The sequence below is a fragment of the Quercus robur genome, chromosome 5 (assembly GCF_932294415.1).
Source record: "Quercus robur chromosome 5, dhQueRobu3.1, whole genome shotgun sequence".
NCBI lineage: Eukaryota > Viridiplantae > Streptophyta > Magnoliopsida > Fagales > Fagaceae > Quercus > Quercus robur.
In genome coordinates, this window is record NC_065538.1 from 34,660,616 (window position 1) to 34,732,704 (window position 72,089).

Consider the following 72,089-nt stretch of genomic DNA (forward strand, 5'->3'; position numbering starts at 1 on the left):
AATGACCAAAATACTCTTAGAACCTTTAATTTGAAGAAAATACCCTCGAAAGATCCAAAATACCCCCAAACCTCTATTTTGGTAATTTTAGAGGTTTCGGGTGTATTTGGTCATCTTAGAGGGTTAGGGGTATTTTGGTCATTTTAAAGGTTTCAAAGGTATTTTGGTTGTTTTAGAGTTTTAGAGCTATTTTGGTTGTTTTAGAGGTTTTGGATGTATTTTTGGTAATTTTATAGGTTTTAGGTTATTTTTTTTTATTTTAGAGGTTTTGGATGTATTTTGGTCATTTTAAAGGTTTAGGGGTATTTTGGCCATTTTATAGTTTTGAGGGTATTTCGATCCTTTTTAAGTTTCAAGGGTATTTTGGTCATTTTTTAGGTTTATGGGGGTATTTTGGTCATTTTTAGGCTTTGGGGATATTTCAATCATTTTTAGGTTTATGGGGTATTTTGGTAAATGCAGTGGTTTTTGAGCATATTTGGTGATTTTTGGTCATTTTAGAGGTTTCATTGGTATTTTGCTCATTTTAGAGATTTTAGGGATATTTTGGTAATTTTTAGTGGTTTTTAAGTAGATTTGATGATTTTAGAGATTTCGAGGGTATTTTGGTCATTGTAGAGGTTTCATAGGTATTTTGCTCACTTTAGAGATTTTGGCGATATTTTGGTCATTTTAGTGGTTTTGAGCATATTTGGTGATTTTAGAAATTTCAAAAATATTTTGGTCATTTTAGAGTAGGAATGGCAACGGACCGGGTTCGGGTCGAGTTTCTTTATGCCCGAACCAACCCTGTGGGCCCGTACCCATTACTCGAACCCGACCCATTTAATAAATGGTTTTTTTATGCCCACCCAGACTTGCCCCGTCAGGCCCCGTTATCCATTCCAAATTTGGGCCCAATCTGCGGCCCAAATTGTGGCCCAATAAAAAAAATTGAATTGAAGCCTATATCGTGGCCCAAAAAAAAAATTCATTTTTGCCCAAATTCAAGCCCATATAACATGGCCCAAATGCCAAATCAGTCCAAATCATAGGACTATTACAAACCTATTAATCATAAATCAATAAATCACCAAGCTAAGATCACCATTTAATCATAAATCAATAAATCATAGCTAAGATTGCCTGCTAAACATAAAAATAAAATAAATCCAACAAGTCCAAGAAATTAAAAAACTACAAAATAAATCCCACAAGTTTAGGATAATTACAAACCAACAAGTCTAAAAAATTAAAAAGCAACTAAATTAATATAATAAGTCTAATTCTCCACAGCTATGACACAACTCTCATCCTCTTCATTAGGCTCCCTATCATCAAGAATTGATTGAAGTGTACAATCTGCTAGCATAGTTGAAGAACCTACAACAACAATGAATTAAAAAATGGAATAAACTTCATCAAATTATAACTAGCAAATATAAAAATACAATTTTGATTTTGATTTTATAAATACAAATTATACAATTGCTAAGAGAACCAGTTTTCAGCTGTCTATGGGAACAAAAAACGTGGTTCAGCACACTTCTAGCTCATGTATATACTTCATCTCCTAACTCAAAAGAAATTATTCTAGGAAAAAATTATGTTTGTATTAATCAACATGAAAGAATAATGAAAACATTAGTGCAGTTCGCTTGCATATATCATGTAATAAAGATGGTTCAATTTCCAATTTCTCACCAAAAATAGATAAGGAACTAAACATAAAAGGCACGCATAATGTCTATGTAATAGAGATGGTTTAGTTATGAAACAAGAAGCTTAGGACAAACAAAATCTACCTAATGCAGCTCCATCAATTCCTGAAGACAGTTACTTAGCAGTACTGTTTTTATGCAGGCTTTACTTGTAAGAAACACTTAACAATCATAGATTATTGACAAATAAGACCAAAAATATTATGAAACATTGCACAGTACATAAAAATTTGTCAAACAAGATTTATTCTCGATGGTAATCTAATCAATTAAAAACCAGTATAATTATATTAACATACATCATTCAAACTTTCAATTTAGCTACTCTAGACTCTACCATCACAAAAATTCCATCATTTCTGCATCTTCACACCTCATCAAATGATTCCAAAGAAACAGATTGCAATTTTCCCACATACCCCTTTTATATTAACACATCACTCCCATAATATTAGATTATTTTCTCACGGCTACCAGCAAACTCAAAAATGAAACATGTCATTTTATGGGATTTAATATCAAGAAAATCAAGTTCATGCTTTTACCCATAAATTCCACTTTTGATACTAAACTTTAAAACCCTAATAATATTTATATCACACAAATACAACATAATTTCATATTTCCCTTTCAAAATAAAAAACCACAATACAAAAATCCTCAATAATTTTCAAGATGAAATAATAAATAAAAAATTAAAACTCTAAATAATATCACATTTGATAATAAAAAAAACACAAACACAATAGGAAAACCAAGTAATTTTAGCAAATAAGATATTATTTTTCTAATTTTCAACCACAAACACAACTACCCAAGTTCACAATACAAAATCCTAAATATTTTTGCAATAAGAGAGAAACAAAACCAAAAAAAAAAAAAAAGTAAAAAGATAAAGGATAAAGGGAAATAACGAAGTCGGGGGGGTGAAAGGGAGAGGAACAATGTGTGGCGTCGACGGCGAGGAGGAGTTGGGCTGACTCGGCGGTTGTGATTGAGAGTGACAGTGAGAGTGAGAGTGCGGCTATGTGAGTGTAAAGAGTGAGGGAGAGGCAAATAGAGAAGTGAGATTAGGGTTTGAGAGAAAAATATATTTATACTAGGAACTTAGGATTTTTTTAAAAAAATTATATGTTTAATATATATACGGGTCGGGTTTGGGTTAGGTATGCCTAATACCTGGACCCAACCCAAACCCGCTTCGGGTTTTTTAATGAAAACCTAGACCCGAACCTATTGTTTAATGGGCCAAGTAAAACCCGACCCATTAGGGTAGGGTCGGGTCGGGTACATTTTGCCATCCCTATTTTAGAGGTTTCATGAGCATTTTGCTCATTTTAGAGATATCGAGGGTATTTTGATCATTTTAGAAATTTTGGGATATTTTTGGTCATTTGGAGTGTATTTTAACTATTTTGGTGGTTCCAAGGGTATTTTGGTCCTTTTAGTGGTTTTGGAGTATTTTAGAGTTTGGTGATTTGTAGAAATTATACTTGGGTCGTAATTAGGTCTATTTGGGTACCCAGTTAAAACCCAATTAACATAAGTGTTAATTAGGTTTAATTAAGTTAATATCAATTTGACCCAATTAATAATTAGGTGGGTTTTGGTTTTTTATTTAAGTAGGTGGATTTGGGTGGATATATGAGTTTGAGTTGATTTTGTCATTCCTATTATATATTAATAATGAATGTTATACAACCTTTTTGAGTATCTCTACAAGTCATCCCAATATATATATATATATATATATATATAAAAAGAAGAAAATTTAATATACATCATCCAATTAAACAAAAATGGAACACCAAATCTCATTGTACTAACCCGTTAACATCTCTTCGTTCTTTTGGGGAAATGAAATCGAAGTTGAAGAAAAAGTGCAACTTCTCTCTCTCCACTAATTAACACGTCCATCCATTAACGTAACTATACACAAAGGATGAGTCCAAACGTGATCCCTCGTGCACAAATCAACCTCAACTAAGAAGCTATATATGTCAACAAGAGATGTAATTTGTCGTTACATGTTGATGAAATGAGTTGGAATGGCGACAATTGGCCGACAATTAGATGGAGAAGTTGATATATATAGCCCTTAAATTGCTCTCATAGTGCGTCCTATGCCTAAAGACTATGCATCATTGTCAATGTATAACATAATAATAATCAAATCAAAGTAAGCTCCTTGAGATAAGCATCATTTTTTTTTGTTGGCATAAATTAATGATACACAAAAAGAGTTATTGATGGATGAAGAATACATGGCATTGGCTTTGAGTGCACTTGCTTTTCGAATGTAGTATTTGCTTGTCCATTTCAAAGAATAGCCATTATGATTCCTTTTGTTGTATTTTGGCTTGCTTTGTCCAATCACATTGGACCCAAATCAATTGTTAGATTTTTTATGTCTGTCTATCTTGTTAAATGTGTGTTTGACTGTAGTTTGGAGAGAAAGTTATAGACTTACTTTCCCCACCCACAGAGAAATATCCAAGAATATGGATTACTACTCAAAGAAGTCAAATTACATTTTTCTCTTTGCTTCAAAAGTCACAGCAGAATTCATAATCTCTCTCTCTCTCCCCCCCTAGGTTTGGTTCCTCTCCAATATTGTTTCAAAAGTAATGGACTATTGAGACATCATATGGGTTGAATAATCATAATTTGAAAATCTCTGGCCAGATTTTGTAACTCAATTGGCATCTGAACTTTTTTGAACAATCAATTTTGACTAAACTTATGCAATACCCTAATGTTTATGTCCTCACTTTCCAAATTTCAACAATATATTAAGTTTTCGGTCCTACCTTTTCAATATTTGAAAATAATTTACCAGCTTTTAGTTAAATTCATGTTATAAACAACACGATTATTACTACAACTAGTAGTAATTAAAATGATAATAATGATAGTAAGGAGGAAATATCTGTACAATTGATCAACTGAGACAATGGAAACATGCATAGCTTGGTCTGAATTATTCTACAAACTACACTCAACAAAGAAATCCCCTTGTAAAATTGTTCACAGAAATAGATTCCCATTTTCACTTCTTCTGTACAACAAAAGAGACTCTCAAGTTATTCATAGAAAGCTTCGAGTTAAAATTCAGAAAGGCAACTGCTGGGAATTTACTATGGATCAATTCAAGGGAGGAAAACCAGACAATTAGTTTCACATGCAACCCTAGTATTTGCTCCATCGCTATTAAAATTTATCATTCAGTCAAATTCCTTAACAACTTTTTCTCACATTAATAATGTTGATGCATGCTAGGTTTCATACTGATGAATTGATACTAGAAGTTACAGCATACTCCTAGTCCTAGATAAGGAAACAAAATGTAGACTCTTAATTTGGCAAAACTTTATTATATAGAGGTTTTGGTAATCGGAAATTGTTTTTCAATTGATTTGCTAGCTTATAACTCATTGACTTGTCAAACAAAATTGCTAATCTCTTTTATTTTGATAGACAACTAAAAAGATTTATTGAAAAAGAAAGGAGTACATCAACTAGGGTGTGCCTGCTCCTGGAAAATAACATTAGAAAACTCAGCAGGAGCAGCACCAAGAGCAAAACATCCTCCAAATCTATTACATTTAGACCAAGAAGCTAAAATATGTACTGCTCTATTTGCTTCTCTAGGGGACCATGATGGGGTACCACGTATATCTCTCATGAGAGTCTTGCTACTGCCCAACCTTTGAGAGTTCTTATTGTTTATTCTTATCTTTTCTACTAGTTATCTTATCTTTATTTGAGTAGTCCTAGTTATCTAGGTATCCTATCTCTATTTGAATATTTGAATAATTATCTAGTAATATTATCTAGTCATCTTAGGAGATTGTTGCTCTTTGAATAAATGTTTATGGCATTAGGCCAGGTGTTGAAGAATTTGCTATTGTACTTCCACCCAAAGGGAGTCTTTTATCAATTTCCATCTCTATTCCGATCAACTTGGTATCAGAGCATGGCCACCAACAAGGACCGAATTGAGAAATTAGAGAGTGAAATGCAGAAGCTAAAAGAGAGCATGCAAAAGAAGTCCCAATCTCTTGGTTCATCCATGCGTGAAATTAAAAAGATGCTGTCCAAATCCCGTGACAAAATCAGATTCTCTCTCGACCCCAAAATCAAATGAGCAGGGGACCTCATCACACACTAGAGAGAAATCAGATCAGTCAATTGGATTCAAAACTACAACACGCAATCAACCACAACCCACCAAGCTGGATTTTCCAAAGTCCTAGGGTGATGATCCAACAGTTTGGCTTGATCGTATAATGCAACATTTTGACTACCAAGGGACATCTGAAGATCATAAAGTCACATTTGCAGCCTTTCATTTGGAAGGGGAAGCAAACCAATGGTGGCAATGGATGAAGAAGGTGTATTGCAAGGATAAGATTGAAGTCAATTGGGAAAATTTTAAAAAGGAGTTGCTGGTTTGATTTGGGCCAACTAAGGCAGAGGATTTTGACAAGGCTTTGTCTCGAATATGTCAAAGTGGGACACTTAGGGAGTACCAATGGGAGTTTGAAAGACTTGCTAATCGGGTCGATGGTAGGCCACAAAAGGCATTGGTGGGAGCATTCATGGGTGGACTGAAGGATAACATTGCTTCTAAAATTCGGATGTTCAAACCAAAAACACTCTTAGAGGCTATTGAGTTAGCTAGAATTAGGGATGACGGCGACAAAACAAGGCAAATCAACCACAAACAAATGCGGCAAACTTATCAGTACAGAGTGCCAATCCAACCAATAGACCTGGACCAATGAGTCAAACAAACGAAACTAAAAGTACCAAAAATATTTCTTGGGAGGAAATGCAATGACGGAGGGAGAAAGGGCTATACTTCAATTGTAATGAGAAATTCACACCAGGACATCACTGTGCAACTTCACAAGCCTTTGTCGTTGAAGTTTGTCCACATCGAGAATTCTTATAAGGTGGTGGAGATGCAACTTGGGATGACGAACCTTATGGACAAGGTTTAACTTCAAGGGGGGCCAAATGATGGAGTACCACGTAAATGTCTCATGAGAGTCTTGCTGCTGCCCAACTTTTGAGAGTCCTTATTGTTTATTTTTATCTTTTCTACTAGTTATCTTATCTTTATTTGAGTAGTCCTAGTTATCTAGGTATCTTATCTCTATTGAATATTTGAATAATTGTCTAGTAATATTATCTAGTTATCTTACAAGATCGTTGCTCTTTAAATAAACGTTTATGGCATTAGACTAGGTGTTGAAGAATTTGCTATTGTACTGTAGTCTGTAGTTTGTCTTCCACCCAAAGGAAGTCTTTTATCAATTTCCATCTCTATTCCTATTAGACCAACTAAACTGGATATGGGGAATACGGAATGCCAACTTGAGTTTCTGAAGTTAAGATTGATATTCTCGAAGGAATGGTTCGCAAAAAGACTTGAGAGAATCAATCACCACTTTTGCATCACTTTCAATTGTGACCTAGAAATTATGGATTACAATATGTTGGGTTGCCCAATTTATTTCTTCTGCTTCAGCTTGGTCAGGAAGATTGGTTTCTACTCATTTGGATAAAGCCAAAGCCAATTCCCACCCCACCCCCCCCCCCCCCCAACAATCCCTGGCAACTAAGGGGATATAAGAATAATTTGGGCCGAATGCAGTATCACTGTCAAATTTTATAGTGTCCCGCTCAAAGGCTGACCAATTTACATGATTGAAAGGTCGAACTTCCATTGAAATTTCCTGAAGACTTGTGTAGTGGTCTTGTAGTTGTTTACTTCTGACTAAGGATCTCTCCAGGTTGACTTGAGCATGCTCGAATACTACCAGTGGCGGAGCCACACACAAAGGTGGGGGGCCAAGGCCCCCCCCAAAATTTTAAAAAATTAATTTATAGTATGTATATTATTTACATTTTAAAAAATGTAGCATGTAAAAATTGAAGTTGGCCCCTCCAAATTTTGAGTTATTTCAATGGTGCTCTAAAAAGAAAGAGAAATTATATTAAAATCATATAATTTAAGAGGTTTAACAAATTAAACTATGTAGAAAATGATAAATTTTTGTACATGTCTAATAGAAGAAATATATGACTTTTTTATATACTCATTAAAATTTAGAAAATGATAAATTCTCTTAATAAATTAATTTATATACATGTGTGTGCATAGAGTTTGGTCTTAACTAATATATTAGCATCACAATTTGGCCCCTCCAAACCAAAATTTCTGACTCCACCCCTGAATACTACAGAATTCCTTACTTTCCCCATACACGATCAACTACCACAGCTACAAAAATGAGTAATTTATCTCTCTCTTTCCAGTCCCCAAAACTATGATTCAATGGAGAAGTCACCCAATCAACTAACTGACTAGCTGATGTTAGTGGTAATTCGTTTGGCTTAAAACCCCAGTCATTATTGAACCATAAGACTTTGACCATATGACATGAAACAAATAAACGCAGAACCGTTTCTGGAGCATCACCACACAAAGCGCACACTGGATCAATGCTTGGGCTGAACCTCGAGATTTTTTGTCTTTAGTTGGTAGGATATCAGCAGCCACCCTCCATAGCATCATTTTGAGTTTTTCATGAATTTTTAACTTCCAAATTCTCTATTGATTGACATTTAGCTCATGCGCACGCACATTATAAAAGAGGATAGGCTGGTTCACTTTGAGAGAATTTTTTTTATGATCAGACTTAATAATGTCCTACGTAAAATAAAATAAAATCCAACTTTCCCATTGATGATTTGATTAACAATTTTTAAATCAATTCCATTCCAACTGTACCTATGGAGTTTGCCTTAAAATAATGGGCACACAATTATTCTGGCTCATTTAACATACCAAGAAATAGCAATGCAATAAAGATTGGACATAACAAAACTATACATTTATAAATTCTCAAGCAAGCTAAAAGCAGAACCAAAGAAAGGAAAGTTCCAAGTCCTTTGCCTTTAAGTTCTCAAATTTTAAAATCTACTCTAATCATCTAATGCCTTGGAAATTTGCAGATGAACCCAACCAAAGAACCAATGAATGGGATCTCCGAACCCCCTCCTCCATTTGTAAGAGAGGAGAAAGCTTGATTAGCAACAATAGCAAGAAACCATAAGAAATAAGTGGGTTTTGCTTGCACTGAACTAATTGATGAACAAGACTCACTGAAAGCCGAAGCACCTGTTGCAAGCTTAAAGCAGTTGATCCGATCTAAATGTCATCCAAACATTGCATAACCACTCCCTACCTCCTCATTGGTCTATTGAGCAAATCCTTAAGACGAGATCTTTTTTGGATTCTTTTGATAGTTGATTTGTAATTCATTCTTTTTGATAAGCTAATTGGTTTGTAATTCTCGATAAGATCCCCATCTATCTATTCCATTCATCCTAGACTTTTGTTTTTAGCCCATGGATTAGAGATTGTGGTGATTATCTTGTTGTGTTGTTTACATTTTTTCTTTTCTTTTCTTTTTCTTTGTGGTTTTTTTTTTTTTTTTTTTTTTTTTTTTTTTTTTTTTTTTTGGAGAAACCTCTTTGTGGTTTTATTGAAAGTCTTTAAAAAACACAAAAGCACAAAAAAAAAAAAAAAAAAACAAACAAACAAACAAAACAAAACAAAAGCCTCATTTTACCATATTTGATGAACCGAGTTTTTTGGAAAGAGGAAAAAAAATGCTAAATTTCAAAACTCACACTCTAAGTTTCACTTCTTTTCATTCCAATCCTCTAAGTTTGCCATTTGTTATTTAAGACCTCTAAGTTTCAAAATACTCAAATTTAGACTTCTGTTATCTCGTCATTCACTTCTGTCATTAAATTACCAAAACTACATCGTTTTGCCCTTAAATAAAAATTTGATTTTGATTTTATTATTTCTTTCCTAAAAAACATTAATTAAAAAAATCCAAAAATTAAAAACAAAAACCTATTCAGTAAACCCACCCTCCCTATAAAATTTAATAATAAATAAATAAATAAATAAAACCCATCCCCATTCCCAATCTTTTGCCAGTTAGAACTCATTAAGCACTATGAGATAGTAACATATTTAAGAATTCAGTTCCATAAAAGGCTTGACATTTGCTATCCCTTCACCAACGGCTTTCTTGTAGATAATGTCTGTGGAGTGAAACTCATTGCCAGACTCATCATCACAAGCAAGTTTCTAGATAATTTCGTGAGTGGGAACTTCACCATGGATCCTATGGTAGCTGTCGGTTTATGGAGGAGTTATATAACTCAATCTCAATCTCCTTCTCCCTCTCAATCTCGATCTACTTTCACTCTTCTTCTCTCAATTTTCAGGTTAGGGTGTGATTTTGGGGGTGGTTTTTTTTTTTTTTTTTTTTACATGGAGGGTGGGTTTACCAAATAGGTTTTTGCTTTTAATTTCTGGATTTTTTTTAATTGATGTTTTTTAGGAAATAAACAATAAAATAAAAATTAAATTTTTAATTAAGGGCAAAATGACGTAATTTTGATAATTTAACGGCAGGAGTGAATGGTAAAATAACAGAAGTCTAAATTGGGATGTTTTGAAACTTAGAAGACTAAAATGAATAGTAAAACTTAAACGGTGAGTTTTGAAGTTTAGCCCAAAAAAAAATCAAGTTTATAACAATACAATATTACAATTATTATCATTAAAATTTAGGTGACTTCCGTTTGAGAGTACTGTTGCCTTATACATGCTCAATCCATAGTCCATTATCTTTTTTTAATAAATCAATAGCTAGGAGTGGAATGATTCGAACTTTGATGTTTCTATTAAAATTACAAGATATGTTGGTTGAGGTACAAGACTCTGACAAGTTCGTTATCACTGCCTGAATATTATCTAAACTGCAGTATAAATCTTAAATGATAAAGCTTAATCGTAAGAAAAGTTCCATGTTCTGGAGGAGGCTGTCTCCATTATCAAACCTTTGTAGAAGTTATCTGCCACTGACACATGATCTCCATGGTAATATGACAACAATCTCAATTTAAAATGAGCTATTATGTTACAAACTTTCTATAGCACTTGCCAATATACCAAGTCTAGTACCAGCAACATTAATTTTATTTTAGCTTCAAACTCGTAATGCACGGGATTGTAGCCTGTCTAAGCTGCAAAGTTTGAACTTTACTATTCATTGCATTCTGTTACTGAGAGAATATAATGCACTATCCACAAAAAGAATGTCACCGTCAAAAACATAATACGGCCTCTTTACCCTGATAAAAAGCGTCAAAATAAGTATACAACATTTTCACAAACGTCGGCCTGAAAATCAAATATACATCCTCACTTGGTCAACCAGTAGATAAAAATGACAAACGTGCACACAGATGCAACGAGTGAAAGTATAATTGTATCCATAGACTTTTTCCTCTTTATTGCTGAGAGAATGGTATTAACCTGCACAATCATGTCAACGTAGTATGTCAATCAACCAATCAAGTTCACACAGTTCAATTTTTTTCCTTTGTTCTTTGTTGTATGTGATGTTGATCAGAAGCTGATGGAGAAATTGAACATCCCATGGAAATGAAATTATCCCAAAATGTTACTCATTGTCCTTCAAATGTATAATCCAGTTATATTATAGATTTGTGAAATAAGTTTTTTATTTACTTCCCCTGCACATGATAAAAGCTTCCAGTCTCCAAGTCATTTATTAAGATTTAAGATCCATAGTGGAGGTTTTATTTTTTTGCAATTACCAGATCCCATGCATATTAACTTATTATTCATGGTTCATTGCACTACCTAAAGCACAACAATTAAATTTCATGAGCCACCTAGACCTCCTAGATGAGTTTTATGATTTTATTTCATGAATAGAAAATAATAAGGGTATCAATAACCACATCAGGAAAATCTTTATACCGTTGGGAGGCGGCTGCTAACGTTACTGAGCTTTAAATTGATGCCACCAAAAGTTGAGCGTTGGAGGACAAGTGCACCAAGTGTTGCTTGAGCATGTGAAATCACAGAATCCATCTGCAACATGATAAGAAGAGCAGGTAAAGTCCTTTTCTTTTCTTCTCTCTTCTTTTTTTTTTGTGGGGGGGGGGTGGGGGGGGGGGGGGGGGGGGGGGGGGGGAGTTCCATTTTTGTAAAAAATAACAGATCTTGATATCTGTTAATTATCATAAATAAAATAAAAAAGATTCTATAAAGAAAGCTTCCTAAAAAAGTTGAATACATAATCCACATGGAAGAAACACATGAAAATGGATAGACAATCATCCTTGAGCATAGAAAACTGCTATAGATATTACCAAAGTACTCCCGTTTCTGTTTTCTAGAAATGGCAAGGGTTCCATCTATTCTTTCCAAATAGAAATCCAAATCAATTCGTCACCAGCAGGGACGTCACCTCACTTCTGCCAAATGGGGTGGGTTTTTCCCAACCTAATGAAGGGACAGGTTGGAAAATTAGTGACCTGAGGACAAGGTGGGTTTTCCCGAACTGATGAAGGAACCAGTTATATTTACATAAATACCTTTAGGGTTTTGTTTTCCCTCCTATGTATATAGGTAAACACGGCTAGATTTTTTTGTAGGAAACACATCAGTCAGAGTCACATTTACAGTGTCAATAATAATTTCATAAGAAGTACTTGAGTGCAGTGTATTGTTTATAGAAGTGACCTCCACTCAACTTAGAAAAGACTGGAAAACATTGTATCCTACCTACTTGGTTTTTATAAATATTTCTTCACCGTCCAACTGTAAATACGGTCATATCCACTTTTTAATAACAGGCTATCATGATATTCCTCTGCCTCAACCTAATTCGTATATTTGCACTCCATTTTTCCCAGCAGAAAATATTTTCATTGGGAAACAGAAGACATTTTCTCGGAAATGAATTGTTTGGTTTTGACTCTAAAAATGATTACAAAAACATTTTCTGTCATTTAGCTCACTATTTTATGTAGGTGGTGGTAGCACTTGAGGTGGTTTGACTTTTATGGTGGCACCATGGCAGTATGATAAGAACCCAATGTGGGTTGGTGTTCTTAAGGAGATTAAAGTGGAATCTTGATATGGAAAGATGGGAATTGAGAGTTTTGAGGACCTTGGGGTTTCAGGTATGGCTTGGGATTGAGATGGAATTGGAGTTTGATGTTAAGATTGTGATAGGTTAAAGACTAGGGTTAGAGATTAGGACCCTTAGTTTCAGGTAGGACATGTATTTGTGTGATATGGGTGAATGGTGAGGTAATCCTTAAGAGAAAGGAACTAGGATGTGATGATTATGCAATTAGGGTTTTGGAATGCAAGTAGGAGGTTGATGGAGGATGGATTCTAAGAATGGATGCATGAATAAGATAAGTGATGGTAACTTCTTCGTGAGAGTTACCTTCTCCAATTGAGACTACTTTGAGAAAGCCTCATCTCCAAGCAAGACTAGTCACAAGTTTAAGCACACAAAAAAGTATTCTTCATTCCATGATCCCTTTAAACAAGAGTTACAAGCACCTATATACACATAATTTGCCTTATTTTTATTGGTCTACATGGCTCAATATTATTGGCTTACTAATTTAACATGTGCTCACAAGAATTTACACATGATTAATGTGATAAATGTGCTTCTCAACCTATTCTATATCCTAGTAATTAACTAACCTAATCATGTGCAACTCTTGTAATCACATCCATCTGAGCTCTTGCCTGCCAAATCATGGGCATAAGAGAGAGCTGCCAACAGCAGTTCTGTATCATTCTGCCTAGGGAGTGCTAATCAGCAATCTATTCAGTGAGGGAGGTAGTGATTCAATCACTCCCTTGGAGCATCAATCAGGACTTCCCCTAATTTTATGGTATTTTCTTCTTCTTCTTCTTCTTTTTTTATTTCTTGTGCGTTCCTAACACAGTAATGGTGGTGGTCGTGGTGGCACTGGCAATAATGGTTGTAGCGGCAACATTTGTGGCAGTGGAGACAGCACAAAAGAATATAAGGGGTGAGGACACAAAGGAATGGTCCGCCTCTCTTGGGTTACTCTCTGCTGACTTTGAAAATATATTTTCTGTTGATGAAGGTTTTCCACCACATCAAACACCAAAAAAGGTGAAAAGCATTCTCTGAAAACAACCATTGAATCAAACAGAGGCTTAACTGAAATTCTATATTAGTCCTCCACCAGCTTCATATAGCTAGCACAATAATTCAACTGACACTTGACATCTACAGTAGTTGTTCCATTATAACAAAATTTCCTACCATCACACTAGGTGGGGCACCAAATCTCTCTTAATCTCTATTTACAACAGAGAATGGGAAAAATGTAAATACACTCCTAAAACTTTGAGCCTTTAACCTTTTCTAATCACACCCTCTTTAAGTTTTAAATTGTTTTAACCTTGCCACCCATGCTTCAATATTTGTTTACACCCCTTCTGTCCACTATACCATTTACAATTGCTAACAGAATTTTGACACATCATTCTTGATGTTTCAATGAGTGTATGACACAACTTGAGAAAATTGTTTTATACAATTATCTTTTGTATCAAGAATACTTCAATATAAGATTTTATTCTTAAATAGTTATTTTAGATACAAAGATAATTCTATGTGTAGAATTTTTTTTTTCAATCACATGTCGTGTTCATTGACATATAAGCTACCTAAACACTTTCTCTAGCAATTTGCTAAAGGCATATGAATAAAAGGGCAACATTAAATCATTTATAAAGTACAGGGAATATGATTTAAACAATTGAAAACTGAGCGGTGTCATTAGAAATGAGTTGGAATGGAATCCTTACATTGTACCCTATAAATAATGGAAGAAAGTTAGTACACTTTCTCAAATCTTTGACACTTTTACCCTCTACAAAGATGAGTGACCCACAGAAACCATGGTTAATTTCCACCCATCTCAAATTATCTAAACCTAATCCCTGTAAAAAATAGTAAAAGCTCAACCTGTATGGCTGTATCTATGAAATTCAATGAACAATTTGATCTTGATTCCAAGTGTCCAAATCCTAAGGTTTCTACCACATTCCTTTTTAAAATTCTCTTTTGAGTTCATACTAGAGATTAAAAATTAGGTAATGCAGATTAATTTGACCCAAACAATAATCAATCCATTTATGCATCATTGATAAGTTCCCTTCATCCATTTAAACTTAATGCCAATGTAACTCCAAGTTTCTAAACAACCCCCCAACCCCCCCCCCCCCCCCCCCCCCCCCCACAACCCCCTTTTGCCTAGGCATAAAAAAAAATCCAAGATTATTAGTCTTCTAGTGGGCTCTAATGATTGTTGTTTTCCTTGGAAAAGCATTTGGAAGCAAAGGATCCTTTCTCAAGTGGCTTTCTTTGTTTGGACTGCTGCTTTGGGGAAATGCTTGACGGTTGACAATTTACGAAAAAGGAAGGTTTGGATATTGGATTGGTGTTATATGTGCAAGTGTAATGGTGAATCGGTTGAACATTTTTTCCTTCATTGTCCGGTTGCTATGGATTTGTGGTATATGGTTTTGGGTTTATTTGGAGTAAGTCGGGTTATGCCTAAGTCAGTTGTAGGGCTCCTTGCTTCCTAGCCAAGCCGGTTTGGTTGTCATCAAAATAGCCATGTATGGATAATTGTTCCCCATTGTTTAATGTGATGTCTTTGGAGGGAAAGAAACAATATGTGTTTTGAAGATTCTAAGAGATCCATTTCCTGACCTCAAGTTATTTTTCTTTATAACTTTTTTGGATTGGTTGTCTGCCTTGCGAAACCAATCATTCTCTTCAATCTTTGATTTTCTTGATTCTTGTAATTTCTGTATTTGACCCCTGTACACTCCCTGTGTACTAGGGTGTCCCTTTTTGATATCAATAAATCTTATTACTTATAAAAATAAAAAATAAAAAACTCCAAGGACAATTTGCAAGGAGATGCAAGCCACTAACAGCGAAAAGTTACAACCTACAATACCAAGAAGAAACACACATCAAGAGAGCAAGAGAGACGGCTATCATCCATCTTACAAACTATATATTTCATCAAGATTTATATGAAAATAAATCAAATTTAAAATCTTCATTGGGCTTCAGTAAGTCTAAGCTTACAAGGTTCACCAAATCAAGATCATTGCTTTAGTAAAAATTGTCAAGCAGATCTCACTTACAAGAACTAATGTATAATATAGGCAAGAATGAAACCAAGTACACTATTTGAATCCACCCAAGGTTAGCATCCATATATGTGTGTGTGGGTGTGCATGCAAGCGTGCATGTGTGGATGGATGTGAAAATGAATCAAATTTAAAATCTTCATTGGCTTAAATAAGTCTAAGGTTGCAAGGTCCTCCAGATCAAGATCGATGTTGTAAAATTTGTCTAGAAAACACTAAAGAATGTATATAGGAATGAAATTAAGAAACTATTTGAATCCACCCAAGGAAAAGAACTAAAAATCTTTATAGGTACCCAAAGAGTATGAGAAAATACTATGATAATGTACTCATGCAGTACCCATCATAGCAGGTAATTAGAACCACATAGCACAGGCAATCCAAATTCATTGTAAAACCCATGTCAGTGTTGGGTCCCTAGTAATTGGCCATAATTTCTATCCAAGAAAGTTGGTTTATTCCTTCGGGATACTGTGTCCCTCAAAGCCTCTTTCTTCAATTCCCTCAAATTAGAGGAATTTGAAGGGAAGAATAATTGTTGAACAAATTTTTTTATGCACTTCCCTTTTAACCCTTAAAATTTATTATCTTTAACAATTTATAAAGAAACTCTTATCAATTATCTCACTTTATTATCACTAATCTCATTATAATCCCCTCCCCTGAGCCTCTCCTCTCCCTCCAAACTCCAACACAGTCTTAGTAGAGCCTACATAACATCCACTCCAAATGTTAGTGATGACTCTTTAACAATTGATACTGTAATTTATTCTTCCTCTTATCATGAGGACACCAACACCACCATTACAAGTGTGGATATGTTGTACAGTGCCACGACATACCCAAATCCGGCAGACAGTTAATTAGTCTCATGTTACACAAAATAATCAGTACAGGTAAGTGATAAACAGAGCTTGTGAAATAGGTCATTTCCAAAAAAAGAAAAAGAAATAGTGTATCATATTGAGTTTGAACTGTTGTACCCTTCTCTTTAGTCATCCTTCAGCACATTAAATAAAGTACAAGGTTTATTTTACATTTTCAGTTAAATTCTCTTAGTCTTGTAACTCACTTGGTTAGCACCTCCTAGTGTTTTCAATAGACATCCAGGGTTCAAATCCCCCATACCCCCAGCTATTGAATTATTAAAATAATAATAAAAATACACAAAAGAAAAAAAGATGACTTCTCTTAGCCTTTATGTGCCACTATAAGAGAGAGAGAGAGGTTTGAATATTGCTGGTTGCAAATCTCAGAAGCATGGAAACTTAAAAAGGGCAGAAGTACTCATGTCTGACACATCAGACATGGACACAGCTAAGGTCAAAATAAAATCTTCTCGATAATAAATGGGGTTCTAAATGAAAAATTTATTGATGTTATTTTATGGATTTTTTTTTTTTTTTTTTTTTTTGATGAACTTATTTTATGGATATTTTTTCATAGTGTATTGAAGATATTTAATAAAACTAAACATAAATATAGTCACTTTTGAATATGTGCTTATTTTCTAACCATTATTGCTTGAATATTGGTTTTATATATATAAACTTTTTGGTGCTTACCGTTATATTTGAAATTAAAAAAAAAAAAAAAATTAATACAATATCATTAGGGATTCTTTTTTGTTTTTCGATGTTACTTTTTGATGTCTATGAATATTAAACATTGAAGCTATACTATATTTTGTTGCTTTTAAATTCTTTTATCCTTGCTAAATGTTTTTGATAATTTGATAGTTGGAGGAGGGAGGATTTGAACCTGGATGTCTCCAATGGAAACACCAAGAGGAGCCAACCAATTGAGGTACAAGGCTCTTGGTGTTTTTATGCTTGCTAATTATTTATAACAAACCTAAAATTGACATATACCTAATAACATATACAAATTAATTAGTGTATCACTCCTGTATTGCCATATCCATATCATATCATATACATTTCCCATGTTCATATTGAAGCATCCGAAGTACAAACACAAACACAAAGAAATACAAAATTAATTCAAAAGTAAAGTAGCAGGCATATTAATTCAGGGACTCATCCACGCATACATAAGGTGCAACAAGAAGGTCGAAAATAAACAGAAGAATATGAAGGAACCACCAGCCTCCTTGCTAGACCTCTTCCTGTCAAGAGCAGTTTTAAAAGTGCACTTTGACCAAAGCAAAGATAATTTAATGAAGCGCACCTCAGGAATGCTTTTCTAGTGCTTTTTTAAAAAAGCACAAAGGATGCCTAGGCTTGTTTCTTTTTTTTTCTTTTTCTTTTTCTTTTTTTGGCTAAAAAATGTCATTAAATTTATATGTTCAATATTGGACTAAATCACATGGACCATCAATTTATTGAACAAATACTATTCTTTCTTTTTTTGAAGGAATACAAATACTATTCTCTTATGGCACTGTGCTACACGGACAATTTTTTATTTACATATCAAAAGACACAAACAAGGATAATTTATTATTTTTGTGCTTTTTGGTCTTTTCCTTTCAGATATACTTTGATTTAACCATATGTTTCATTACAATCATAGCTATTACATTTATATATTTTTATAAAGTACATAAGAATTACATAAAATGTTATGTTTAACTTTATATGATTAGGTAATTATCATATTGTCCATTGATTGTTGTTTTCAAATTTACCACATAAAAATTTTTAGAAGTTGAAATAATTTTTGTAAAGGTACATGACATCTTCTAAAATCACATAATTCCAGAACTCCACCAAATTAGAGAAGAATTACCACTTAATGCAGCCATCGAATCATACATAGAAAAAAAGAATATCATTTTTAACTCCAAAGGCGATCATTCATTCCTTTAACATGCAGATGTTGCGTAAGAATGTCATTTGTAAAATCAGACCTTACAAACTTCGTGTAGTTGCACATTCACTTGAGCTAATAGGCAACATATAGGCCTATTTTAAGGTTATGAACCATTTTTTTATTATATATGTTATGAATCTTGCAATTAGAAATTATTACACATTATATTTGAAAAATGTGTGCTTCAATCAGGTGCAGTTTGTGTTTTACACCATGCACCTAGGCTCCAAAAGGTCTGCGTGCTTGACCCTTTAACCAACAACAGTCAAGAGAAAAAGAAGAGGTACCATTGTGCTAAGCATACTTGTCCCATAATTCAACAAAGAGACACACACACACAAGAAGAAGAAGAAGAAGAAGAGGAGGTACTATTGTACTCAACATACCTGTCCTGTACTTCGACTAATAGATGCATTCTCTTTTAGGAGGGCTTGCTCTGAAGAACCAACACCCTCTTCTAAGTCTAATCTTGTCCGATCAAATTCTCTAAAATCCTCAAGGAGTGAAGCATGCTCTTGCTTAGCTCTGAGGCTGGAGCGGAGACGATAAAACTCCTGCACTTCAATCATGTCTAACAAGAAATTGGTGTCTGATAGTTTCAATCTTAGTAACCAATACAACTTATAGAAATAATAATTTTTTTAATAAGTCAACTTACAGAAATAAGAATGCAAAACTGACGAAGACCATTACACCAAAAATAAAACAAAAAGAATGACAATATAGAATAGCTGCATCAGAATCATTGCATTTTTAAAGATGTCCATGGCTCAGTTAAAGTAATCTTTCATTAGATAATTATTCGAATGGTCTTGTATCTTGGGTCTTTGTGAAAGTCATTCCATCGTAGATTTCATCGAGTCCCTTCTCATTTTGTTTGTAATTCTATTTTTTGTAATTCTTTAGGCTATCTTTTGTATACATAATGTGTGTATAAGATATTTCCTTTTTATTACTTATCCCCAAAATAATCTGGTCCCTAAAGCTGGAGGTCAAAGCTCAAAATCTGATACAAAAATCTTCTATAAAAAAAACTTCAGGATGAAATTTAAGAAGGTGCAAATGGTCATCCATATTCCATAGTTCAAAAATTCAAAACAAAGAATTTTTGAGTTCTTCTCTTTCTTCTTTCATTCCTGGAATTGTTGTATGCAACTAATGTTAGACGTACGAAGAGGATAGGATGATATGAGTGGCTCCTAAAACAAACGAATTCACGGTAGGTCATATTACAATGTGTTGAGGAAAGTAGGCAAGGATAGTCTTTTCCCTAGCAGGGTATCTGGCAAGTGAAAGATTATGAGTTTATGACAATTGACAACTTATGGAAGAGAAATATAACCATAGTAGATTGGTGTCGTTTGTGTAAAAGCACTGGTAAGACTGAATTATTTGCTCCTACTTTCTAGTAACAGATCTTTGGTTTTTTTTGTTTACTCTCTTTTTGGTGTCATGTAAGTAATGCCTTATCTGTAATAAATTTATCAGCTTGCTAGAGAAGTTGATTTAAGAAACACAAGAATGCTACGATCTGGAATGCTGTGCCATTGGCTCTTATGTGGTGTATTTGGCTTGAATGAAATTCTCCAACATTTGAAAGGTGAGAAATTGCAGTTCAGGACATCAAGTTTCTGTTTCTTAGAATGCTATCAAAGGATAGCTGCAACAAATTATTTTCCTTTTTTTCTATGTTGAATTATGTAAAGTTGTAAACTTTAGATGTTAGCATATTTCTTTTTATCATATATACGTCTTATGTATTACATTGGATCACCCTTTTGTGCTCTTTTAATACATATTTATTGCTTTTTATATTAAATAAATGCCTGAGAGAATCCTCTTTTATTGTTAATTTTGGTGAGGAGGGAAGCTTTAAAACCCTCTATTTACTCCCTGAACTGAATCAAAAGAAAGCACTTAAAAGATAAAATAAAAAGAGAGATAATAACAGATCTTTGTTATTTGCATTGATTCTACTAAAAACATGGTCTTAACTTTTCAACCAAAAAAAAAGAGAGTGGGGAGGGGGGGGAGAGAAGCAAGAGAGCTCATGAGACATGGGCAGCATAGGCCTAACATGCTTGTATGCCTCTTTGAAGCAAGGCAACAAATCTTCAACACCCATTACTCGAGAGCAGAAGTCCCATACTATGAAGTGTGATTCAAATTCATTATGCACAATGCTGCTAAACATTAATTAAGAAGCCACAATACCTGAGTGAGATCTTGAAGAATCTCTTGATGCCTAGTCAAGGTATGAGAAACCATTTCTGATCCCCCTGATGACACCCAAGCTTGCATCTGCAAATTTACTTGCTGGAGCTGTTTTAACAGGCGGTCTATCCCCGATTCAAGATCATTCTCTGAAGTATCATTTTTCGTAGTGACCTTTGTAGAAACCACTCTGCGGTATGAGTTCATCTGCTCATCCAATTGAGCTTCAAGTTTCCGAGCCTGCCATCATAGATATATATAAATTATTTGTCAAAGGAAAGATATTTTCTAGCTAGCAAGAATTAAGTAAGAAAAGAAAATGTATGCAAAAACAATCCATTATGAATGCCCTTTTGAAGACATGCAAAGATATTAAATGCCATAAACTGTTGGAATGATGTGGTCAGACTATCAGACACCAAATCTAACATACTAAATTACTATTGTTCAGGTATAAAATGATATAAGAGCTATATCATTACACAAACACTCAGCAAAAGAGGTTTGGAGACATGAAATTCCACCAACAAATTCAAAATCTATATATTGACCTACCTTCTTTTCTAAGATTTGGGACATTGTTGTCCACATATATATTTACATGCTTAATTACCGTAAAATTGGAATTAGCGAACCAATCTAGGTCAATGAAAGGGCATCTTTTCGCAAGTCTTTCATATGTTTGATAAGTTGATAACAAAAAAATGTTCATCCCTCCATGGAGCAAAAATTCCAAGCTTCCAGGAAACTTGTGGCAAAAAATAAAGGAATGGAAACAATCCTGAAGAAGGTTCATCATGTTGGATATGCAACAAGTCTATACAATAGGTGTGGCTTCTTAGTAAAAACATTGTTCATGAATCAGTTACCGATGCTTTATGGCTCAATTTTCTTACAAGAGTGAAGAGTTCGGCCAATCTATCCACCAACCACCTTCTTTCTAAACATTTGGCTGGAATTCAGCCATGCTGTCTTGATGCTCTTTGATGAAGAGCACCTAAGGCCAAAGAAAAGAAGGCCCATTAGTCCATTTTGTCTAGCATGTAGCTATCACAAGACTAGTCTTTTATTTCACTAACTCTGTGTCATGTTTTATTTATTATTATGTAAGGTCATGTGACTAGCATGTGATTTTTAATGAAATTAGATGATTAGAAAAAAAAAAATTCCCAACTCTAAAGGGATTTCTTTTTTTTTTTTTTTGATAAGTAACATAAAATTTTGATAAGTAACATAAAAGTTTTATTGAAAGAACACAGCCCCGTACATAGGAAATGTACGAAAGAGGCCAACACATCAAGAAACCAAATTACAATGATCAAGCAACCCAGGAAGGGAAATACAAGAAAAAGAAGGTAAAACCAAACACCATTCGAGAAGAGAAGAGAAGAAAAAAGACTTAAACTCAAGAATGGACCATTATGCCCAAAGAGGAGGAAACAATAGACATAACATCCAACAAGAAATCTGGCATAGCATCCAATATGCCCAAATCAATTAAGCACTTGTCTTGTCAACTTCTATATTGAATCATTGATTTAACACTTATCTCAAATAATTGTGCACATTTTCATAAAAATAGATTTACTAGGAGGCCCAGCTACCTCAAATTAGTCAGGAATCCTATTTTAGTTTAATTCTTTGGCTTAGTATGGGTGGTTTCTGAATTTTTTTTTTTTTTTTTTTGATAAATAACGTAAGAATATTATTAATAATAAAAAAATTGCCAAACTGAGTACATTGGGGATGTACTATGGGGGCACAAATCAGGAAACAAAAGAACAACGGTCAAGAAACAAAGAAAAGGAAGAACAAGAAAAATGAGAAAAAACCACACTCCATTCAAAGAGAGTGTGTAGGAAAAAAGACTTAAGCTCCAGCAAAGAGCATTCACAACCCTCAAAACTTCTATCATTCCTTTCACGCCAAATGCACCAAATCAAGCAATGAGGCACCATTCTCCAGACATCAATATGACGATGTCGCACAAACTTTCCTTGCCAAGCCTCAAACAACTCAAGAACAGTACGAGGCATAACCCATTGAATACCAAACAAGCAGAAAACCATGGACCACAACTCCCAAGCTATGGAGCAATGAAGTAGAAGATGATCCACCGACTCCCCACTCCTCTTACACATATAGCACCATTCAAGCACCATCACTCATCTTTTATGAAGGTTATCTGTTGTTAAGATCTTACCCAAGGAAGCAGACCAAGAAAAGAACGCCACCCTTGGAGGAACCTTTGATTGCCATATCATTCTCCATGGAAAAGAAACAAAAGTAGGAGGGTAGAAGGAGTTATAATAACCTCTAACCTCAAAACCTCTAGTCCTTGCAAGTTTCCAACAAACCTTATCAGGACCAAACCCCCGCACCATTGAAGAATAGACCAATTCCATAAACCGGCAAAGGCTTCTTCTTCCCAATCTTGTGGTGGACGACGAAATTGCACATTCCAATGAAACCTCCCAGCAGACCAACCCATAACATCAGCTACAGAGGAATCCTTTGACCTACTAAGACGATAAAGCTCTGGGAATGCCTCTTGGAGAGTACCATCCCCACACCACACATACTTCCAAAATTTCACTCTAGTACCATCCCCCACATCATAAACAAGGAATTTAGAGAAATTCAACCAGCCACTTCTAATGTATCTCCACAGGCTGACTCCATAAGGACTTGTCACCTTTTTCGTACACCAACCACCCCAAATATTCCCATATTTTGCCTCTATAACCCTCCTCCATAAAGCATCAGTCTCCATGCCATACCTCCACAACCATTTACCTAGCAAGGCAGAATTAAAGTTCCCCACCCCCCCCCCCCCCCCCCTGCACAGGCCTAAAAACCTTGGCCCAATTAACTAAATGTATTTTAGGTTCACCACCAATCCCATTCCACAGAAAGTCTCTCTGTAATTTCTCCATACGCTTTGCCACCTTCCCTGGTAAAGGAAGAAGGGAAAGAAAGTATATAGGTAAAGACGAGAGTGAGCTTTTAATGAGAGTCACCTTACCCCCTTTAGATAAATACATTCTCTTCCAACCTGCTAATCTCCTCTCCATTCTCTCTAGGATAGAATTCCAAACAGATAAATCCTTAAATTGGGCACCTAAAGGAATGCCCAAATATTTCAAGGGCAAAGAAGACTGCCCACACCCCAACAGACCCACCAAATCCTCCAAATTGTGTACCCCACCAACAGGAACCAGCTCAGACTTCCCCAAATTAATATGAAGCCCTGAGACCTCCTCAAATCTAGCAAGTATCGCCCTCAAATTAGCAATCTGAGAAGGTTCAACATCACAAAAAATCAGAGTGTCATCTGCAAATAAAAGGTGAGACACCATCACGGATGAACCAACCGTACTACCCACAGAAAAACCTGAGAATTGCCCAGCGGAGGCAGCCACATCCAACATATGGCTTAACGCCTCCATCACAATATCAAACAACAACGGAGATAAAGGATCCCCTTGCCGAAGCCCCCCTAGAGCTACCAAAAAAATCAAATGGGCTACCATTGATCAGAATAGAAAACTTTACAGTTGAAATGCAATACCATATCCATTTTCTCCATTTCTCAGAGAAACCACAACGCTGCAGCATATACATTAAAAAATCCCAGCACACATGATCATATGCCTTTTCCACATCCAATTTACATAACACACCTGGAACTCCTGACTTCAATCTACTATCAATACATTCAGAAGCAATCAAGACAGAATCCAAAATCTGTCTACCCTTCACAAAAGCATTTTGTGAATCCGAAATAAGCCCATGCGCCACCCTACGAAGGCGATTAGCCAACACCTTAGAAATAATCTTAAAAATCCCACCAACTAAGCTAATGGGCCGAAAATCCTTGACCGCCACAGCATCCACTTTCTTAGGAATAAGGGCAAGGAAGGAGGCATTAAGACTCTTCTCAAACACCACCTGAGTATGGAAGTTGTAGAACACAGCCATAATTTCTGTTTTCAAAACGCCCCAACAAGACTGGAAGAATGCCATTGAAAAGCCATCTAGACCAAGTGCCTTGTCACCATTGAAACCATTAATCACCTCAACCACCTCTTCTTCCTCAAACGGCCTATCTAGCCAACTTGCATCTTCCACCGAGATACTAGCAAACTCCACATCGTCTAATACAGGTCTATTAGCCACATCCTCCAAATAAAGCTGTCTATAAAACTGAGAGATTACAGTCTGCTATAGCAGCTGGGTCCGAAAACAACACCCCATCCACCATAAGCCTCTCAATAGAATTAACCCTCCTATGAGAGTTAGCTATGCGATGAAAAAATTTAGTGTTCCTGTCACCTTCCTTAACACAAAGAACTCTAGATTTTTGCCTCCAACTTATTTCTTCCAACAAAGTAGCTTGTTCTAACTCATCACCAATTCTACCCATTTCTACCCTTTCCTCTGCTGATAAACCCCAATTCTCCTTCATATTCTCAAAAACACTTAGGTCCTTCCATAATTTTTTAATCCGAACTTCAACATGACCAAACACCTCCACCTTCCATCTTTTCAAATCATTTTTTAATAGCTTCAATTTATTGGCCAGAATGAAACTCGGTGCACCATGAACCTGATAGGAATCCCACCAAGACCGAACCCTATCCACAAAACTTTCATCCTTGAGCCACATATTCTCAAATCTAAACGGCATACTCCCTCTCTAGAAAGATCCACCCTCAAGAACAATTGGAAAATGATCCGAGCACAACCTAGACATCCGTCTTTGAGAAACTGTTGGAAACCTATCCTTCCAATCTGCAGAAAACAAGAATCTATCCAGCCTAGCCTTCGAGACAACTTCTCTAGAATTTGACCAAGTAAAAGAACCCCCTTGCAATGGCAAATCAATGAGACCCTGTTCCAAAATAAAATTGGAGAACTCCCGCATATCAGTAGTGAAAGAATTAGACCCCAATCGTTCGGAAGGAAACCTAACCACATTGAAGTCCCCACCCACACACCATGGGACACTCCACCAGCTATTCAAGCCACAAAGTTCCTCCCATAAAAACCTCCTGTCTTCGTGTAAATTAGGACCGTAAACACCAGAATACGCCCAAACAAATTGATCTGACACATTTGTAAACTTACAAGAAACCGAAAATCTCCCCACTGCTTCCTCCATTTTATTCACTACCCGAGTGTCCCACATCACTAACACCCCACCAGAAGCTCCACAAGAACCTAAGTAAGACCAGTCAACATGTTGTCCACCCCACAAGCTACGAATCACCGCTCTATTAATTAGCTCCATTTTGGTTTCTTGAAGACAAACCACATCTAGCCCCCACTTTCTAATCAAGTTTCTAACCCTGAGCCTTTTATCCTGCACATTCAACCCTCTTACATTCCAAGAAATAATCTTCACATTCATTGATAAGACATAAGAGCCCGCTCAAAACTTACACTCCTTGCTTTATTTGGATCATACTCAACATTCAAAGATGTCAAGAGATTCTTCTACTCCCGTTGCCCTTTCTGGCCTGACTTGACCAACTTCATTTGATCACCCACCTCACGTTTCTTTTTATCTTTCTTTCTGGCCTCAATGGCTAATAACAAACTAGTAATCTACTCCTCAAAACCTTCCAATGAAGTGCCCACAGATTTCTTGAAAGCCTTTATCCTATTGGTTACCCACTGTGATAGTTGGCAACAATCCACACTCTCCTTACACCCAATCTCCTGCACTTGACTAGACTCCAACTCCGTCAGACCTTCCGTGGCCAAAGGTAACACAACTAATGGCTCATCACCATCCTCACACGACTTCAGCCTTTCACCAACTTCCCACAACTCACTCTCTGACCCAGGAAAATACTCTACTAGCCCCACACACTCATCTGCCCAACTAACCCTCTGCCCTTCATAAGTACAAGAGTCATTACCTGGTACACAGTCTCCCTCCAAACTTGAGCTGACTGACATACTATCTAGAGAACGATACAGAGACAATGGGAGCACTAGTTGCCTGCCATCACGTAATTGTAATATCCAGTCTCTGGAATTACCCCAAGACTTATCTAAGTCTTCTACCAATTCCTTTATAGTTGGGCCAGGTAATTGAGCTCTCTCAGAAACAGAATTACCTGGACCTTCCAAACCCACAAGATCCTCCTCCCCAACCTCCGATGCCTCTGGAGTATCCAAAGAAACTTTCGCCGGTACAATCGGGTTCATTGCTGGTTCCAATATCATGTCCGATGGCCCAACCAGAACCAATTTCAACCCACACAGCTTTTTGATCGGCGATGTCTAAACATGGGAGGCTTGGGCCACCACCGCTGGTCCAGGCGACGCAGTGGGTGGCTGAGCTAAAGGGATCGTGTTGTCCTCTTCTCCCTTGCCCGCCACTTCCGTCACTGCTAAGGATGGATTCGTGGCCACCGATACCCACAACGGCATCGCATGTTGCTCCGATACGGTGGGTGTGGTCCTTAAGCTCTAAACTTCCTTCGTGGCACTCCTACCTGAGCTCGGCATACTGAATCCATTCTGGTATGAAGCCTCTAGAGCCTTAAGTCCAGTAGTTGAACTCTCGCCAGCCTCAAAAGATATTGGGCTTGACAGACCCAGGCCCAAAATGGGTTCTTTATTGCCCAACAAGGCCTGGGCATTCTGTTTGGCTAAGCCCAGACCCACACTAATATTATGGGGAGTCTTACTCACCCATTTTCCAGCCTGTTTAACACCTTTAACACCATCCCAAGATACTCACCTCTTTCCAAATTCATTCACAATCACAGTCAAACCTCTCCCTAGCCAACGTCCCTTCCTCTTATCACGTAACTTTCCAAACTCAAACATATTTGAATTCAAATTGGGCTTCAAGGAAATATTGCATTTATTACCTTCCGGGATTTTCTCCTCAAAATTATTCTTGCCGTTAATACCACCTTTCCATCCCTCACCACCACCCACGGCTGACTGGGAACAACTACCAGCCTGAGTTTCAGAAGCTGCTACCTGTATGCAAGAATTATCACTCGGAAACTCCACAAAATTCATCACAGTACCAGCCTGAACCTTTTCTTTGCGGAGGGGCTGCTGAACATGCTTCAACCTTGCCTATACTGGAGCTTTGACAGCCTACACATAAGACCTGGCAGGTTGATATTTTGGGATTTTCTTAAACCTGAACGGTACAAATTTCAATACACCCAACGCATATTGAGCAGGTTCCAGTAGCCTTCTTAATTCAATCCCAAAGGTTCTCCATCCTTGTTGTAATTTTCCAGCAGGAATAATAATAGTTCGCCACAGCCCACCTACCTTAAGCTCTGTCACTGATAAGTATTGCCCATATGAGTTGGACCCCCGTTGCATCGTGTAAGCAATATCCCCTTCCCTGAACGTAAAGAATTGTTTAGGACTAACCCCACTCACGGTGTGTTTCAGATTCCGCATTGTCCAAAGAGCTGCACTCTTGCCCATAAACACCGATTGCATGTAGTATTTTCCCCGTTCAAGAATCTGAAGGGAGAAAAAATTCCCACCTTCCTCAATCACCAGCTGGAACAGCTTAGATTCAATAAAGAAACTACGAAATCCCCCCATACTATCCCTAGTAAATAAAACTAAAGCAGGATTTGTGGCTAATTCAAGGTAGCTGGGCCTTCAAATGCAACTAACTTTTAGGTCACACATTGGAACAAATGATGCCAATAGGTTCTTTGACACTTTGGTTTTCTTTTTTTCTTTTTTTTTCTGAAGTTTTTTTATTGAATCTAAGTTGTTTCAGTTGGTGTTTAAGGAAGGAGGGAATTTTTTCTCCCTTCAAATTTTTGAAGGGGAAAATACTACATGCAACCAGTGTTTATGGGCAAGAATGCAGCTCTTTAGTTAATGCGAAACCTGGAGCACATCGTGATTGGGGTCAATCCAAAGGTGTTTTTCACACTCAGGGAAGGCGATACTGCTTACACTTTGCAATAGGGGTCCAACTTGTTTGGTCAATATTTATCAATAACGAAGCTTAAGGTAGGCAGGTTGCGGAGATCTATCATTATCCCTGCCAAAAAGTTACAACAAGGTTGGAAGGCTTTTGGGATTGAATTAAGAAGAATGTTGGAACCTTCCCAATATGTGTTGGGTGGACTGAAATTTGTACCATACAAGTGGAAGCAGCCAGAGTATCATTCTTCCCAATCCTTTGTAGAAACTGTCAAAGCTCCAGTGCAAGCAATTTTGAAGCACGATCAACAGTCTTCCATTAGAGAAAAGGTTAAGAATAGCGTCATGGAGAATATATCAAAGCCTCTGAGAGACAAACCTCACACATAGGTGCTAGTTTTCGAAGCTCAGGCCAAAAGTTTTCCCCCGTCAGCTGTGGGTGGTGTTGAGGGTGGAGAAGGGGGTATTAATGGCAAGAATAATATTGAAGCGAAAATCTCGGAAGGCAACAATATCAGATTTCCTTTGAAGTTCAATTCAAATTCAAAAAATCCTGATTTTGGAAAGGTAAGTTCAATTCAAATTCAAAAAATCCTGATTTTGGAAAGGTAAGTTCAATTCAAATTCAAAAAATCCTGATTTTGGAAAGGTGTGTGATATTAGGAGGTCATGTTGGTTAGAAAGAGGGTTGATTGTGGCTATGAATGAAAATGGAAAGAGACGGGTATCTTGGGATATGGTTAAGTGTGGTGAGTAAGTTGGCAAATGGGTAGCACGGGAGAGTTATAATGCACAACGTGAAAAGTGGGGCTGGACCACTCAGATTAGAAAGCCCACGTTCCTCTATTGGGCAGTAAAGAAACAACTTTGGGCCTGGGTGTGTCAAGCCCACGTAGAGTTAAGGCTAGCGAGTGCTCTGGTAAGGACCCAACTACTCTGGATTCTTCTAACCTGAAGTGCCCCGCTGACCCGAGTTCAGATACGAGGGACTTAATTGCTACGAAGCAACACAAGATCTCGATGGTCTCACCTAAGCCATCAAGGAAGCTTGTGATGGTGCCGAAGGTGTCATTGGCCACAATCTCACCCATGATATCGACGGAAGTGGCAGGCGATGGTGGTCAACGAAGCCCAATACAACATGCCCAGCCACACACCATGCCGATCGTGCCAGAGGTGGTTGCCTAGGCATCCCATGTACCGTTATCGGCAATCAATGCTCCAATAAGGTTGACGATGATGCCATTGGTGTCCTTGGAAACGGTGTCGGAAGAGATGAGCAACGATGGATTTGGTGGTCAAAGAAGCCTGTTCAAGCTTACCCAATCTTCCACCATGCCAATCCAGCTAGTGGTGGTGGCCCAGGCATCCCTCAAACCGATATCGGTTTCCAATGCTCTAATAAGGTCAGCGGTGGTAAATGGGACATCTCAGGTGGCGATGGAAGATGGGGATGAGGATTTTGGGGGTTCGGAAGGATCGGCCACTACTAACGATGATTCTGATCTTAAGGGGGTTCATCTACTTGGCCCAACAATTAGGGAACTGGTTGGAGACTTGGATAAGTCTTGAGGTAATTCCAAAGAATGGATGCTACAATTGCGTGATGGACGACAGTTAGTGCTTCCTCTGTCACTGTATCGATCTCCAGATTGCATGTCAGTCTGCTCAGGCATGGAGGGTGAGTTCATACCAGGTATTAGTTCTATTTTCAATGAAGGGTAGAGGGTCAGTTGGGCGAATGAGGGTGAGGGGCTAGTAGATTCTTTGTAAGTGGTTTCTGAGTCAGAGAATGAGATTTGGGAATTTGATGAAAGGTTGATGACTTGGGAGAGAGGTGGTGAGCCTTTAGTTATGGTAACTTAGGACACTGAAGGTCCTCTGGAGTTGGTATCTAGTCCTATGAAGGAGCTTGGGTGTAAGGAGAGTGTTGATAACAATCAGCTATCACAATGGGTAACCAATCGGCTAAAGGCTTTTAAGAAATCAATGGAGACTTCTTTGGAAGGTTTTGAGGAGCAAATTACAGGATTGTTATTAGCTATAGAGACCAGGTGATTAGACGAAGTTGGTCAAGTCAAGGCAAAAAGGTCAGTGGAAGTTGAAAAATTTATTGTCATCTTTGAATGTTGAGTATAGTTCAAATAAATTAAGGAGTGCAAGTATAGAGTGGATTGTTATGCCTCATCAATGAGTTTGAAAATTATTTCTTGGAATGTTAGAGGGTTGAATGAGCAAGATAAAAGGCTCAGGGTTAGAAATTTGATTAGGAAATGGGGGCTAGATGTTGTCTGTCTTCAAGAAACCAAAATGGAGTTGATAAATAGAGTTGTGATTCACAGTTTGTGGCGTGGTCAACATGTTGACTGGTCTTATTTAGGCTCTTATGGAGCATCTGGAGGGGTGTTATTAATGTGGGATACACGAGTTGTGAATAAAATGGAGGAAGCAGTGGGGAGATTTTCGGTTTCTTGTAAATTTACAAATGAGGAAAATCAGTTTCTATGGGGGTTTACTGGTGTGTATGGTCCTAATTTACAATGAGACAGGAGGTTTTTATGGGAGGAACTCTGTGGTTTGAATAGCTAGTGGAGTGTTCCATGGTGTGTGGGTGGTGATTTTAATGTGGTTAGGTTTCCTTCCAAACAATTGGGTTCTAATTCTTTTGCTGCTACTATGTAGGAGTTTTCCAGTTTTATTTTAGAGCAAGGCCTCATTGATCTCCCATTGCAAGGGGGAGCTTTTACTTGGTCAAATTCTCGAGAAGTTGCTTCGAAGGCTAGGTTGGACAAATTCTTGTTCTCTACAGATTGGGAGGACAAGTTTCCAACGGTTTCTCAAAGACGGATGTTTAGGTTGTGCTCGGACCATTTTCCTATTGTCCATGAGGGTGGATCTTTTCAAAGAGAGAGTAGGCCGTTTAGATTTGAGAATATGTAGCTTAAGGATGAGAGTTTTGTGGATAGGGGATGGTCTTGGTGGGAATCCTATCAGTTCCAAGGAGCTCCGAGTTTTGTTCTGGCCAATAAACTAAAACTTTTGAAAAATGATTTGAAAAGATGGAATGTGGAGGTCTTGGTCATGTTGAAGATCGGGTTAAATAATTGTGGAAGGACCTGAGTGCTCTAGAGAATATTGAGGATAGTTGGGGCCTTTCAATGGAGGAAAAGTTAGAATTGGGAAGAACTCGTGATGAGTTAGAAAAAGCTACTTTGTTGGAAGAAATTTGTTGGAGGCAGAAATCTAGAGTTCTTTATATTAGGGAAGGTGACAGGAATACTAAATTCTTCCATCGTATAGCTAATTCTCACAGAAGGTATAATTCCATTGATAGGCTTATGAAGGATGGGGAAGTGTCTTCAAACCCGGCAGCTATAGCAGATTGTATCTCTCGGTTTTATAGGCAGATTTATCGTGAGGATGTAGCACATAGCCTGTCTTAGATGATGTGGACTTTTCTAGTATCTCAGTAGAAGATGCAATTTGATTAGATAGGCCTTTCAAGGAGGAAAAGGTGTTTGGGGTGATCCATGATTTTAATGGTGATAAGGCTCCTGGCCCAGATGGCTTTTCCATGGCATTCTTCCAATCTTGCTGGTGTGTTCTGAAAACAAAAATCATAGCTGTGTTTCACGACTTTCATACTCAAGGGCAATGTTTGAAAAGAGTCTTAATGCTTCATTCCTTGCCCTTATTCCCAAGAAGGTTGATGCTGTGAAGGTAAAGGATTTTCGGCCAATAAGCTTAGTTGGTGGGATGTATAAGATTATTTCTAAGGTGTTGGCTAATTGACTTCGTAGGGTGGTCATGGTCTTATTTCAGATTTACAAAATGCCTTTGTAAAGGGTAGACAAATTTTGGACTCCACTCTGATTGCTTCTGAATGTATTGATAGTAGATTGAAGTCAGGAATTCCAAGAGTGTTGTGTAAGTTGGATGTGGAGAAGGCGTATGATCATGTCAGCTAGGATTTTTTAATGCATATGCTTTGGCGCTGTGGGTTTTCAGAGAAATGGAGAAAATGGATAATGTACTGCATTTCAACTGTAAAATTTTCCATTCTACTCAATGGTAGTCCATCTGATTTCTTTGAAAGTTCTAGGGAGATTCGGCAAGGGGACCCATTATCTCCATTGCTTTTTGATATTATTATGAGTTGTATGTTGGATGTGGCTGCCGCCACTAGGCAATTTTTAGGTTTTTCTATGGGTAGTACGGTTGGTACATAGTTGATGGTGTCCCATCTTCTATATGCAAATGACACTTATATTTTGTGATGTTGAACCTACTCAAATTGCTAATTTGAGGGCGATTCTTGCTAGATTTGGGGAGGCATCAGGGTTAAGTATTAATTTGGGAAAATTTGAGTTGGTACTTCTTGGTGTGGTGAACAATTTGGAGGCTCTGGTGGGACTATTGGGATGTGGGCAGTCTTCTCTTCCTTTGAAATATTTGGGCCTTCCATTAGGTGCTAAGTTTAAGGACTTATTTATCTGGAATCCTATCTTAGAGAAGATGAAGTGGAGATTAGCAAGTTGGAAGAGATTGTATATATCTAAAGGGGGTAAGGTAACTCTTATTAAAAGCATGCTCTCATCTTTACCTACATACTATCTTTCCCTTCTTCATTTACCAAGAAAGGTGGCAAAGCGTATGGAGAAATTACAGAGAGATTTTTTGTAGAGTGGATGTGGTGGTGAATCTAAAATTCATCTGGTTAAATGGGCCAAGGTTTGTAAGCCTTTGCAAGTTGGGGGGCTAGGTATAAGACGTTTGGGGAGCTTTAATTCTACTTTGCTAGGAAAATGGTTGTGGAGGTATGGCATGGAGACCGATGCTTCATGGAGGAGGGTTACAGAGGCAAAATTTGGGAATATTTGAGGTGGTTGGTGTACAAGAACAGTGACGAGTCCTTATGGGGTCAGCTTGTGGAGATTCATTAGAAGTGGCTGGGTGAACTTTTCTAAACTCCTTGTGTATGATGTGGGGGATGGTACTAGAGTGAAGTTTTGGAAACATGTGTGGTGTGGAGATTGTACTTTCCAAGAGGCTTTTCCAAAGCTTTATGGTCTTAGTAGGTTAAAGGATTCCTCGGTGGCTAAAGTTATAGGTTGGTCTACTGGGAGGATACACTGGAATGTGCAGTTTCGTCGTCCACCACAAGATTAGGAACAAGAAGCTTTTGATCGATTTATGGGGTTGGTCTATTATTCGACCATGCGGGGGGTTGGTCTTGACAAGGTTTGTTGGAAGCCAACAAGGAGCAGAGGTTTCGAGGTTAGAGGATTTTATCATTCTTTCTACCCTCCTACTCTTGTACCCTTCCCTTGGAGAATGATATGGCAATCGAAGGTTCCTCCAAGGGTAGCTTTCTTTGCTTGGTCTGCTTCTTTAGGTAAGATCTTAACAATAGACAACCTTCGTAAAAGACATGTGCTTGTGCTAGATTGGTGCTATATGTGTAAGAGATGTGGGGAGTCAGTGGATCACCTTCTGCTTCATTGCCCCATAGCTTGGGAGTTGTGGTCTTTGGTTTTCTAGTTGTTTGGTATTCACTAGGTTATGCCTCATACAGTTACTGAGTTGTTTGAGTCTTGGCAAGGAAAGTTTGGGCAACATCATAACATAGATGTGTGGAGAATAGTGCCTCATTGTTTGATTTGGTGAATTTGGCATGAAAGAATGCTAGAAACTTTGACAGTTGCGAACGTTCTATGCTAGAGATTAAGTCTTTTTTCTTGCACACTCTATTTGATTGGAGTGTGGTCTTTTCTCATATTTCTTGTTCTTCCCTTCCTGCTTTTCTTGATCGTTGTAATATTGGTTTCTGATTTGTGCCCCCATAGTACATCCCCAATGTACTCGGCTTGGCACTTCTTTTACTATTAATAATATTTTTTACATTACTTATCAAAAAAAAATTGTTATATGTAAAATGAATGGTTAGGATTTTGGGGTTACTAAAGGCTAGGATTCTAGGGTAAATAGCATTTTACTTGTTATATGTAAAATAAATAGCATTTTGAGTTTTTTCCCCCCTTAATAAGTTGTATTGATGAAAAGAATCTACATCAATTATATTGGAAGCATACACGAAGTATTCCTAAAAATTAGAAAGAAAGATATTTACAAACAAAAAGAAAGAAAATCAATGAATTCTACAACTAAATTCATCTCACTAGTACCCAGCACACAGCTCAGCACATGAGACCATTCAAGTGATGATCTTATGAAAAAGACTTCAGCCAAACAACAAAGGCTTATACATTTTGAAAAGTTCAATGATTCCTCTCTCCACAATGTCCATAAAAGGCACATATGGAGTTAAATTCCAAACAAAGGAAGTGTTTACCAGAAAAATTCCTCCTTCCACATAATAAATCACACTCTTGGTAAAACCCCAATGAATCCCAAGTACAAAGAAAATGGAAGACCATTTCATACGCTATGTCACAATGCAAAAACAAATGGTCCATGGTCTCAACACTTCCTACACATGCAACACCAAGTCACCAACCTACCATAGTAATTACCCTCCTCGTGGCCAATGAGCTCTAGCTCAACTAGAGCTCCTCCCCTTGTAAATGCTAGGTAGAGGATGAGCAAGTGAGGTCATGGGTTCAAGACCCACTAGGTGTGTGTGTAATTTACCAATAAATAAATTTTTAAAAAAAAATGAATTACCATCCTCATGAGATTATGACATGTTAAAATCTTCCCCACGTGGTTGTCTACACAAAGAATGCAACTCTTTTTGGAGCCTTAGTGCACCAAACACTATTCCAAGGCCAAGTCACATCATTAGGGCCTCTCAATGCCTTCATAGTAAGAGGGAAAACTGAACTTAACATTGCCATTTGACCTCCATCTCATGCAATTAGAGCCCTCTCTACTTGGGATATTGAACTATGAAGTATCAAACAATGAATCCAACAATTCCTTTTTCCAATCATTAAAATGTTGAATAAACCTACTGTTCCATGATCATGGCCTCCATTTTGGTTATCTAAATCAGAGTTAACTGAGGCCTCTTTATCAGCGGCAGTTGAGTACAGCTTTGGGTATATCCATTTCAAAGTTTGGTGACTTATCATGCCAAAATCTCACATGATTAACATCCTCCCATTTCATATTGCACATAGCCTCTTTTGAGTTGTTGTAGTAGTCTTTTCTTATCTTTATGAAATTTTAGATCTGAATATTCCCTGAGCTCTGTGAGCCTAAAAAGTAAAAATTGACATTTTATTGTTCCAAGTTCAATTGATTATCTTCACTTTACTATAATCTTGTTTTGTCACTCAAATTTCTTCTTAAATCCCTTTTTAAGTGTCAATTTGCTTTAAAGTAAGCATCTTTTTCCTAGTTCATATTAAACTGATACTAGATCTATACTTGTTTTGTCACTCAAATTTCTTCTTAAACCCCTTTTTTAAGTAGTCTTCTCTTACCTTTGGAATCTGGTATTTAGTATTTACAAGATCCAATCAAGACTGGGAGTTGGAATTCCTGCAGTCCTTCATCACCCATTTATATTCGGTCAAGATTGAGGGGGCTGGTGAGGATCGCTTAAGATGGCCCCTGATTACAGGCGGAATTTATTGAGGTAAAATCTTATTATAGAAATCAAAGAGTGGACAGCCTCTAAGGGGAGAATCCTTATATATATATATATATATATATATATACATAAGTAATGAGAAAACTTTTATTAAAATAAAAGGCCACCCAAGTACACTGGGAATGTACTACAGGGGCAAAATCAAGAGTCCAAATTACAATAATCAATTAAAACAGGAAGAGATATACAAGAAATAACAGGCAAAACTAGACTCCACTCCAGGAGAGTAAGGAAGAAAAGAGACTTAATCTGAAGAATAGACCATTCACAATCCTCAAAGCATCTAGCATTTCGTTTCTATTAAATACACCAACACAGACAATGTGGCACAAACCTCCAGAGGACGACTTACCCGGCCAGCAATTGAACATCTCAATAACCTTATGCGGCATAACCCAATGAATACCAAACAAACCAAGAAAAAAATTGCTAAAATTGGTCTCTTCTGAAGATTTTCTGTAGTGAGGATCCTATTTAAGGAAGCAGACCAAGAAAAAAAAAAACGCTACTAGGGGCAAGCATGGCATGCGTAAGCAAAGCGATGAATATGTATATGTAGATCACTTGTTACTCGATTGCATACGAATGATATTTGCTGTATGGTGTTTGGGTGACGCGTTTTGGCCTTGATGGGATGGAGTGTTGGACAGTGGATATTTGGGGTGCTGTACATTTGTGTATTATATTATGTATGTGGAGAGGAGAGAGCATAAACGTAATGTAATAATCGTCCTCCCTCAGAAGTCAGATCTGATCTGAAGCTTCTGATCTGATCTGATCAGATCAGATGGCTGTTCTGTTCTAGTTCTAAGTGGCCATTCTACTTCTTTTTTGCTAGAATTCCAACAACACTTGCTGTGTTAGTGTGTGTATACTGGATGTTTCTCAATTAATTACTGCTTCCACTAAAGAAATGCATTTCCTAAATTGTGTGATAAAGATTGCTTTTAAATCCATACACCAATTATTATTCCCAACTCTACCTCTGAGTCTACTACACCAAACAAAATATAAATATAAATATGCATGCATCAATCTCAGCAAATTGTTATTATTATTATTATTATTATTAATTACATACAAATTTCTTTTCAAACACTAACACAAATCCGTTTATCAACCAAACTGATCTATCTCAAACAACGGAATTCTCATCCCGATTCCCAGACTTTTCTCCGCAAACAAACAGGAATCAAAGGAGGGGAAGAATAAGAATAAGAACCTGTTTTCGAAGGGCGTCCCATGAGCTCGGCACTTCCATCGTTCTTCAAACAATCTGAAACTTCCTCGTTCAGAGAGATTTGGAATTGGAATTGGAATTGCTTTCTTTTTTTTACGGGCGTGTTTGTTTGTTTGGCGACGAGGACAGATCGTCTACTTTCCTCAACGGCAATTAGGCCAACTCGTTTTGGGGGCCTAATATTTTATTATTTATTATTCTGGCTTATTCCAAATTGCGATTGCGTGCTCTTTAATACATTTCAGGAGGAGCGCGTGATTGGCATTGGGTGTGATTCTTATCTTTTCAGCTTGCTCACGTAGGGCATCTCAGCAAATGTGCTAAATGTCAAATATTTAACACATTTGACACACCAAACATAAAAATGGAGTTTTATCATATATGTTAAATGTGTCAAATTTTTGCAACATGCTATAGTTCCGTTGCATTTTTGACACAATACGAACTCAAATGGCATTTGTACTTTATTATTTTTTTATTCATCTTTCTCTCTCATCCCAATTATGAGCCACTCCGTCTCCATTTCTTCGAATCCTGCTCTCTCTCCTCCCTCTCTGTCTAATCGCCCTCTCTCTAGTGAAGGTTGGGTTCCGATGTGGGTATATTCTGGCGTTGGCTCCAACATGGGTCAGGTGACGGTGTGGGTCGTGGGTATGGCGACGTGGTAGGTCGTGACCAGCTGGGTCGTGGCGAGCTGGGTCGTGGTGAGGTGGGTCACGACAAGTTGGGTCATGGCGAGCTGGGTCACGGACTCATAACAAAGGTGAGTGGGTTTTGATGCGTGGGTTCAGATAGGGTTTGGGGTGGTTTCCTTCACCAGTTTTCCCCCCTTTTGTTCACTCTCTCCTCTCTATTCGATCTCTCTAGTTGTGTTTGATGTGGGTTTTGCTTTTGGGTTTGTTTGATTTGTTGTGCCGATCTCTCTGGTTGTGTTTTTTTTTTTTTTTTTTTTTTTTTTTTTTTTTTTTTTTTTTAAGGTGACGTTGGCGGATGTGGGTTTGTGTCGGTGGTGGCTAGTCGGTGTTGTTGCGGCAATGGTTGTTGGTGGCTGTTGTTGCAGCAATGGTGGATGTGCCGTTGTTGTTGTTGATGTTGTTGATGGTAATGAGAGGGAGGAGATAATATATTATTTTAACGTGTAGTAAATATTATTTTAATGTATAAAATTGAATGATAGAACATCTGATAAATGAGATATTATAAAATGATATGGTAAAATAATAAAGTAAGCTTTTGGTGTGTCAAAATGGCATTTTTTTTGCAACATCTGCTACAGATGCTCTTCTTTGTTGTTGTACTTTTCTATGCTCCAATGCCCTTTCATTTTATCTCAAAGCTTAATGTGTGATGTGTCCAACTAGTTTTGGTGTAGCTGTCCAACACAACCGGGAACCCAACCCACCCGAAGGACTTGCCCCGACCCAAGCCGAAATCGAACTGGCCTTCAAAACCCAATTCCAGCTGATCGAGTCTCGGTTTATCTCCTTTAAAATCTTATCAAATTGACTCAACCAATTACCAAAACAAGCTCTAGCTAAATCTCGCTAGATCCTACAAAATCTCAGTCAAATTAGGTGAAAACTTGCTCGAATCTGACTTGATCCATTGGTGTTGGTGATCGACGGTAGGTCTCTTCGCCTGCCACCTAGTGTGGGTGAGTAGGGTTCAGGTTGAGTCTAAAACCTTACCGACCCGACCTATGGACACTCCTAAGTTTTGGAATGTAATGTACAATAAAATCGTGAATCCACGGCTAACAGCTTCTTATGTGTTAAGCATTAAGATTAATTTCTTTTACAACATTGAATCATTTTCATTTTGAGAGTTTGTCTCCAAACTCAACAAGTAAAATCATTTCCATTCAAACCAAAACATTTTACATGATAATATTTTCAGAGTTTGGTTTGACATAAAATTTTTAATTGAAATGAAACACTAAAACTGATGCCTCCTAGCCACCATCGATGGCTCCAGCCACCAACTTGACTACCTAGTCCACCATTTCAACTGCCCAATCCTCCAAATTAGTGACCTTTACCAATAGATGGGGGGAGAGCCATTATATATGTTTTGTAAAATATCTTACCAAATTTTTATTGGTTACTAATTTTTACAAATGGAAAATATTTCAAGTTGATCGTGTTCTACAATGAAACGAACACAGTAAAATACTAAAAATATTTTCAAAACATTTTATAACGAAACAAACGGAGCATGACTTTATTATTTGGCAATTAAAATATATTTTTTATAAAATAAATAAACAAGCAAACAAACAAATATAGTAACTAGTAAGACATATGGTAGGACACATAATTATTGGTAAGCAAGAACCTACTCAACCTCAACCAACCCGATTCAACCTAAAAATTTATATATAAATCAAAATCTATTATATTAAAAATGTAATATAATCATAATTTTTTTTTAGTTTTAGATAGCTCTAATAATAAAATAATTTTTTTTTTTAAATGTTTCCAAATAGAGTTATAGAAAACAAATTTAGAAAATATAATGACAGTTGTAGGGATAAGGAGCCCAAGAACATAAGCTAGGCCTTGGGCCTTGTCCGAGGACACTTTGCGGTCTAAGGACAGATAAACAGTAATAAGTATGTAAAACTCAGGACCCTATGAGTGAGCTACAAGTGAGAATGCTGGGGAAGGTAAGCCAAGGAGGAGTATCTCCTCGGCTAAGCAAAACAAAGGTCAAAAAGAGTGTCCTGTCATCCAGGGTGACCTTCCAAGAAATTCTAGTGATAATGATATACGTCATGAACATACAGGACAACTGGGAGGTAGGAAATATCTAAGGGAAAGCTGTTACCACCGTATTAAATACTCTACAGCTAACTCTTTGGCCGCATTAATGAGGAAGCGATACCTGAACAGTAGTTTTCAGCCTTACAGCTGCTCTCCAAAGATTTTAAGAAGGTGCTGATGTGATAGGGATCAACACCAACAATCTAATCTACATATGGAAGGCAGAGATGAAGGCAAAGGAATGGTATAAAATAGGAAGAAGGTAATAAGAGTGGGAAATGGAGAAAATGAGAGAGAAAACACTGTAGCAATCAAGAATTGAACTTGTAATCAAACTTGAGAAGAAATATATAAGAACTAATCTCCTCGAATTGTGCCAAGGATGATTTCATTTAGTTTAAACTAGTCTATCTTCATTTTCTTGTCATTTGAATCCACTTTAATTGTTGACTGACTCATTAAAACCCAATTTTCCAACTCACTCTCTACAAATTCATTGTATTGGGCTCTTTAAGCTTAAGTTTATCCATCCTTTGGGCTTGGGAGCCTAATTCAAAGGAGCCCATGTTAGTAAACGGGGAAGTTAGTTTTGTTCATAATAGCCTAGGGGGTTGTGACGAGGATGAGAGCCTCATCGGCTAACCAAGGCCGAGGTCCATAATGGTGGTCTGCCGTCCAGGAAAACGACCCAGAAACACTCTGTTGATACGGATAAGCACTATGTGAACACAAGACTGGGAGGTGTCCTAAAATATCTAAGGGGAAAGTTGTTGCCGCCACATTGAATGCTCTGCAGCTAACTTTCTAACTACATTAATGTGGAGAAAATCCTTGAACAGTGTTACATTGGCTACCCCAATGCACAGAGGAACTGAGAGGGTGTCCGATGAGACAAGCACTCAAGTGGTGGCTTGGATGATCAACAAGTGAAGGGCTAAGATTGTCTAAGGAGAACTATATAATAGAAGAAACCTTCCATCAAGTAAGAGGGGGGAAGAAAAGAGGAAAACACTATAGCAATCAGGAACCAATTTTGTGAACAAATTTGTAAGAAAGATATAAGAATTGACTTCCTCGGACTTTGCCAAGAACGATTTTCCTTGGATCTATTCAATCTACTTTCCTGTTCTTATCAATTGAGTTCACTTTATTTGTTGTCTAGCTCATTTGAACCCAATTTTCTAACCCACTCTCTACAAATTTATTGTTTTAGGCTTTTTGGGCCTAAGTCCATCCATCGTCTGGGCTAGTGACTCAAATCTGGTTCTTACAACTATTATACACATATTTTTTGAATTAAAATAGTTAGTTGAACATAATTTCAGTTTTGAAATTGTGTATTTAACTTACGATTTCAGTTTAAAAAATAAGTGTGTAATAACGTGTGTATAATAAGTGTGTGTAACATTTTTTATTATTAAAAAAAAAATAAGTAGTAGAACTATAAAGTGGCATAGAACTGTAGAGGGGTATTTATCACGTGGGAGGGTAGACTTTGGCAAAAATGAACTTTCTTGACAATCATTTATTTTATAATGTCATTACACACTTTTTTATTCACAAACATACCTTTTGTTTTTAGGTAAAAGGTTGGGAATTTGGAGGGTAAATTTGGCTGATGTGTAGGGGGTGCAATCTTTGCTCTTGTGGGGCCTGGGTCTTAAATAAATTGAAGTGTATTGCATTTTTCACCTATTGTTAGAAGGTTTTTAAAAATATTTAGGGGGGCCATGGCCCCCCTACACATAATGTGGCTCTACCCTTGTGAATGTAGAACATCCCCTCCTAATCCGTCAATTCATGTTTTAACAAGACATTCACAATCCATTGTTAAGCAGAAACATTGTTTAAATCAGAAGTATGAACAACTAGAGAAGATCCATGCCAAACAGAGAATCCTAATTTGGAAAATAATGGAGTTAGGTTATTTTTTTTTTTTTATTTTTTATAAAAGGGATATAGTTTTAGGTTGTTGTTGTTGTTGTTGTTGTAATATATTACAAGGATTAATGTGAGTTCAAGTATCATCATGCACCCTTGGCATGATAGTCATTCCAAATATGTTCTTGTCAGGGCTGGCCCTAAACATTTTAGGGCCTAAAGCGAGAACTAAAATGGGGTATTTTTTATACTTATGTATTAATTAAATTAATATTTATTTAATATTTTTATATTATAATATATTTCATTTAAAATCTATTTTTCTTGCATTTTGAGATGCAAATTGACTAATTAAATTTTTGTATTCAAGTTCTTCTAACATCTCCTATTCAATCGATAATATAGCTAATTCACTTAATCTTTCTTGGAACATTGTCAATCTTAGATATGATTTTATTAATTTTAATTTAGTTGATAATATTCAAGTGTAATGAATAGTAGAAAAATGTCTAGTGTCATCACCTCTAGGAAAAATTATATCATTGTCTCTAATTGGACCTCTTTCTACTAATAAATCTCTTAATTTTGTGTCAATATTTTTCCAATTACCTGGATCATAAATATTTGAAGGAATATAATTCAACATGTCATTATTATTTTCATTTTCTTCTAGTTGAACATCATTATGGTGAACTTTTTCATTTGTGACATTTTCATTATTATTTTCATTTTCTTCTAAATTCTTTTGAAGTTCATTATCAAGATTTATTGTATTGCAAAATTGAATGTCATTGTTATCTTGCAATTGTATCATTTCATTATCTTCTAACTATTTTTGGTGAATTTCTTGCTCATTTGTGATATTTTCATCTAAATTTTGTGTTATATTTTGTTTATTACTAATAACAAATTTATCCATTGATACTTTTTTAGACTCGATTAATTTTTCTTCTTTTTTTCTTTTTTTAAGTTTTTCATATCCAGGTGCATATTTTCTAGTAGACATTTCTAATCAAACAATATATTTATAAAGACTAAAATAAAAAATAGCTTTCAAGTTTAGAGCAAATGAGAAATAGAACTTGATTTATATAAAAAATATTGTTGTAGTTTCACCGAACAATAACAAGTTTTTAGCAATCTCAACCTGCATAAATAAAGACTTATTTATTATATTACCAATAACTAATATATATATATATATATATATATAAACATGAGAGAGAGAGAGAGAGAGATTGTTTTCCAATTTGAGCGGGATAACTCCCACTTAACTCCGCCTCCTATATAAGGCACCTGGTGGGTTTACTTTTTTCTTTACTTTACAAATTTGCAAACTCTTAAAACCTCTCAAACTCTCACACTCTCAAGTCCTCCCAAATTTCCAACTCTCAAGAAGCTCTTGAAGTGTCACCTGTTTTCATTTTCGTAAGTCTCTAAGTCCTTAAGTTCTTTTCTTCTCGGCCAACCTCCTCAGCCTTTTAATCTTCTGTTCCTTTTCAAAAACATTTCCCATACTTTCCCTTAATTTTCTTAGATGGGTAGATTCAAGCACCTCGTAGATTCTCCCGCATGTATGGAGGGCTTTAGGGCCAAATATCACATTCCACAGGGGGTTGGCCTGTGGTATTGTGCTCCAGACCAAGTGGTTACAAATAGAAACGAAGGGGAGGTTGTCATTCCTATGATTGCCTTCATCGAAAAAGGAATGACGCTTCCCATGAGTAGGGTGACTCGAGACTACCTAATCAACAAAAGGTTGTGTCCCCACTAGTGCGCTTCCAACCTATTTAGAGTTTTAGGTAGCGTCGATGCTCTCAACGAGTAGATAAGTTTGAGACTCACCTGGCACAATGTTGTCCATATGTAAGAATGACATTCACTTGCTGACTCGGGGTATTACCTTAAGTCCAAGTCCAACATTGTTAGGCTTGTATCGCGTCTTCTCAAGTCCAACAAGGGCATGAAGGATGACTACTTAATTGCCTCTAGGGAATGGCACGACAATCTTCATTGCCTAACTCGGGAGGAAGAGCCAGGTGGGGTATCCTAGGGTTAGGTCCCTTGGCACGAAATTTAGTTCTTTTAGCTTTGCCTCGCTTTCCTTTAATATTTCATTTTCCTTTGATGATGGGTTTTATTGCTCTGACCATGATTTGCTCTTCGGCTGTTTTTGCAGATAAAAGGCGTGTAGCGCCCCACCTCAGTTCGGTAAAAGTCGCGGACCTCAACAAAGTCTTAAGGTCCGAGGTATTCGTGAGTAAGGATAGGAAGTTGAGGGCGGTCCACCTCATTTTGAACTTTGAACTAATCTTGAACAACTTCTAGGAAATGGGCCACGTAATAAGGGCAGGCGACCTTAAGCTTTGCAAGATAGACGTTTTTGTACCTAGGTTCCTTACTCGAGAGGACATCACGCCCGTTGAGCTACCTCCTACTCTTGCCCTCCTTGAAACAGCGGCTCCGAGGGAAGAAACTACTTCCTCACGCCTTTCACTTGAGGAGAAAATAAACCAATTCAAACTTGAGGAAGAAGGAGTGGTGCAAGCGGATCCTGTTGAGATCTCGGACACTGAGGGTGAGCTCGACAGAACTTCAGGTGTTTGCACCCTAGGCCTCATATTTGGACAAATAGATGACAGCTCTGAGGAGGAAGAAGAAGAGATGTCACTCAATCTGAGGAAAAGTTTAAAAGACCTTCTCGCGGGGAGGACTAAAGGGTCGTCCTCCAAGGAGGTCCCAAAGTCCCAGCCCCCTTTTTCTCTTCCCCCTCCTCCCCCTCCTGTCGCTGGCCTACTAGCCATACCCAATTTGAAGAAGAAAAGGAAGGAACAGGAATTGGAGGAGGGTGAGGTGGTCCGCCAAGAAACCAAGAAGCAGAAAATGGCCTAAAATAAAGGGTGGGCCACCTCAGTGGAGAACATGGAGTACCCCAGTGTGGCCGAGGTGTGCCAACAGCACCACACCTGGGCTCCTCGACTGAAGTTGGACGGAGCTGCCATCCCATGGAACTCCTCCATCAGGGAGTTTCAGAAGGGGCACTCCACTTACATAGCTAAGGCCTTGGAGCAGTCCCTCCTCCTGCCAAAAGACATGGCTACTCTGAGGCACATGAGGTAGCCAGACCTCTTCATGTCCTTGAAAGGGACCTAGCCATGGTAGTTCTTTGTCATACCTTTTAGTTTAAATGCTAAGTTACCCTTCATGTTTGGTTTATTATGACTATTTCATTATGCATATATATATTTCTTTAACATGGTATTCCCTTGTTATTTGTGCACAGGCTATCCAGGAAGTTTTTGTAGCCAAGGAGTGGGTTAAGGATGCTCGGAATGATGCTCGGGTTAAGGCCAACCTCCATGCCAAGGCCAACAAGGCTTTGGGTGCATTTGAGCAGAAAAATAAAGAGCTGAATAGTAAGCTGGTTGCTGAGGAGAGGGCGCGTCTGAACGCCGAGGCTGGCTTGAAGAATGCCCAAGACCAGCCGAGGACCTGTGAAAAAGGTTGTACCATACAGAGATAGAGCTGGCTACTGGAAGGTAGCAGGTCCTGGAGCTGAGTGCCGACCTGGAGATAGACAAAGCAGCCACTCGGATGGTTGAGGAAGCTGTGGAGGCCTTAAAGCAAGCATCCTACAAGCTGGGGGTGCGGGAGACCGAGGTTCGACTAGCGGATGAACCGGTTGAGGTCTGCAGGAACTATTGTAAGGAAGTGTGGCTGGAGGCCCTCAACCTTGTAGGAGTCACCACTACCTCGATGTGGAGGGAGGCTAGGAACGTCTACTACCTTCCTGGCATTCACAAGGTTCCAGCCGACCTCCCACCTACCCCTTCTTATGCACCACTTTCAATAGAGTAGCCCTCTACCACCGAGACCTCTCTTCCCCCTCCCGAGGTCCCAAAGGAGCCTAGCTAAGTTGGTGACCAAGGCTAGGGGGCTGAGAAGGCCAAGGACGAGGGGAAGGGAAAGGAAGTCCAAGCTTCGCCAGAGGCCAAGGACACTGTTAAGGCCGAGGATGCTGCTGAGGCCAAGGATGCTGCCAAGGCCAAGGACGCTGCCAAGGCAAAGGATGTTGCCAAGGCCAAGGATGCAGCTATCAAGAAAAAGGAGGCCGAGGACAAATCCAAGGATGCTGCCAAGGCCAAAGATGCTCATGCCTCCAAGCCCAGCAATAAAGAAGACCCTTCTCTTAGCTCTGGATTTTGTTTTATTTTATTTTCCCTTTGTAGTTCTTCTTTCGTACTAGCAGTTTACCATTGTCTATAATGTATTTTTCCTTTATTTAATGAAAAGACTTCAAATTTATTTTCTGAATCTTTACTTTTCTTGCAATACTTATTTCTAATTGCTGATGTATCCAAAGGTGAACACCCACACTTTGACCAAAGTTAGAAGTAATAACTAACCGTCAACTTAAATAAACTAAACATGTGTGCATGGTGAGAAAAATGACTAAATCCCAAGAGACAAATGAAATGCTTAACAGGGAAAGAGGGTGTCCGAGGCTTTTCCCTTTAAGTTTATCTTATTAATGTATCCTTAGAATCCTTCAATCAAAACCTAGGGTGGACTTTCCAAGTGTTAACTTCTCCAAGGTACATGATACGTCTAAAGTTCTGTTCAACACTTAATTGGATAATAGAAAGTATTAATTTACCCAAAGTATGTGGTCCGAGAAATCCCACATAATTAAGGTTCTGTTTAACATTTAGAAAAATATCATGAAGTATTAATTTACCCAAAGTATGTGGTCCGAGAGACCAGGCATAACTAAGGTTCTGTTTAATACTTAGAAATATGTTATTAAGTATTAATTTATCCAAAGTATGTGATCCAAGAGACCAGACATAGTTAAGGTTTTGTTTAATACTCGGATAGGTAACTTAAAATATCAATTTACCAAAGGTATGTGGTCTGAGGAGCCAAGCATGACTAAGGTTCTGTTTGATACTTAGGAAAATAGCTTAAAATATCTATTTACCCAAGGTATGTGGTCTGAGGAGATAAGCATGACCAATGTTATGTTTGATATTTAGGAAAATAACTTAAAATATCAATTTACTCAAGGTATGTGGTCCGAAAAGCCAAGCATGACCAATGTTCTGTTTAATACTTAGGAAAATAACTGGAATTATTAATTTACCCAAAGCATGTGGTCGAGAAGCCAGACATAGTTAAGGTTCTGTTTAATACTTAGATAGGTAACTTAAAATATCAATTTACCCAAGGTATGTGGTCCGAGGAGCTAGGCATGACCAATGTTTGGTTTAATACTTAGAAAAATAACTTAAAATATCAATTTACCCAAGGTATGTGGTCTAAGGAGTCAGGCATGACCAAGGTTCTGTTCGATATTCAAACAAATATTAGAATGCGTGACACATAATGTAATAGACCAAAATAGGGTAAAGAAAGCTTTCATTAATAATAATACCTTCTTAAGTTGTTTACATTCTAGGGGTGTTGTATAACATTTTCATTTTGATCTTCAAGATAATATGCACCTATTCCAGTCACTGAAGTGATGCAATATGACCCTTCCCAGTTAGGCCCTAACTTTCCCTAGATTGGGTTCTTGGCAGTACCTAAAATCTTTCTTAACACCAAGTCTCCAGGCGTTAGTGGCCTTGACTTTACATTTGAGTCGTACCCCTGCTTGAGCCTGTGTTGATAGTACGCCAGTTGAACCATAACATTTTCTCTTCGCTTTTCAATTAAATTTAAAATCTTCTCCAATAGCCCATCATTGCTGCTCGGAGTAAAAGAGCTTGTTCTCAGTGTTGGAAATCCTATCTCTAGAGGAATCACAGTCACGACCCCATAAGTCATTGAAAAGGAAGTTTCCCCTGTGGACCTACGAGGTGTAGTCCGATATGTCCAAAGGACGTGTGGCAACTTCTCCACCCATTTTCTTTTTGCGTCGTCTAGCCTTTTTTTGAGCCCATTCACTATGACCTTATTAACAGTCTCGGCCTGTCCATTCCCCTGTAGATATGCCAGGTTGGAATATCTATTTGTTATGCCCAGGTCATAGCAATACTTCCTGAAAGTTTTGCTATCAAACTAAAGACCATTGTCCGAAATGAGTGTACAAGGGATTCCAAACCGTGTGACGATATTTTTCTAGATAAATCTCTTAGCATCCATGTCTCTGATATTTGCTAGTGGTTCAGCTTCCACCCATTTGGTGAAGTAATCCGTGCCGACTAGTAGCTATCTCTTATTCCCTGTTGCCTTAGAGAAGGGACCTACAATATTCATGCCCTATTAAGCAAAAGGCCAAGGGCTGGATAGAGGATTAAGGACACCTCTTGGTTGGAGAATGTTTGGGGCAAATCTTTGGCATTGGTTGCATTTCTTTACATACTCTTGTGCTTCCCTCTGCATATTTGACCACTAATATCCCTAAGTGAGGGCCTTGTAAGACAAAGATCTGCCTCCTATGTGGCTTCCACAAATCCCTTCGTGTAACTCTTCTAGGAGAAGTTCAATTGCTTCAAGGTGTATGCATAGCAGATATGGTCGAGAAAAAGAGCACTTGTACAATTTTTGGTCCTCGGACAGCAAAAACCTGCCTCTCTTTGTACCTTGTCGGCCTCGGACTTACTCTTGGGCAAGATGCCTTCCTTAAAGAACAGCACAATAGAATCCATCCAGTTAGGACCCACCCTAATCTGATGAATATGAACCACGTTTCTTCCTACTTCAGTAGGTTTACACAAGTCTTCCATAAGGATCACTTGAGGTAAACTTTGTGTCGAGGAGGTTGCGATAGTGGTAAGAGAGTCAGCATTTGTATTTCGGCTTCTAGGGATTTGCAATAAATTAAAATACTAAAATCCTAACTGTAAGTGTTTAACTTGGTTCAAATATTCCTGCATTCTGAGATCTTTGGCCTTCAACTCTTCCCCTACCTAGCCTACAATCAATCTCAAATCTGAAAACATCTCCACTGCCTTTCCACCCATTCTCTGAACCATAATCATCCCTACTAATAGAGCCTCATACTTGGCCTCATTATTGGTAGCCAAGAAGTCCAACCTTAAGGATTTTTCAATAATGATCTTCTTAGGAGAAATTATAACTAGCCCCACTACGGATCCTCTTTGATTCGCTGCACCATCAACGTGTACTCTCTAGGGTAAAGGCTCTTGCAGGAAGACCATGCCAACTGATTTTCCATCCATGTTCTGCTTCTCAACCTCTTCTTCAAATGGGGTTTCAGCAAACTCGGCCACCAGATCAACGAGGACCTGGCCCTTGGTAGAGGTGCGGGGTATGTATTTGATATCAAAAGCCCGTAGGATGGTACCCCACTTGGCAACCCTTCTAATGTAATCAGCATTTCGAAGAAGTAATTTAAGTGGCAGTTAAGTTAAGACAACAATTGTATGGGATTGAAAATAGTGGGAGAGGTTATGTGTAGCATGCACCATTGCCAAAATGGCCTTCTCCAGTGGTAGGTAACACACTTTGACCTTATGCAGTGATTTGCTCACATAGTAAACTGACCTCTGCACACCACCATCAACCTGTACTAGCACCAAGCTCACCGCATGGGAAGCCACCGCGATGTAAGCAAACAAAACCTCATCCACCTCAGGTCTGGACATAATGGGCAGCTGAGATAAGTATTCATTCAACTACTAGAAGGCCAGGACACACTCCTCGGTCCATTCAAATCCCTTCCACTTGTTCAATAACTGGAAGAAATGCCAACACCTGTCTGCTGACCGAGAAATGAACTGGTTTAGGGCAGCAGTCATCCCTATCAATTTCTAGACCTTTTTGGAATTTCGAGGTGGCTATAAATTGTTAATTGCTTTAATTTGGTTAGGGTTGACTTCAATTCCGCGGTGTATAACCATGTACCCCAAGAACTTCCCTAATCTGACACCAAAAGAACACTTAGAAGCATTAAGTCGCAGCTTGTGTCTCCTCAAGATCTCAAAGATGTTCCCAAGATCGTTAATATGCTTTGATTTCAACTTACTCTTAACCACCATGTCGTCTATATAAATCTCAATTTTTTTCCTAGTTGCGGCTCAATCTTCCTGGTCATCATCCTCTGATAAGTAGACCCTGCATTCTTTAAACCAAAGAGCATCACCTTGTAGTGGTAATTCCCAATAGGAGTAATAAAAACTGTCTTCTCTTGATCATCCAAAGCCAAAGATACTTGGTGATACCCTTGAAAGGTGTCTAGAAAGCTCATCCGAGGATGGCTTATAGTGGCATCTACTAACTGATCTATCCGAGGTATTGGGAAAGGATCCTTGGGGCAAGCTTTATTCAGATTTATGAAGTCTACACATACCCACCACTTTCCATTATTCTTCTTCACTACCATTGTATTGGCTAACCACTCAGGGTAAAACACTTCCTTAATAGCTCTAGCCGGCTTAAACTTGTTCACTTCTTCCTTGACAGCATCAGAATGTTCTTTAGATGAGCGCCGAGGTGGTTGCTTCCTAGGGAGGACAGTTGGGTTGACATTTAGGTGATGGCAAATGAATTCTGGATCCACCCTAGAAGCTTCATAAGCATTCCATGCGAACACATCAATATTCTTCTTTAAAAATGCCAACAACTCTTCCTTCTCCCGAGGAGGCAACTGAGTTCCGACTTGAAAAAACTTCTCCAAATCACCATCTATAACAATTTCCTCCAACTTCTCACACTTTGACTCTTCCAAAACTGCATCCGTGGATAGGACCGGGACCCTTAATTGCTATGAGCCCCCTTCAGCAGAGGCCGAGGACTCAGCTTCAAGCTGATGCATAATTGTAGCCACGAGGCATTGCCTAGCCATGGATTGACTCCCTACAAGCTTTTCAATATGGTTCCCCGATGCGTATTTCACCTTTAAGTGCAAAGTTGAAGAAACGGCCCCTAGGGCGTGGAGCTAGGGCTTTACCATAATGGCAGTGTAAAGGGAATAAGCATCCACCATAATGAAGTCTACTTCCACCACCTCTGAACCTGCTTGCACGGGAAATCTAATCTGAACCCTTGGGATGACAACTTTTCCATCAAAGCTTACCAAAAGTGAATCATAGGTTGTCAAATCCTCAGACTTCAAGTTCAGCCCTTTGTACAAGTCAGGGTACATAATCTCTGCACCACTGCCTTGGTCGACCAGCACCCACTTCACATCATACCCTCATATCTTGAGAGTGACCACTAAAGCATCATCGTGTGGCTGTATGGTTCCAATCTTGTCCTCGACTGAAAAACTCAGCGTCGGTTGGATCTCCACTCTAGCCCTTTTCGGCTTAGAATTAGAGTCTTCGACGGATAGCCGAACTACAGCGTCGGTTGGATCTCCACTCTAGCCCTTTTCGGCTTAGAATTAGAGTCTTCGACGGATAGCCGAACTACAGACATCACCCTGGAGGGATGAGAACTAGTTCTCCCAAGTGCAGCAAAGATGACATTAATTGTGCCCAAAGGAGACCTTGAAAAAGCATTCCCCTGAGCCCTTGACCTTGCTTGGTCTCCTTGCCCATTGGGCCAATACAGAAACTGTTGTAACCTTCCATTTCTGACCAGTTGCTTCAGATGATTCCATAGAGTTTTACAGTCCTCGATGGTATGCCCTTGCTCCTGATGGTACTGGCAATGAAGACTTTGGTTGTGCCTTATGGGGTCTCCTCCCATCTTGTTTGGCCATTTGAAGTATGACTCATTCTTGATTTTCTCAAAGACTTGATGTACTAGCTCTCGGAACACAGTGTTTACCACCTAAGGAGTCGTAGACCCATATTGCCCAGCAAAATCCTTTTGGGGCTTGTTATTATTGTATCTGTCCTACTTGAAATCCCTTATGCCCCGAGGGATAACCTTATCCTTTCCCTTCCCTTGCTGCTGGTCTTCCTTAACCTGCTTGTATTCGTCAATACGATCCATAAGCCGATGCAAACTCCTTACTGGCTTCTTGGTCAAAGATTTTTTCAAATCATGCTTAGTAGGTAGGTCGACCTTAAAAGTCCTTATAGCCATGTCATCAAAGTCCCCATCAATCTCATTGAACATCTCCTAGTATCTGTCCAAATACGTTTTTAGGTTCTCCCCTTCTTGCATGGACATGGACAATAAGGAATCCAAGGGTTGAGGAACCTTACTACACGTAATAAAACAAGATCCAAACACCTGGATGAGCTCCCTAAAGAAATCAATGGAACTTGCACCTAGGCCATCAAACCACCTCATCACCACAGGCCCTAAACTGGACGGTAATACCTTACACATCAAGGCCTCATTCTTGGAGTGCACAACCATTCTCTAGTTGAAGTAGCTTACGTGCTCCACGGGGTCTGTTCGACTATTGTACATGGTGAACGTAGGCTGAGTGAAACGCCGAGGAAGTTTCCCTCCCTCAATTCTGCTCATGAAAGGTGATTTGGAAATTTCGTTGAGTGCTCTGCTCAACGCATCATTTCTCAAGCCTTTGGAAGATGAGTTCCTGTTTCTGCGATTATGATGGTAGTCCTCACCATACAAGAAAGACTCATTAGGAGGAATCATTGATCTGGGTCTATAACTACCATCCTTCTCATTGTCAAAAGAGAAGTTAGAATTAAAGGGGGTTCGCCTTCGCCGTTCGTGGCGTAACTTCCTCTTCAAGTGATCAATCTCCAGTTGTATGGCTTTGGTATTCTCCTTATGAGAAAGGTGGCCCTCGCTTCAAGACTAGCTCCTGCTAATATGGGTGGTATGCACACTAACCTCCTAGTCCCTTCTGTGCTCAAGATTAACAAAATGATCTTGACGTTGGGACCTTATAGATTCCTCCAGATTCGGACTTGAACCTACCATGGTTGGACGTAAAAATCACTATAGCACCAGAAATCCCCACAAACGACGCCAATTATAAGCACACAATTTAGCTCCCAGGCCCAAAGGAAGTATGAACTTAGACCCAAAGAGTCCAATACAATGAATTTCTAGAGAATGGGTTGGAAAACTGGGCTTTAATGAGTCAGATGACAAGTAGAATGGATCCAGATGACAAGAAAATGAAGATAAACTAGTTTAATCTAAAGAAAATCATTCTCGGCACAGTCCGAGGAGATCAGTTCTTATATATTGATTTTCAAGTTTGATTACAAGTTCAACTCTCAATTGCTACAGTGTTTTTTTCTTAATTTTTTGATCTCCCCCCCCCCCCAATGCCTTTTTCCTATTTTATACTATATCTTTCTTTTCATTTTTGCCCTCCACGTGTAGAATAGATTGTTGGTGTTGATCTTTGTCACATCAGCACTTTCTTGAAGTCTTTGGAAAGTAGCTCTAAGGCTGAAAACTACTGTTTAGGTATCACTCCTCATTAATGCGGTTAGAGAGTTGGTTGCAAAACATTCAATGCAATGGTAGTAACTTTCTCTTAGATATTTCCTACTTCCTATTTGTCTCATATGTTCATAACGTATATCGTTATCACCAGAATTTCCAGGAAGGTCACCCTGGGTGACAGGACACTCTTTCTGACCTTTGTTTCGCTTAGCCGAGGAGATATTCCTCCTCGGCTTACCTTCCCCAGCATTCTCACCTGTAGCTTGCTTATGGGATCCTAAGTCTTACCTACTCATTACTGTTTATCTGCCCTTGGACCACAAAGTGTCCTCGGACAAGGCCCAAGGCCTAGCATATGTTCTTGGGCCCTTTAGCCCTACATTACTAATAAATCTCTTAATTTTGTGTCAATATTTTTCTAATTACCTGGATCATAAATATTTGAAAGAATATAATTCAACATGTCATTATTATTTTCATTTTCTTCTAGTTGAACATCATTATGGTGAACTTGTTCATTTGTGACATTTTCATCATTATTTTCATTGTCTTCTAAATTCTTTTGAAGTTCATTATCAAGATTTGTTGTATTGCAAAATTGAATGTCATTGTTATCTTGCAATTGTATCATTTTATTAACTTCTAACTCTTTTTGGTGAATTTCTTGTTCATTTGTGATATTTTCATCTAAATTTTGTGTTATATTTTGTTTATTATTAATAACAAATTTATCCATTGATACTTTTTGAGACTCAATTAATTTTTATTTTTATTTTAAATTTTTTTAAGTTTTTCATATCCAGACATTTCTAATCAAACAATATATTTATAAAGACTAAAATAAAAAATAACTTTCAAGTATAGAACAAATGAGAAATAGAACCTGATTTATATAAAAAGTATTGTTGTAGTTTCACCGAACAATAATAAGTTTTTAGCAATCTCAACTTGCATAAATAAAGACTTATTCATTATATTACCAATAACTAATATATATATATATATATATATATAAACACGAGAGAGAGAGAGAGAGAGAGAGAGAGAGAGAGAGAGAGAGATTGTTTTCCAATTTTATTTTATTTTGGAAAACAACCTATAGAAAATAAGCCTTGTTTTTATTTGGATTTTCTGTTGACTAAAGATAGTTTCCGTTGACCAATATTTTTTTGTATTACCAAACATTGAAAAATATGGAAAACTATTTTTATAGAAGGCTTTCCAATTAAACAAATAAAATGTTGATCTTTTTATGTCTTTCTCTTATAATAATTCTTCAGAAAGTGACTACCTAGAATATATTCAAATCCCTCACATCACAATTACCATTCATTTCCATGCAACTCCCATTCGTCCCATCCATTTCCAAGTAATTCTCCCTCCATCCCTTCTAGGACACACAAGTGGTATTTAGCTTCAATAGTAGATGGTCGATCGCAAGATCTCAAAGGGCTAGTTTCAATAGAAGGAAAATAGAAAAGAATAGAGTAGAATAGAGTTGACCGAGGATTAAGATTGATTCGGGATACAGATTAAAAATTATATTACAGGTTTTGTCACGGTAATTTTATTTATTAATTTATAATTAGACACTTGCTTAAACTATTATTCAGTAAAAATAATAATAAAAAAAGTAACTATATAACGGTTTAGATTTGAAGAGAAACAAAACAAATTAGACTAGACTCATCGAACACTAACTTGAAATTCCCACCATTTTGCCATCGCTTAAAACTCTTCACTTCAATCAGTTCAATGTCCACCAACGACAACGACAATGAAGATCCATGGTTGGCCCCAGACAAGCTTCACCATCTGCTCTTCTGTTTCTCTCTCACACTCCTCTTCTCCTTCCTCGCGACCCGTACCCGCTACCCTTTCCTCCGCCGCCACTCCATTCGGGTCGGATCCATCCTCTCCCTCCTCGCCGGCGCTGCGAAAGAGGCTGCCGATCACCTCGGATTTTTCCAATCCTCCGGAGCCTCTGCCAAGGATGCCGTCGCCGATTTCATTGGCGTTCTCATCGCTTATCTCGTGCTATCGCTTGCTTCATCGTTCTGGTTCTCGGGTCGACCCGATAAGGGTCCGGGTCAGACCTCGATGGTCTGAGCGGGCTATTGGGTCCGAATCAGTGAGTGAGGTTGGCTAGGCCTAGGAGGACTTCAATCAAGCTTTCCAGGCATCGGGTCAACCCGGGTTTCAGGGCCGAGATGTTTTCATGGGTAATTGGGTCAGAATGCATGGTTAGTGGGGTGGAGCATTCTGTGATGGGTGGTTGAAGAAGAGGAAGGTTTGTTTTGTTGGTGAGAAAGTGTGGGAAAAGAAAAGCAAGGTTCCAATTTAGTGAAGGAATTACAAGTGCTGCTGAGAAATGTGGGACTGGTGAAGAAGGAAAAAAAAGAAAAAGAAAAAGAAAAAGGATTTTGGGTTTTGGATTAGTTGAGGTACCTTTTTTGTTCCCCTTGATGTCATTTGTAGTAATTCTTTGGAAAATAACAATTAAATTTTGTTTACCTTGCCTTCTTGTTCTCATGTACCAAGTGGAGAATTATAATTGCCTTTTTGTGCCCCTTTCCATCCTAATTAATGGTTATAGAAGAATTATTAGTAAATTCACATTTTTTTTTTTATTCATATTCTTCCATCAAGTGAATTTTTTATCTAGTGAATTTTCTGCTGTTATTCAATTTTTTCCCTTCTGTTATCCGGAAAAACTTCTGTAAATTGAGTATATATTACATTGTCTTTGTCAATTGTTTTGAGTCCAATGAATGTTAAAATTGAGAAGCAGGAGAGGCTTTGGTTAAGTTCAGTTTATGTTAATGGGTTCTGCTAAATCTTCAGTTTAGATATATTTTAGTGTTGTTTAACTGTGGGAAGGTGATGATTTTTCTTAAACGCTGGCTATCTTTTAAATTTAGTATGTATGCTTCTTGGCTCATTTTGGGAAATCTGCTTAGCATCATGTAATATTTTAATAAATATGTGATACTAGTGGTATGAATTAGTGATGTTCACAGAAATGTGAGGTTTCTCCTATGACAAGTTGGCCATTGGTGAATCCATTGTGAGATGTAAAGTAATTGGCCCTTTGATAGTTTGTGAAAATGAAACTCAATATGGATTTCTCATAGTTAAGGTGCTCTAAACTATGAAATGCTTAGTTCAATGACATGAGCTGTGTATTTTTAATAGAAACTTAGTTTAGTTATGGTCTAGAGCACATTCAATTGAGTAGGATGAATCTACTGCCCTAAAATGTCTCCTAGATGCTAATGCATTGGCATTAGTCACACCACTGATGTCATGGATTCTTAGTTTTCTCAATGGTAGACATATGACAAATTCATTGAAAGGCATGGACATGGATGTTGAATCTTTTTCGAGTTGGTGTTTCTTAGGCTACTCAATGTGGGCAGAGGTCACCACCTCAAATTCCTCCCCTCCTATGGGTTAAACCCAGGGAGAGGCCACACTTAGCTACAAAGGCTGGTTGCAAGACAAGGAATTTGCTTAATAAGAATGGCACCTGAACTTCTAAGGTTTAAGGGCTTAGCAGAGTCTAACCTAGCTACCAAGGGCCATAAATTTGTGAAATTGATAAGTAGGAACTCAATGCCAGACTGCTAAAGCCTCAACAGTATGAGATTTCCAAAAGTTAATTTCAGAAACATGTTTATTGAAGTGAATTCTTTGTTGCACTCTCTGAGAGGGTTGCTAAAAGTTTAATGTCTGGCCCTGATGCAGGAGCATCTTCTAAGTTGTTTTAAGATGTCTTTGTTTGAGTTCTAGCTAGCAGCCTTAGCTGTTGAGAACAGTTAGTTACAACTATCTTTATGTCTAAACAAGAGCCTTAAGGCAGTTAGTTTATATGGCAGTCATTCTTATCTGAATTAGTTAGTCTTGTTAATGAGTTAGTTACTTGTCTTAGATGTAACCAGTGTTAGTTTGACACTTGGCAAGATATTAATGGTTGTTAGTTGTAGAACAGATTGTATAAGTACTCTTATACTCTAATTTTGTTACCAAATTTGCTGAGAATTAGTGATTTTAAGCCTTTGTGTGCTTTTCTTTGGAACTTAGTGTTCTTGTAGTGGTGCCTAACCACCTACTAAATGTTCTAAACAACTCTCATTGCTAACAAACCCAAAACAGTTCAGCCTACACACATTCCCTACACTAGTTTGGTATCAGAGCTTGAGATCCTTAGGATTTAAGTTCTTGTATTGTTTCTCATTTTTTGTCATCAAGAACCTGTCAAGATCCTATCTTGATTTCATTCCCAGCCTTAATACCTTACCTTTATCAAAATAGAAGCCTTCAATTGTGCTGGCAAGATTCTGCAGTAGTGAAAGTTGGTGTTTGAGAAGGAAAGTAAGGACAAAGGGATGAAAGTAGTGGTTCAAGAGGCAGCCTTGGAGACTCATGCAGCCAATGATCCAGAAGTTTTGGAGCAGCACTTTGCCTTAGAATATGAAGTGGAAGCGTTGAGGAGTCAAATCCATGCCTTGACTGAGCAGGTTCAAAGAGACGAAATACAGAAGCCAAACAACCACAATTATCATGGAGGTGAGGCATCAAATGAAGAAAGCTATGAGGATCCTTTGCCTACAACCCAAGGATAAGACATGGAAGGCAAATTCCTGTTCTGCAACCAAGGGATCATGAGCAAAAGTGGGAATCCAACTTCAAGATTGAGTTATCTGAGTTCTATGGTAGCTTTAATCATGGAGAATTCGTGGACTGGCTTAACCAAGTGGAAAGAATCTTTGATTTCCATGAGGTGCCAGACTACAAGAAGGTGAAATTGGTAGCAAATAAACTCAAGGGCAGGGCATTTGCTTGGTGGAGGCAATTGCAGGTCCAAAGAGTGAGAATGGGAAAAGGAAAGGTGCAAGAATGGTTCAAAATGAAGAGACAATTACAAAAGCAATTCCTGCCTTTCAACTACATGCAAACCATCTTCCAGAATTTGCATAGGAAGTCATTGCAATCTTAAGCCTCAAGAAACCAATTACCAGCAAGTGCAAGTCCTTGGCAGCAATCTTGGCCAACCAAGATTGATTATTGGCAGACCAAGGACAAGGGAAATGCAGCAGAGTGTTTTTCTGTTAATTCAGTACCTGGTCTATCAAAGGCATCCATTGCATGCAAGCATGGCACAAGCAATGGAATTTTCAAGTGTTACAATTGTGGAGGACAAGTCTATGAAGCCCCTAACAAGTGGAAGTCAGCCCTAACAAGTGGAAGTCAGCCATGCAGTTGGAAGGAAAATCCTTGGTGGCGGAAGGGATTAAAGAAGAAGGTATAACTTTGATCCTTGATAATACCTTGCAAGCACCCAAGGAAGATATGCTAATGAATGCACCCATGTATGATCAATATGAAGAAGAAGAAGAAGAAGAAGAAGAAGAAGAAGTTAGTGATAGCATATTGCCGATTGAAAACAATAAAGTGAAGGAATGCATTCTAGAACCCGTGTATGATCCATTTGTGGAAGAAGAAGTAGATGCTAATATAGAGCAAGAAGGAGGTGAAAATAGAGTTTCAAGAGGGTGCTTATAGTTCTTATCAATCAATAGCTTTCAAGATTGTGTTCTTTGTGATAAGAAGACCATGAATGTTTGTCATCTTTTACTTGCAAGTGGAAGGCCGTCAACATGATAGGAAAATCATCCATGGTAGAAGGTGTAGTACACACATTATGTACAAGATGGTACACCCCTACTATTTGCAACCAAAGAAGAGGAAAGTAAACCCCAAGCCAATGGTCAAGATGAAGCTTGGTTCAGTTGTGTGGGACTTCGCTGCGCAGAAGCAGCAGCCTTTGGTGTGCTGCCAACAGTAGAAAACTCATTACACAATGCAAGTGCATCATTCTAGAAAGCTAGAAATTCATACAAATCTTGTAGCAATCAAGAGCATTTGAGGTCAAGTGCTTCTTAAGAGGGAGAGTCCTGATGCAGGGCATTTCAAGTTGTTGCATCCTAATCCTCTTGTGAATAGTTAGTTAGTTAGATGATTGCTTAAGCATCAGCCAATAGGATTTAGACACTTGTCAGGCATCTAGAAGGCTCCAATGCCAAACAAATAGTATAAGTACCACATTGTAGTTACTTTGTGATTAGTTTTTGAATGCAATTACATAGATTAGCCTAGTGCTATTTTCAAGAATTGGATTTCTCTTAAGAAGGTTTTGTCACACCTTGTTCACTGTTCTAAGCAACTCTCATTTCCCTTAATCAATTCTACGCCTAAACAGCAGCCCCCTCAGGATTCTGTGCAGTGGTTTATTTTGATGACATTTTAGTGTATTCTAAGAGCTTGAATCATGTTGAGCATCTTAGAAGAGTGTTTGAGCTGTTAAGAGAGTATAAATTCTATGCAAACACAAGGAAATGTTCTTTTGCAATAGATCAAGTGGGATTTTTGGGGTATGTCGTTTTTGCAGAAGGTATCAAAATGGATTCTTCTAAAGTGCAGGCCATTCTTGAGTGGCCAATTCCCAAATCAGTCAGTGAAGTATGAAGCTTTCATGGCTTAGCCACTTTTTACAGAAGATTCATCCAGAATTTCAGTTCAATAGCAGCACCTTTGATCGATTGTTTGAAGCAAAAGAACCTAGTTTGATCAGTTCAAGCCAATGGCAGTTTTGCAGCACTCAAGAAGGCTCTCACTATATCACCTGTTTTGCAAGTTCCAGACTTTGAGAAGACTTTTGAGCTGGATACAGATGCTTCAATCCATGGTATCGGGGGAGTTCTCAGTCAAGAAAGTAAGCCTATAGCCTTCTTTAGTGAGAAACTCAGTGGTGCTAAATTGAACTATTGTACTTATGATTTAGAGTTCTATGCTATAGTCCAAGCTATCAAGTATAGGAATTATTATCTTGCCTATAAATAATTTATTCTTAATACTGATCATGAGGCACTCACGCACCTGCATAACCTGCAAAGTCTGCATAAAAGGCATGCCAAGTGGGTTGCCTATTTACAGCAATAACATTTCTGCATAAGACATAAGGCGGGTGTCTTATATGAAGTGGCTGATGGTCTAAGTTGAAGACAGGCCTTGCTTTGCCATATGCAAGCTGTGGTACTTGGCTTTGATGTGTTCAAGGAACATTACATGGGTGACAACAAGTTGCAGCCTATTTTAGCTGCAATCAAGCAAGGCAACTATGTAGCATATCTTGGTTGCTATGAGAAGGAAGGCTTTCTATTCAAAGGAGTGCAACTTTGTGTTCCTAATTGTTCATTGAGGGATCAGTTGCTGCTTGGAAGTGCATAATCAAGGGCACTTTGGAAGGAACAAGACTTTATCTTTGATGCGACATAAGTACTTTTGGAAAGGCATGGAGGGTGTCTAAACTGGTTCAAAGGTGTTTGGTTTGTCAAAAATCCAAGGGGACAGCCACTAATTCAGGCCTATATCTTCCTTTGCTAGTGCCTACCAAGCCATGGGAGTGCATAAGCATGGATTTTGTATTGGGGTTGCCTCCAACCACAAGAAGGGTAAATGGTATTTTTGTTGTAGTTGACAGATTTAGCAAGATGACTCACTTTATCCCTTGTAGAAAATCAAATGATGCTTCACATGTGGCTGATCTCTTCATTAGGGATGTCTACAAGTTGCATGGGCTACCCCATTCCATTGTTTTAGATAGGGATACTAAGTTCCTCAGCCATTTTTGGTGGACATTGTGGAAGAGAGTGGGAACCGGCCTTGACTATAGCACATCTTTTCATCTTGAAACTAATGGGCAGACAGAAGTGGTGAATCAAAGTTTGGGGAACCTTCTACGATGCCTAGTTGGGGACCATCCTAAAGAGTAGGAGGGGATTTTGCCCATGGCAGAATTTACTTTCAATAGTTCTGTCAATAGAAGTTCAAGTTACAACCCTTTTGAAATTGTGTATGGCAACAATCCTAGTAGTGTGTCTGACTTGATAGCTTTACCAATGCCCAAGAGAGTTCATCCAAAGGTTGAAGATATGGCAAATGTTATGCAACAAGTTCATCAACAAGTGAAGATCAAGCTAGAAGCAACCAATGCAAAGTACAAAGTAGCTGTTGACTTACACAGGAAACATGTGGTATTTGAGGTTGGAGACATAGTTTGGGTGTTGATTTCTAAAGATAGAAGACCAAAAGGATAGTATGCTAAGTTGAGACAAAGGAAGTATGGTCCTTGCAGGGTTTTGAAGAGAATCAATCACAATGCCTATGAGATTGAGCTACCTTCCCACTTGTCTATCTCCAATATTTTCAATGTGCAGCACCTTAATCCTTACCATGATCCAAAGGAGGCCAAGAGCACTTGAGGCCAAGTGCTTTCTAAGAAGGGCATCCTGAAGCAGGAGCATCTTCTAAGCTGTTTTAAGATGTCTTTGTTTGAGTTCTAGCTAGCAGCATTAGCTGTTGAGAACAGTTAGTTTTACAACTATCTTTGTGTCCAAACAAGAGCCTTAAGGTAGTTAGCTTATATTGCAGTCATTCTTATCTAAATTAGTTAGTTTTGTTAATGAGTTAGTTACTTGTGTTAGATGTAACCAGTGTTAATTTGACACTTGGTAAGATACTAATGGTTGTTAGTTGTAGAATAGATTGTATAAGTACTTTTGTACTCTCATTTTGTAACCAAATTTTTTGAGAATTAGTGATTTTAAGCTTTTGTGTGCTTTTCTTTGGAACTTAGTGTTCTTGTAGAGGTGCCTAATCACCTACTAAATGTTCTAAACAACTCTCATTGCTAAACAAACCCAAAACAGTTCAGCCTACACACATTTCTTACACTAGGCCCTCGGCATACTAGAAGGCAGAATCTGTTTTTGTTGCTCAAAGCTTAAAAATGCATAAGGTCCAATTTAGCTATATGCCTTTCTTTAGCAATTAGCAAATACAGATTAAGAAGATAAGAGAAATGTGTAAAAGGTAAAAAATTTAAGAAAAGTGCAGTAAAAGTAAATAATATGAATCAGATCTGTCATGCCATGAACTTTTGTTAAGTGGTCAAAGCCAAAGGATTAGGAAGAGAACTTAGATTTCAAAGTCAAACATGTTTACAATGAAAATAAAAATGCTATTGGTAGCCAAGAAAACAAATCCTCGTTAAATTTGTTATTGAACATCTAAAAGGTCAAAACCTGTTCAATTAGCTGAGCTCTTAAATTTTTTGAATTAACATCTTGTCCAATATGCATTCTAATTTTGCTTGGGTCATGCCTTGTATACTTTAATTTTCTATGAAAAGGTTGCCCCTCAATCAGTCTTTGAATGTGACAATTTTGGTAGTTGAAAATTCTTTTCTAACTTTTCTAGGATGCAAAACATTTAATGGTAAACAAATTGACTTCTTTGGGTTGAAGATGAGTACTGATATTGTGTTTTGGAGGAGGCTCCATTGCCATTTCTGAACTTTCTTCCCAACTTCCCTCCAAAGTTCCCTTTTCCTTCAAGCTTTGATTTCCCCCTTAGCAGATTAAAGATCTATGTGGAGTATAGAATATGCCAGTCTTCTGTTATTTGCTACATGTTACACCTCTCATCACCAACTGCCCTGATAACTCTATAAAGGTACGTTTGGTACACTGAATGAATATTATATTAGGAATAGTAATCTTTATTACTGGAAATAGAAGATATTGTAATGGAATAACTATTACTATCCATAAGTTTGATTATTACATATGGAAAGCTTGTAAAAGATAATGAATAAAGAAAATTTATATTTTTGGAAATATATTAATTTTAAAACCTATTATATGTACTAAAAAATAGCTATTATATTCATCTTAAAGAGGTATAGCTATTCTTTAATATAAAGAATAGTTATTCCTATGTAATAACTAATCCATGTAATAAAGATGTAATCAAATGACTGAAGTTACTGAATTGCTATTATACATGAATAACTATTTTATTACAGAAACTATTACACCATACCAAACATACCCTAAGTGTCCGTTTGGCATTGCTCTAGGAAATAGAGCTTTAGTAGTAGAGATTTTGTGATATAGAGCTTTAATTGAATTGCAATTTAGCATTTTGAGGGTTTGGCTAATTACAGTGAATAATACTTATAAGTTTTGGATTTATAAAATATGAAAAGTGAATTGTAGAGCTGTTTCCTAAAAGCTCCAAATTTCAGTTTTAGCCTTAAAACCGTTTTTAGCTTTGAGGACCCCTTTTAAAAGCTCTCTAGCAAATTTTTCCAGAAGTATGGCAATTTCTGTTAAACGAGCTTTAATCGCTATTAGTACTTTTAGCATTGCCAGACGCACCCATTAATGGAAGTTACGGTTATCTGATCTTCTTTTTGCTTGTCTGTTATTCCTTATTAGTTCAGCGAATTGATCCCCTTGATATGCTCTAAACTTTAAATCTATGAGAGTATTTATGAAGCAGATCTGAAATATGAATATATTTGAGGTGCGATGGACGGGTGCTTATAGGCATATAATTGTAGCACGTGATCATAGAATGGAAAAGCAAACTGGTTGTATTGGTTTTTAAAAAGCCTGAGTTAGTTAATTCCATTTTGGTCTTTACCAGTGATTAGGGAATGTTAGGAGGCACATGACACTGATTCGCCACTATGTTATTGTGCTATATTGTTTTGTCTTTTATTAACATGGGAGAATGGCTTGTCAAAATCCGGGTTGCTGTTGCTGACTACTTCGATTAAAGAACTGTTTAAAATAATTCTTCAGTTGTGCTTCGTTCTAGATTCTCATTGCAAAATGTTGGCAAGCGACTTGAACTTTTTCTTGATCATTCCAAAGAAATTGCTGCACTTTTCATTTTAGTTTAATGTTTTGCAGTCCTTGCTACAGATTTTCTACTCATATTAGATGTACACATAAAGAAGTGCTTATGTTGAATATGAATAGAAGTCCTGTTGATACAGAACCCTGAAACTGAAATGCAATATTATACATGGACATTCCCCTGGGGCTGTCTCATATTCCCTCACCTTGTGGAGCACTGTTGTGCAGGGACGGAACTAAGCTTGGGCTTTGGGGGGCAATGGCCTCCCCTAATTTTATTTATTTATTTATTTATTTTAATATTAGTATATATATAGATATTAATTTTAGTAATTTTGTTTTATAAAATTACACTTTGCCCCCCAAACAATATTATTGATTCTTTTAAGAGTAATAGTATAGTCACAAATTTTTCTACAATATTTTTACAAAGTGTTAAGATAGCAAATTCTTATTGGTTCGTATTTGAGCTCACCACTTATATAATTTTTTTTACTTACCAATAACACTCACCATATTATTAACTTATAAAACAAGTTTGTATCCGTTACATTTTTCTATTTTTAAAGGTCATTAAAAAAATTATAGATCTAAAATCTAAAACAAAATATACAAGCTCAAAAACATTAGCACAACAACAAAAATTACTAATAGCAAAACTAAAAAAAATTAATTTCAACCAACAAATTTTACTCAAAACAAACAACTTGGCCCTTTAAAAAAATTTTAGCAAAAAAATTTTGTCCTTATCTAACAGCAAACACACATATCAAAGACCAAAAAAAAACCCTTCAACGTCTAAGCAGCAAAGTTAGAGATTGGAGTTACTGCATGTAACCAATAGTAGAGCCGCCCCCTAACTTCAAGTCCTGGCTCCGTCCCTGCTGTTGTGCCTCTATTATTTGGATGAGGGACTTTGCATGATACATACATCTTTCTTTCTCTCTCTTCTAATGAACTATAGTATATAGCTTGATCTGCACCTCTACTGAGAACTAGGTAGAGGACAAATTCTTGGATTTAAGACCCATTGAGTCCATGTGTAAACTACCAAGCCCACAAAGAGGAGGAAATATCACATAATGATATGATCTCAATTGTCGATTCGCTTTACATGATCAAAAGGAGAAACAAATACAGTGAAAGAAAACAGAGACCACCTAAATTGCAATGCTTACCTAGTTCCAATATGTACTTGCAAATGAAAGTCAACTCTCAGTCATCACATCCCATAGTTATTTAAAATATTTTATGGGAGGAAACCTAGCTTGATTATTATATATGTATCACTGATGCAAACATGATTTCTTAGTGTGATATGCATGTAACCATCAGAGCTGATGGTGAATTTGTCTTCCATCTTTTTGTCTTTAGTCTTGTTTTGTATTGATCCAACTTCATTATCATCTGATGGAATTTATATATTACCAATGTAGGTCTGAAGATGGTGTTGATCTGTCACCTTCTGAAGCTCCTTGTTGTTGAAGGCTTTTCGTGATTCTCACCATCTTCTTCTGGCAGCTTCACGGCAGTGTAGGTTCCTGCCCCGCAAAGTGCCCCAAGGATGGGAGCAGTCATGTACACCCATATGGCTTTGTAGTTGTTTGCTGCGACGGCCGGCCCTAGTGTTCTCACTGGGTTCATTGAACCTCCTGTTGTTTCCCTATAGAATAGCACAAAAATAAAAGTTTTGAAGAAGACACCATCGGTAAGAGTATTGTTCTTCTTCAAAAATTAAGAGGCATTAATTAATGAATTCCATTTCTATGTTGTTATTGAAATAAATCTTTTATTTGTGATTAGTTTGACTCTGCCTTTTAAGGTGGCTTTGACGGAAAAAACAACAAACACAGTGACACAAAATTTGTATAGCCTCTTGTGATTGATGCATAATAATAAAATTAATGGGAGTAATGAGTTCAATTGAAAGTGATATTATTTCATAGTAGTAAAGTGTGAAAAAAAATTTATGAAAATTTTTTGTATCTCCAAAAAAAGTAAAAAAGTCAGCCCTTCTAAGCTATTGAAACTTTTGTGTATATGGGTAATTATTGAGTACTTTTAGAGTACTATAAATGCGTACTCTCCCCCTCTTACATAACTGTTGGTCCCACTAATTAAATTTATGGTGGGATCCAGAATTTATGTAAGATGAGAGAGTATGCAATTATGATATTTTAAGAGTATTCAATAATTTTCATGTGTATATATTGTAAGATGTTTTAGGAAATTTTTAATATTCAATCGAGTTATATTTTTCATCTTCCTAAACCAATGTCATTGCTTCAAGCCACAAAGCAGTACCATCTTTTTTTTTTTTTTAATAATAAAAATAATAATTTGGTAATGATGTAAGTTTTAAGTCTTAAATAAATGTAGGAGTAATGTTTGGACTACATAGAATGACACAAATTGTGCTCACATGGCGAGTTGTGAGTGGTAGAAGTGTGTCCTCGTATAAACTCATTATCATATCTATACCACTCACAACTCATCACATAGGCAAATTGTGACACATGTTGTGATTTTTATATTGTACTAGGCATTGCTCTAAATGTACCACCCAAGTGCCATTTATGATTGATTTTTGTTTTATTTATTAAAAATAAGAGACTGTCTTCCAATACTATACAAGTTGAGTGAGGGCGAGATTAATAACCAAAAAAAAAAAAAAAAAACAAATGAGGGTGAGATTTATTAATTAATTAACAGAAAGTAAAGTCCCGACATACCCGGCGATGAGTATGTTGAGCATCACAGTTGCTCCCACCGCGATTCCCGCCAACTCTCCCACCTGCAAATTGCAATGAATCATTCATAGTCATACTAACACTAATTCTAATACTATTAATTGGTCAATGACTCTGTACTCTCTCACTCACATAATTATCACATTCTCTACATCTCCATATACCTCAAGGAAGGTATCTCATGAGGCAAGAGGGAAAAAAAAAAAAAATTACATAACTCATAAGTTTTCTTATCTTTATTATTATTATTATTATTATTTTTTTTTTTGGAGGGCGGCTAGATTCATGATATAAAATATTATATTTAATACTTGATATATCTGACAGCTGTTGTTAAATGCACCTTATCTTATATATTTCTTTGAATGCTTTCTAGCTTGGCATTGATCTCAGTGAAATGTTAAAAGAGTATTTATTTATGGGAAATGGAACATGCAAGGTGCCAACTAACTTTTGACTATTTTCTCCTGACCTTTGCATTGCAAACAAAGTATTTTTAAAAGAGACTACTGTCTCTTTGGAAACCTTTGGGACGGTATGTCCCGGAGGTTAACATAATTTAACAGAAAAGGGGTACTACGTACTACTGTTTTTATGAGGTATAATCAGTATAAGCACACTGATCAGCAAATGTCTTCTATTTGTTTTTATTTTTTTGGGCAAACAGTTCTATTTCACTATAATCGAAGTGGAAAAGAATACCACTTCTTTTTTGGATATATGGCATGCTACTTCTAGACACACAATTTTTGAAATTGTGAAAAATGGAAGGATTTTTCTTGAAGAAAAATAATATGTCAAATTTCTTTATTCGTGAATCCACCCTAAAAAAAAAATAAAAACACTTTTTTCACCATCACAATAAGTCCAGTGTACTGAAGCAGAAACCCAAGTCCCCTCTTTCTAATATATCAAATGTTCAAGCATTCTGTAATAATAGTACCCGCAAGAAGTAGGAGCCTTTATAAATATTCTTTTGGTCTGTTTAGGCCCCCCGTCCACACTCCACGTTATAAAAGACATTAAAAAACTCTAAAGTTCATTTTGGAAAAAAATAGGATGCCTAGCAAGTAGCAACACTTTAAGATTGAAAACTGATTTAATCTTAAAGCCGAAATGCAGATTTTTTTAATAATAAAAGTACTATAATTAATTGTTCTTATTTTATAAGTCTAATACTTTAAAATACTATTTTTTTTTTTAGCATGCATCCAGTCCAAAATTTGGCTTTCCAAAACCCTTTTACAGCCTACCATACATCACAGATTTGTGGAAAGAGTAATTAATTTATGTAAAGAGAAATGCTTTTCTAGTATACAAAAGTCAAAAAGTCTATAGTAAAGAAAGAAAAATTCAAAAAGTCTAAAAAGAATTGTTATTAAGAAAAGATTATTTCCAAAATTTCTTAAGATAAAAAAAAAAGGTTTATAGAAAAAGTAACATACAGCTCTAGTGTCGGTGGCCACGGCAGTGACAACAAACATGAGGTTGAAGCTGATTATAAACTCCAAAGCAAAAGCTTGGCCATATGGTGCCCCTGAAGGAACAGTGACACCCCCACCCATTATGGGGTGGAAAATTCCCTTTAGTGCAAATGCAGCACACAAAGATGCCACCACCTGTGCTCCAATATACATAGGTACCTGCCAAAACAACAACAAAAAATAAAAATAAAAACCTAGTGTTAGCTAGGGACTTTTGTACAACAATTTTGTTATGGACCCAATTTATTTCATAACTTTTTTTTTTTCTCCTTAAAAATTTTATAATCATTTATAGGTTTTAGTTAGTTTTACTAATAAAGTCTCTTGTTATTAAATAAGAGATATAAAGTTTAAATAAAAACAAAGTAATATCTTAGACACAAATAACAATTATCATAGAGCACATAAATAATATGTTAAAATTTTATAAAACAAAGAAAGAAAGAAAAAAAAAAAAAAAAACTTTTTTATGACCGGTCAATTGATCAGTTTATCCTTCACTGGGTTTGGCTCCATTGCAGTGAAGAACTGGATGTGATATATAGACACGACATGTGTCAAAACTAGACCACATGGTGGTCTCGTGGCCCATACAACCAGAACAAATAGAAAAACAAGGAATAAGTTTAGTGTGTATAGAGTTAATTGAGATTTCTGTGTTACATGTTTCCATGGGAAGTGCTTCAGGGCAGCGAAGGCAATGGTGACAGCTGGGTTGAGATGTGCCCCTGAGATGTGTCCAGTTGAGAGAATGACAATCATAACAGCAAGGCCAGTTGAAGCAGCACAGCCAAGAAGGGTTTCGGAGCCATTTGTCTTTTGGTTCACAATGGCTGCAGCTGTCCCAGCAAATATCAATATGAGAGTGCCAACGAATTCAGCTCCCACCTGCCAACATAATCAATATATTGGGTTATTACTCTAGCTTTTCATTCACTTTTTACATAAAATATCCATCTTTTTCTCATTAATCGATTCATGAAAAATATATAAAAACAAACACGATTACTTCACAGTACTAATCGTGTTCACACCCTGTATAAATACTGTTTGGTAATAATTTTCCAAACAAAAACAAAAATATGGGTGAGCTTGTGTGAGAGATAGAAATGGACCTTTTTTGCAAGTGGAACAGGAGGGGGTGGTAATGAACAAGAGAGTTTGGGTAAGGTGCCTTCTTCCATGGCCCATTCTTCAACATTGAAACACTTACAGTTCTTGAGAAGGGATCTCCTACCATTACCACTTCTCTCTGCCTTGAAACCACCAAACAGTGGAGCACCTGGAGTCCCTGGGGTCGCAGGTGTTGAAGGTGCTGATGGAACTTCCTCGTTTTCCATCACTCCAAACCAACACTCACAAAATAATACTACTACTAACAAACAAAGCACTAGACAGAGAGGAGCTTCGATTTTTGAGTTTCACCGAGCTGAGCTGTGTTATATTTATAGTGGCAACTAGGTGAAGATAGTTGACTTAGAGAATCCGAAGGAGAGAAAAAAAAAATAATAATAATAAAGAAAGAAAGAAAAGAAGCTAGTGGTTGAAATTGGTGGAGATGGAGAAAGAAAATAGCTGTACCTGTGGAAGTGGATGGTGGGACATTGCAAGGAGTCTTAAATTTGAACTTTGGAAAGAGGCTTTTAACATGAGACATGAATTATGGATTTCCTGTCTCTGCTACAGAATCTTTTTTTTTTTTTTTTGGTTTTGTTTTTTCATTTTCTTTGTTCAATGTCTTCTCTCAATAATGGCATACACCATATCACATGTGACATGGCCATGAGAGAAGAGAGAGGTGCAATCATGGTAGGTAAATTGGTTGAAATTTTCTTTGTTCAATGTCTTCTCTTTGTATAATTTGTTTTTGTCTATTTTGGCATAATAGTTTATTTTTTCTATCTTACATATTCACTTTTCAAAATATTTCACGTTAAATTATCTATTTCACAATATATTTTATTAAAATATTTATTTTTATTAATTTTTTTAATTGTTTACTTTTTTTTACACACAAAAATCACCGTCCACTCTCTTCTTTCATCCTCGAAATACATAAATAAAAAATAAAAAATAAATACAAAATAAATAATATCAGTATAAATTTACATACATCCTGTAGTAAAATTATAAATTTACACAATTATATACAAAATGATGTAGGTCATTTTTAAACAAAATTATATATATTCTACTCATTTTTCTATTATATACAGATTGATTTGAATGATGTGCGTATAAGCATACTTGGTAATAAATTGCTTGGAGGGTAGAACTAGAAGAAACTAGAAAGCCATCTTTTAATGATTGCAGCTTTGGCCCCCCTTATTTTTGGGCGGGAGACTAGGCCACGGGGTCTTGTTAGAAACCACCTAGCCTTCATATTTTTGTTTTCATCAATTAAAAGCAAACCATAATTTTCTCTTTAGTACCCCCGATAATATTTTAAAATTAAGAATGAAAAATAAATTAAAAATTTAAAACTAAATGATTACATTAAAAATAAAATTATTCTAAATTTAGTATTAACAAAAGAAAAGACACATTATAATTGTTAATTAATAGATTTCAACCCAATCAACTATAATCAATATTTGAACTTAGCCTTCTTTTAAATATCAAAAATCATCTATGATTGATTTTTAAGAAAATTTTGAAGCAATTTTCTTTTTAAAATAAAAAATGAAATATTTCAATAAAAAGTTATTTTCCACTTTTATTGCAAAACATAGTTTTAACAATATTCGTGGGGGAAAATGGACATTTACCCCTAATTTACAAACTATGCAGCAAAATGCCTCTGTTTTAAAATTATTTAGCAAAATTCCCTTGTTTTTGAAACTCAATTTTAACAAAATTGAGTTAGGTGTAAAACTCTATATCCTCAAAATCGAGTTATATGTATATTTTTAAGTGGAACTCAACATTAGTAATGTCGAGTTTCACCTGTAACTCGATTTTGTTAAAGTTGAGTTTAAAAAACAGAGGTATTTTGCTAAATAGTTTTAAAACAGAGGTATTTTGATGCATAATTTGTAAACTAGGGACAAATGCCCATTTTCCCCATATTTGTGATTAGTAACACGCATTCCATAGTTGTAATAGAAACTCAAATATTGGTAAATACATATATGACCGCTCTACAAATAAATTGATAATCGATTCTAATTCTTACTTTTATTAGAACAATTTATTAATATTTAACAAATTTTTAAACTTCAGATGTCAAACTAAATTGTGCTTACAATGGTGAAATTCTATTTTCAACATACTGTTCGTAACTTGTGAAATCTTAAGTATAAAACTTGTTTACCAACAAACAAATATAATCAATTCTAAAATATTCACAAATCTCTTGATAGTCTAAAGTTGAACTAATTAAGAACACACAACTCCACTACATGCTCATTAAATTGATGATTTAATTCTTGAAATTAAAAATTCATTGCTATGTATGAATTATCTT

At 37.1% G+C, this 72,089-nt stretch overlaps 3 protein-coding genes across 3 annotated transcripts; 1 reads left to right on the forward strand and 2 right to left on the reverse strand.

Moving 5' to 3' along the window:
- Positions 1–10,755: 10,755 nt before the first annotated feature.
- LOC126725838 (Golgi SNAP receptor complex member 1-1) lies at positions 10,756–37,878 on the reverse strand. Its single transcript, XM_050430811.1, has 5 exons — positions 37,665–37,878; positions 20,893–21,132; positions 19,065–19,232; positions 11,587–11,700; positions 10,756–11,115 (listed from the first exon to the last, which is right to left on the reverse strand). The coding sequence occupies exons 1-5, from the start codon at positions 37,701–37,703 to the stop codon at positions 11,002–11,004; spliced, it is 675 nt and encodes a 224-aa protein (XP_050286768.1). The 5' UTR covers positions 37,704–37,878; the 3' UTR covers positions 10,756–11,001.
- A 17,406-nt stretch (positions 37,879–55,284) lies between these two features.
- LOC126725839 (uncharacterized) lies at positions 55,285–56,232 on the forward strand. Its single transcript, XM_050430812.1, has one exon. The coding sequence runs from the start codon at positions 55,376–55,378 to the stop codon at positions 55,727–55,729; it is 354 nt and encodes a 117-aa protein (XP_050286769.1). The 5' UTR covers positions 55,285–55,375; the 3' UTR covers positions 55,730–56,232.
- A 9,200-nt stretch (positions 56,233–65,432) lies between these two features.
- Positions 65,433–70,057, reverse strand: LOC126725840 (aquaporin NIP6-1). The gene is made up of 5 exons (XM_050430814.1): positions 69,739–70,057; positions 69,287–69,511; positions 68,585–68,782; positions 67,122–67,183; positions 65,433–66,052 (listed from the first exon to the last, which is right to left on the reverse strand). The coding sequence occupies exons 1-5, from the start codon at positions 69,961–69,963 to the stop codon at positions 65,848–65,850; spliced, it is 915 nt and encodes a 304-aa protein (XP_050286771.1). The 5' UTR covers positions 69,964–70,057; the 3' UTR covers positions 65,433–65,847.
- Positions 70,058–72,089: the final 2,032 nt, after the last annotated feature.

Excerpts from the sequence above, each read along its gene's own strand:
- LOC126725840 (XM_050430814.1), bottom strand. The coding sequence starts at position 69,963 with ATGGAAAACGAGGAAGTTCCATCAGCACCTTCAACACCTGCGACCCCA. Across the intron at positions 68,783-69,286 it reads AGCACTTCCCATGGAAACAT|GTACCTATGTATATTGGAGC; the intron begins GTAACACAGAAA and ends TTGTTTTGGCAG. Across the intron at positions 67,184-68,584 it reads TGGCCACCGACACTAGAGCT|GTGGGAGAGTTGGCGGGAAT; the intron begins GTATGTTACTTT and ends TGCAATTTGCAG.
- LOC126725838 (XM_050430811.1), bottom strand. The coding sequence starts at position 37,703 with ATGGAAGTGCCGAGCTCATGGGACGCCCTTCGAAAACAG. Across the intron at positions 21,133-37,664 it reads GGGACGCCCTTCGAAAACAG|GCTCGGAAACTTGAAGCTCA; the intron begins GTTCTTATTCTT and ends CTATGATGGCAG. Across the intron at positions 19,233-20,892 it reads TTCTTCAAGATCTCACTCAG|GAGTTTTATCGTCTCCGCTC; the intron begins GTATTGTGGCTT and ends ATTGAAGTGCAG.
- LOC126725839 (XM_050430812.1), top strand. The coding sequence starts at position 55,376 with ATGTCCACCAACGACAACGACAATGAAGATCCATGGTTGGCCCCAGAC.